This window comes from Salvelinus fontinalis, chromosome 1 (genome assembly GCF_029448725.1).
Source record: "Salvelinus fontinalis isolate EN_2023a chromosome 1, ASM2944872v1, whole genome shotgun sequence".
In the NCBI taxonomy this organism is placed as follows: Eukaryota; Metazoa; Chordata; class Actinopteri; order Salmoniformes; family Salmonidae; genus Salvelinus; species Salvelinus fontinalis.
Genome location: NC_074665.1, coordinates 47,141,374 through 47,213,462, shown reverse-complemented (window position 1 = coordinate 47,213,462; position 72,089 = coordinate 47,141,374). Strand labels below are relative to the sequence as shown.

Here is a 72,089-nt window from a genome sequence, read left to right as displayed (position 1 = left end):
ACACTAGATAAGTTACTTCCACTAGATAGCTTTCTGAAATACAAAAGTGTTGTCACAGAGATTCTGCTGACCAAGTTCACAAAATGACCAAAAGCAATCACAATACTGAACTTCTGATTATAGAAAATAAAGAACAGCTAACCACTGAATTTACATAAACAATAGATATTTGACAAAGAAGACATACACCTTATAGGAGGGCGCTGCCAATAAACTGCCCGGACCTCAGACCAGCAGATCCCCTCCAAACAAACCAACTGAAAACAAAAGGATATTATTGCACTGGCTTTACATACATTTCTTCAAGACAGCATGATCACAAAATGGTTGAACACAGAACTAAACCAACACCATACAACTTATACACACACAAAGGCTCTTCTAGGTACAAAGTACTCACCTGAACATGACCAAGGGGGGCTTTTATACATTTCCTGCATGTCCCCCCCTAATAAGGGTACACAGGGAAACACTGTTTTCCTAGCTTGTCACACAATATTCTTTAGTTTTAAAATTCTCTGAGTAGAGCAAACCACTGTCTGTCACGTTCGTTCTCCTCCTCGTCTGAGGAAGAGCATGGATCGGACCAAAACGCAGAATGATATGAATACATCTTCTTTTATTAGAGACGAAGACAACACTATGCAAACTAATACAAAAACGTGAAGCTACAAACGAAAGTGCACACACAGCTACTAACGTTAGACATAGACAATTACCCACAACAGCCCAATGCCTATGGCTGCCTTAAATATGGCTCCCAATCAGAGACAAATGAATGACAGCTGTCTCTGATTGAGAACCATTCAGGCAACCATAGACATACCTAGAAACCTACACTCAACACTAACCCATACACTCTAACCAAAACCCCCTAGACACTACAACCACCCAAGACAAGACAAAAACACAAACATCCCCCCCTGTCACACCCTGACTTAACCAAAATATTACAGAAAATAAAGATAACTAAGGCCAGGGCGTGACACTGTCTGGGTATGTATTATTTGTTGTCTGATGATTGCTGATGATTTGTATTGGTAAAGCCAAAAGGAACTGGCAGTTGATTTTGTACAGAATTCCCTGCTCGGTGACAGCTTTTGTACTGTTTCCCTTTAATGGGCATTTTTGCTAAGGTGTTGTCTGGTCCGTTGCATTGCTCAAAACTGTTAACTGTTATTGTGTGGAGAATAGTATTCTACAGTATATCAAAAAATTATATAGTAAGCACTACACAATCGAAGGGAACCTCAGAGGAAATCGCTGGCTTGAACTCCCCAAGGACAGCACGTTTAAATCAAAACATCATCGACAAAGCTAGCATGTAGCAGTTAGGCCAACTAGCGGTCCAATCAATAAAAAAAATCTAAAGTAAGCACTACTTGATTGAGGGATAATACAGTATTCTATACTGTATACCACAGCATTCTAAAGTAATCACTACATGATCAAGGGATACTACAGTGTGTAGTATAGTATTCTCCAGTATACTACAAAATTCTAAAGTAAGCACTACATGATCAAGGGATACTACATTGTGTAGTATAGGATTTGACAGTATATGTAGCGGATTTCCTCTTCGTCTGAAGAGGAGTAGCAAGGATCGTAACCAATGTGCAGCGTGGTAAGTGTCCATAATAGATTTTTAATAAATCAAAATGAACACAGAACAAAAATAACAAAACACGAACAAACAACCGAAACAGTCCGGTATGGTGCAAACACTGAAACAGGAAACAACCACCCACAAAACACAATAGAAAACAGGCTACCTAAATATGGCTCCCAATCAGAGACAATGACTGACACCTACCTCTGATTGAGAACCATACTAGGCCAAACACATAGAAATATAACAACAGAACAAAACATAGAAAAACAATATAGAATGCCCACCCCAACACACTCCCTGACCAAACTAAAATAAAGACATAAAAAAGGAACTAAGGTCAGAACGTGACAGTATACTACAGTTTACTACAGAATTATAAAGCAAGTACTATAGTATTCTATAGTAAACTGTAGTGTTTTTATGTGGGTATCATTGTAAAGTATCATAGAAGATGCAAAGCATTGAACATTTAGATTCATGCAATTGAAAATATATTTTGCAACTTTGTCCCAGAAGAATTTAACTGCAGGGCACTCCCACATCATATGAAGGAATGTGCTTACCTGATTCAGGGGACACAGTGAATAGTTGGGAGTCTGTGCCAAGTTCTTCATAAAATGTTTCCTTGGTGTTAAATACAGTCTGTGAACAAACTTAGAAGGTATGAGTTGATGGGTCAGACTCTGTTATTGTCACGCCCTGACTTTAGTTATATTTGCTTTCTTTATTATTTGGTCAGGTCAGGGTGTGACCTATTTAGGTTGGTTTGGTGGGTAGTTGTCCATGTTTAGTTGCCTGTGAGCACTACGTTGGCTTCACGTTTCGTTTGTTCGTTTGTTAGTTTGTTATTTTGTTAGTTTGTTAAGTGTTCTTCGTTTAATTAAAAGATGTATTCCAATCGCGCTGCACCTTGGTCCACTCCTTTAAACAGCCGTGACAGTTATATTTTTCCAAATTCTGTTCCAGTTAAATGGTTGTTCCGATTCACTTAGATCTGTGGACCATACTTTTGTAATGGCTATCACAGAATATGAGCTTTCCAAAGGTTGTTTATATATTAAAGAGGTCAGTCCTTTCGGGGACCCAGATCATGTATTTATAAATCCCATTATTGGTTGGTTCGGTAGTTGGGTTTCCCAAGGGACTCCATAGGCCAGCATAGCTGAGCTAAGTTGTAAATATGGAAAAAAAGAGTTGCCTGGTAATGCGTATGTCTTTCAAATCCTGGAATGTTCTCAAACCATGACTGTCTATGATATTGGAACATTTGGACCATTGGGGGGGTGCAAAATGCCGCCCTCCAGATCGCAAGTCATTATTGTGAAATATTTGAGTATGGGCCATTTTGTAGCAACGCGCATGCCCCGCCCACCTGAGGATCGGTCTTTTTCAGCCATCTATTTCCTGTGTTTGAGAGGTATAAAATACACTTGTCACTTAAATCTCACTGGATTGCTTCTGCCTATTGTTTTTTCCCGTTAACATAAAGACCGCTGAAATATTTGTAATGAACTGTCAAACACACCCCGGTAATGGCTGAAATGGGCTCAATGGAATACATTGTCTTTCCATTGCATCTATAAGAACACTAAAGATTCATTGAGGATTAAACACATCGTCTCGACACTTACATCACAAGAGAAGAAAGATAACTTTATTTTGATGGGTGTACATTTTTCGTGAAATAGGGAGAAAAAGTAATTAAATTACTAATTAGATGCGCTGAAATGAAAGCAATTTCCGAAAATGAACATTTCGATTATAATTATATTATTTCTGGTCTCGCAAACAATGTAAAGCATGTATAGGTAGGTGTTGTCTAGAGGCAAGCCTGTACATTTTTAATTCGAGGGTATCCTGCTATTGACACACTTGTTGAATTATGCAACAGAACATGTTTATGTTAATTGATCAATATATACAAATTATCCAATTGTATTTATGCAAATCAGGCACACATAACTTAATTTGTTTTAACACAAATATTTTTAAATATACCCGATACCATTACAAATGTATATGAATGCATTATATAAAAAAAAAGACAAATTGAATACCTGAATTCCCTCCAATATCCCTCAACTCCATTAGTTATTTGTCCATGTCACACCCTGATCTGTTTTGACCTGTCTTTGTGTTTGTCTCCAACCCCCTCCAGGTGTTGTTAATCTACCCCATTATCCCTTGTGTATTTATACCTGTGTCCTCTGTTTGTATGTGGCCAGTTTGTTTTGTGAAACCTACCAGCGGTTTTCCCCTTGCTCCTGCCTGTTCTAGTTCCTTTTTTCAATTTTTTCCCAGTATTGACCTTTCTGCCTGCCCTGACCCTGACTGCCGTTCGGTACCTTGCCACACCACACAGGATTATTGACCCCTGCCTGCTCTGACCCTGAGACTGCCTGCAGTTCTGGACCTTTTGAAACCTATCTGGATTACTGACCTCTGCCTGCCCTTGACCTGTCGTTTTTCCTGCCCCGTATTAGTAATAAACTTTTGTTACTGTCTGCATCTGGGTCTTACCTGAAACGTGATAGTCCATGCCAGTAAAATGTGTTATATGCTATAATTCAATCAATATCTGATGGATTTTTTTAAATTAAAGTTTGAAGTATATTCATCCATTATCCAATTGTTGCATTAATTAGAAGTGTTTTTAAAACCTTAACAATTTGGATGACCGTTGCTACATGTTGACTACCAGTTACATTTATGAATTTTGCACCAAATTGAAATTGTGTGAGCAATAATAGGACCAAAGCGTAGTTTACAGGGGCGGAAGAATCATGTCTTAACCAATTTAGGATGGGGAGAAAAGTTAGTACATGGAAATACAATTAAGTTTGATATGGATAGTGCTCCTACGTCTTTCCCTCTTTGTAAGTTTGTCAATTTTAACCGGGACCGCTTACCTTGCCATATACACTACCGTTCAAAAGTTTCGGCTCACTTTGAAATGCCCTTGTTTTTGAAAGAAAATCACATTTTTTGTCCATTAAAATAACATCAAATTGATCAGAAATACAGTGTAGACATTGTTAATGACTATCGCAGCTGGAAACGGCTGATTTTGAATGGAATGTATACATAGGCGTAAAGAGGCCCATTATCAGCAACCATGACTCCTGTGTTCCAATGGCACGTTGTGTTAGCTAATCCAAGTTTATAATTTTAAAAAGCTAATTGATCATTAGAAAACCCTTTTGGAATTATGTTAGCACAGCTGAAAACTGTTGTTCTGATTTAAGAAGCAATACAACTGGCCTTCTTTAGACTAGTTGAGAACCAGGAGCATCAGCATTTGTGGGTTCGATTACAGGCTCAAAATGTCCAGAAACAAAGCATTTTCTTCTGAAACTCGTCAGTCTATTTTTGTTCTGAGAAATGAAAGCCATTCCATGCAAGAAATTGCCAAGAAACTGAAGATCTCGAACAACGCTGTGTACTACTCCCTTCACAGAACAGCACAAACTAGCTTTAACCAGAATATAAAGAGGAGTGGGAGGCCCCGGTGCATAACTGAGCAAGAGGACAAGTACATTAGAGTGTCTAATTTGAGAAACAGACACCTCACAAGTCCTCAACTGGCAACTTCATTAAATAGTACCCGCAAAACACCAGTCTCAACGTCAACAGTGAGAGGCGACTCCAGGATGCTGGCCTTCTAGGCAGAGTTGCAAAGAAAAAGCCATATCTCAGACTGGCCAATAAAAATAAAAGATTAAGATGGGCAAAAGAACACAGACACTGGACAGAGGAAGATTGGAAAAAAAGGGGTATGGACAGACGAAGCTAAGTTTGAGGTGTTCAGATCACAAAGAAGAATATTCGTGAGACGCAGAAAAAATGAAAAAATGCTGGAGGAGTGCTTGACACCATCTGTCAAGCATGGTGGAGGCAATGTGATGGTCTGGGAGTGCTTTGGTGGTGGTAAAGTGGGAGATTTGTACAGGGTAAAAGGGATCTTGAAGAAGGAAGGCTATCATTCCATTTTGCAACGCCATGCCATACCCTGTGGATGGTGCTTAATTGGAGCCAATTTCCTCCTACAACAGGACAATGATCCAAGCACTGCTCCAAACTATGCAATAACTATTTAGGGAAGAAGCAGTCAGCCGGTATTCTGTCTATAATGGAGTAATGGCCAGCACAGTCTCCGGATCTCAATCCTATTGAGCTGTTGCGGGAGCGGCTTAACCGTATGGTACGTAAGAAGTGCCCATCAAGCCAAGCCAATCCAACTTGTGGGAGGTGCTTCAGGAAGCATAGGGTGAAATCTCTTCAGATTACCTCAACAAATTGACAACTAGAATGCCAAAAGTCTGCAAGGCTGTAATTGCTGCAAATAGAGGATTCTTTGACGAATGCAAAGTTTGAAGGACACAATTATTATTTCAATGAAAAATCATTATTTATAACCTTGTTAACGTTTTGACTATATTTCCTATTCATTTTGAGACTCATTTCATGTATGTTTTCATGGAAAACAAGAACATTTCTAAGTGACCCCAAACTTTTGAACGGTAGTGTACATTTAGAAACCCCACTATAAATGTTATCCCAATAGCCAGAATGGGGAGTCATGGGAAGCATTGAACTACAGCGATTCAGTCGTGGCAGTATATTAGTTTTGACAATAGATTTTCTGCCGGTTAAAGAATTTGGGATGTTAATCCATCTACTAAGATTGGATTGAATTGATTTGAGTGTTCTGTTAATGTTTCATGCAATGGTTTTATCGAAGGAAGGAAATATATCTACCCCCAAATATTTCAAATGGGAACAATTGTGATTCCGTAAGTAGAGATGGAGTCCTCCATTGGACTCGTAAGAGGCATTGGGGCTGATTTGGTTAGATGACCTGTATAATTCGAGATTAAGCTGAATTCATCTGATATTCAATGTGTTTGGGAGCGATCGAGATACATTGTCTGGATATAGTATTTTCTTCGATTAAAGAATTGCCTGGGTCAGGGGTTCCAAGGATAATAAAAATAGCAAAGGAGAAATTAAATCACCTTGTCTGCTGCTTCAAGTGATTCTGAACAGAGCAGATATTACCTTATAACTAAGGCTGAGGGATTTGCATTTAGTATTTTAATCAATTCCCATATGTTCCAAGACATACCAGAGATATGACCATTCTAGTCCATCAAATGCTTTTTCTGCATCGACAGTTAAAACAGCCCAAGGAGCTGTTGTTTCTGATGAAGCATTTAAGATATGTAATAGTCGACGGAGTTAACTGAGGATAAAAGGTTTTTAACAAACCCGCTTTGGTCCCTGTTTGGACCAGTTTGGGTAAGAGAGTGGCCAGAATTGCATTCATTATCTTCATATACAACAAGGATATATTAATAATGGGGTAATTTTATTCTTGCCCTTTGTTATCATACGCTATTAATGTCTTTAATGAGATGGAACTTTTGTATTAATCAAGAACTGTTCCATACCTAGAACTAGAGCCGTAATCTTTATATAACAAGTTCTGGGAAAAGCATGCTTTGAAATCAAATGTGTTTTTCTTACAGTATGCAAAAACATGCCCTGCAAGGACATCCTAGTGCTTTGGCTAAAAACAGCTGAATGACTCATTCACCTATCATCAAGTACCATCAGGTAAAAAGTATGGCTCTGAAAAGTAATGAATTCATCTAAAAAAGACATTCAGTCATTGAAAATGACTCATCAGCAGAACATGCTCTTACGAAGTAAAGGTGACTATTAACGACAAGGTTGTCCATTCCCTAATTCGTATGGTATTTATGAATTCTATTCGTTTGTTATCATCTCTTTCATAAAAACCTTACCAATTAGGGAATGGACAACCTTGTCGTTAGCAGTCCCTTTTTCTTCATAAGAGCATTTTCTGTGCTCCTGCGGCTCATTGGATGAAAAAAATTGACAATCATATCCTGTGCCATAACCAAATCAATGAATTACGATTACCTTGGAAACAGAAGAGCATGGTGTGTTGTTTACAAACAGCGCAAAGCAACCACCTCAGACAGAAGGTCACAGTTTTAATTTAAGATTAACCAGGTAACTAATTGTGTGTCCTCAACCCAACATCCCCTCAGCCTCAGAACAAACAACATCAAACTCCATGAATGGAAAGCAAGCAGGTTGTCACACCAAGCCAGAGCGGTGTGACAGTTATTCACGGCATATCTGTAGTGAAGTCAATGTGAGCAGGTCTATGATTCACAGGTCCCTGAGGTACACAAGTCTGTGTTCGCCTGATTCACACTGCTGTATGACTCATAGAATTCCTCGTCAGTGAACTCTGTGGTGGTATCAGGGGTGGGGAGGAGGGGAGAGGAGAGGACCTGGGGAGGGTGTGGTCGTGGACGTCAGCAGCAAGGCTTTTTCATAAGGCAGTGATGCAATGGGACGTCGCGCTTCATCAACCAGGGAACAATGTCCGGAAGCAAAGAAAAGGAATGAGGGAAGGAAAGAAAGAGAACAAGACCCAGCCAGTCATTTGGTATGGGCTAACGAGGTAAAGAGGATGCCTAGCTCAATGTGTTTTCTATGCACAATGGAAAAACAGACTTCCACTCTCTCAACACTGCTGAGACTGAGGAATAGAGGAGACAATCTTATATTACTCCAATGTCCCAGATTCTTGCTATCTAGATCACTGCAGCACGGAGGCACAGGTGCATGCACGCACTCACACACTCACACACACACAACAAGCTGGGTTACACTGATTTCGTAATCATTTAGGGTAACACTCTTTCTTATGAAGGCAGGTATTCATAAAGCCTTTATAGATTATACTTTATACTATATGTCACAACAGCAAACTTGAGTCATTATTTGATGAGCTTACCTTCCAATTCGAAACAAAAGCTCTCTTCAAGAGACAAGCTCCCAGTAGATTTAAGTGCTTTCTCTTTTCTTCCACAGCCAATAAAGAAACCATCCAAAGTCATCTAATCAGAGTGTCCGCGTCCCAAACGGCACCCTATTCCGCACATAGTGCACTACTTTTGACACTTTGGTCCGAGGTCAAAAGTAGTGCACTATATATGAAATAGGGCACCATTTGGGAAGCATCCATAATCAGAATGTGTGGAAAATCCTCGCTCATGTCCTGCTGGCAACACCAGTGAGTCCAGTGTAATCAGATAATTACAGTGACATTAATCATCTTTGCTTTAACACTGTCTGTAATTCATATGTCTTACAGCTGTACCCCTCTCGCTTTCCCGCTTGTTATGGGGACTCATTAGAGGGTAATTAAAAAGTAAAGACAACGATTATTCCACACTCTGGAGAGGCGTCCACTGGGACCTTGGCATCTCCGGATCAGAACTGTACCCCAGAAATGAGTTGGTGGATAGGCCCAAATTAATAAATAAAAAAGGTGATGATGGGAGGAAAATGTGTAGTTTTACAGCTAATCTCATGCTATTCTATACATTTTGCCATTAGGCTGAGAGAAAATGTTGCATTTTTAAAGCTAAAATATGGTGTGTTGACTATGATAAAGGCACTGGATTATGAGCTGTCTTGTTTGCTAAATGAACAAATAAAATAGGCAGTGGCATGGTGTATATAGCCATTAAAGCATAGTGACATATGCCTCAATAAAGTCATATTCGTGGCTTATTGGGGGTGTGGCTTTCAGTTAGTTATTTTTAGCCTGTCATTCCAGTGCACTGCTTGCTTTGAATTCTATCTAATGGTGTTGCATGTTTAGGTAAAAACACAAATATTGCCCCATTTGGAACACCGCCAATTGGAGATAATTTTTGGGTTCAATCTGATTGGATGGTCCTGGCTCCCCAGAGGGTGGGGCCCATCAGGCCGACCCGTGACTATGCGGCTGTTCTGGACGATTCTATCTCTAGGCCAATCTAAAGGGGGAGCCGTTTTGTTTACACATTTATTTATTTGTTTGTGTTTTTCAGTTATTTTATGCAGGGTTCAGTGCCGAGAGGGTTTGGGCATTGGTGTTGTTGACTTCTGAGATTGAGTTTAAGAGTTAGTGTTGAGTTCAAGAGGTAAAGTACAGTTAAGGAGTTAGTGTTAAAAATGCAGTGTTAAAGAGTTAGTGCTATGCATTTAGTCTTAAGCCATTAGTGTTACTGTAAGGAGGTGGTGTCAAGGAATAACTGTTAAGCAGCTACAGTAGTGTTAAATTAGTGTTAAGGCAACAAGTGCTGAGCTCTGAGACGGTAGTACAAGCTGTCTACTGAGCGTTAAGACTGAGTCAAAGTACCGGTTTGGAACTCTGAGAGTTAAAGGGTGTTGACAGGTGTTGCTGGCAGACACAGGCAGGTTGTGATGCCCCCTCCAGCATACAGATGTCATAGCACAGGGAGAATATTGCCATGGCAGATAAACGAAAGCTCCCTGGGGTCCAGTTTATTCTGTGGAAATTGTAGGATACACAGTGGGCTCAAGACAGGTTTCAAACACGACTGGGATGGATTCGAATCAGGATTCATACAGACTGCACAGGATCAAATCAGACTGTTCATTATGGATTACAGTGCTGCTTGAAAGTATGAACCCTTTGTGCAATTACAGATTATTTTAGTTTTTACCATGAAATCTTCATTTAATCAGAACCAGTCTTTTTGATCTGACATAACAGGTTTATATTTACCAATACCATATGTTGATGTAGAGGAAATCATGTGTGTAGTAAACAAAATTAAAAAGGAATAAGTGCAGGTGCAAAAATAAGTGAACCCCAGGTTGCATTAGTTCAATCAAGTAGGTAAGTAGAATCAGGTGGGTAAATAATTGGGTGCCAAATGAACCAATCAAAGGAGAGATCATTAGGAAAGAGTTTGGGTGGGACTCTGATAAATAGAGATAAGAAACCTGGTCAGTTTGGTGTTACCCATCTAGGTGAATGCAAAGCACACCATGCTGAGAGGAAAGGAGATCTCAGAGGACATCAGTCTGGGGAAGGCTATGAAATCATCTCAAAAATATTTGAGCTCCATCAGTCCACTGTGAGGCAAATCATTTACAAATGGAGAGCATTTAACACGACAGCAACTCGGCCTAGAAGTGGACGCCCTTCCAAAATATCCCCAAGAGCCACAAGAACAATAATAAATCAGGTAAAATACAACCCAAACATTGCATCTAGAGATTTGCAGACCTCCCTTGCTGCATCTCCGGTAACTGTGCATACTTCAACAATAAGAAGAACACGGAATCAAAATGCCAATCATGGGAGGGTTGCTAGGAGAAGCCTAGCAACTTTGCCAGAAACCACCTGGACAAATCTGAAGCTTTCTGGAAGTCAATTCTCTGGACCGATGAGTCCAAAATTGACCTGTTTGGTCACAATCAACACCACTATATTTGGTGAAAACCCAACATGGCCTACCTCCAAAATCACCTTATCCCAGCAGTCAAGCATAGTGGTGGGAATGTCAAGATCTGGGGCTGGACCTGGATGACTCCACATCATTAAGGGAACCATGAATTCTGAGGTGTACCAGGAGATTCTTGAACGTCAGGCCATCAGTCAAGGAGCTAAAGCTGGGCCGAAAATGAGTCTACAACCCAAGCCTTCAAGCAAAACGACCAAAGAATGGCTCAGGAGAAAGAAGATTTGTGCTTTGGATTTGTGTTTTGGAAGATGCTGTGGCAGAACCTGAACTGGCCAGTTCATGCCAGACAACCCTCAAACCTCACTCAATTGGCTGAGTTCTGTAAGGAGGAGTGGGGGAAAAATCCCTCAAAACAGATGTCAGAGACTGATTACTGGCTATAGGAGACATTTACTCCAAGTTATCGCTGCTAATGGAGGTTACACAAGCTATTGACTGAAGGGGTTCACACATTTTTGCACACGTCAATTCTCAGTTTCTGTTAAATAAACAATGAAAATATATATTTTGGGGGTTTATGTAATTTACTTGGAATGTCTTTATTGCGAATTGGGGTTTAGATAAGGATATTATACGATTATTTAAATATTTTAAAGCAAAATAATGACCAGCCCTGTAGGGTTCACATACTTTCCAGTAGCACTGTATATAAGACATGCAGTATTAATACAGGATTCAAAAACTAAAAACTGTTGTCTAGCAGTACACAAAGATGAGGCGGGATTGCTTTTTGCTAATATCCTCTCTGCTTAGTGAACTGGTGGATGGGGAACAGGTCAGCAGACACAGGATATAGTACAATGTATTCATAAACCCACACAAACAAACAGGCACACTTATGAACAAGTGCATGCTTCCAAAACAGAGGGATGTGGAGGAGGCTTTGGACACAATGTACATTTTAGAACTCTTCTATATTGGGCTCGCCTCGGTTCCTATGGCAACGGTGACAGACGGCCACACACTGCCCATGAGTTCTTCTTCTTGTCTCGCTCCGGCAAAATGTACAGCCACAGTTCTGGACCCCCCCCCCCCCCCCCCCCACACACACACACACTGGGTACAGCTGGGCTAGAGGTGTCTGGTGTTGTGTACCCCCACCACCATCCCCCAAGGGCGAGAGTGGGTGAAGTGAGGTCTAGGAGCCAGCTGCCTACAATTTCTGACAAGTGCATGCATATACTCTTTCTCTGCCAACACACACACACACACACACACACACACATTAACACACTTCCAGTCTCCATCTCTCTGGCACACATGCCCTCATACATCCTCATTACATGCCACTTTCTCCCTCAAAAAGTACACACACGCACACACTGTTGTCCCAAATATCTGTTCCTCCTCTTTTCCTTTTGACATGCTTTCGACACGCACACACAGATCCTCCCCTGCTCTCCAGCTTTGATCTGAAGGAACAGAAGATAGTTTTTTACTCATCTCTTCCAGACCTGGAACATCCCTCAGCAGTCTGCTCCAACCAAGAGAACTATTTCACATTGCAATCATCAGATCAAGACCTCATGCTCCAGGGTTTCCCACTGGGATGGGAAAATATTGTTCCATCTCTAGTTCCTACAGTGTGTCTGATACTTCACTGTTGTGGAAATGTCAAAATGTTACTGTAAAATACCATCACATAGAATTTCTAACTATGTTTCATCCAATCATGCCCTGCTTCACCCAACATGCTGTGAAAACATTGAAATTATAAGATTTAGATTTACTGCACTGGTAATTATTTTCCGTTTAACAGTCGTGAATCACTCGGGCTACATTTGAAATAGTCAACCAGTCATACAGCTGGATATTTACTGAAGCAAACCAGGTGACGAGGCCTTTTCAAAGTGCACAACAGCTGTACTGCTAGAGATACAGTACATTCACAGTCCACCAGCAATATATATATAACTATATTCCAGTAGTCTCTGGTCTATATTTCAAACACTGAGGTAGTATTACCATAATATTAAGTCAATCCATATTCCATGATGTTTTTGATGGGAAATTCATCGAGCCTGCAATTTGTCTTACGCTTCACAGGGCAAAGGACTTGATCTTAAGGAATTGTGACGGGTTGGTTGCTGCACACACATTGATGCTGATATATTCATTTGATCATAAGCACACTGCACTGAAATAATTGGGCAAACATACACTTGATAGATGAGATACTGTGATATCAGGCATGATGAAAACTGCCTGTCAATCCCAGTCTCCTCCTGTTACGGATATTAGCCTCTGCTGAGAGAGCGTAACTGAAGAGGATCTAACACTTGACATGTAGACGGCTGCTATCCGTCCGAGTCAATTTACCCTACTATTTCCCGTCCTTTGACCACCCTGCCCATGTAACGGAGTTAAGAATGTAGGGGAGAGTGGGGTGTTCAGAATGTTTTTACATTCAGTATCACTACATCAAGGAAAATATAGTATTATTTCTAACAAAGATATCTACATATATTTCTGGATGTTTTGTATCCCTGGAAATAATCAGAATGAACTAAACAGTTTTGAAAACATAGTGTCACGCCCTGACCTGAGATATCTCTGTTTTCTTTATATTTTGGTTAGGTCAGGGTGTGACTAGGGTGTGAATGTTCGTTTTTGTATTGTCTAGTTTTTTTTTGTATGTCTAAGGTTTTTGTAGGTCTAGGTGATTTGTATGTCTATGGTGGCCTGATATGGTTCCCAATCAGAGGCAGCTGTTTATCGTTGTCTCTGATTGGGGATCATATTTAGGTAGCCATTTTCCCTTTGGTGTTCGTGGGTTCTTGTCTATGTGTAGTTACCTGTCAGCACTCGTTTTGTATAGCTTCACGTGTCGTTTTGTAATTTTGGTTAATTTGTTCAGTGTTCATTCTTAATATTAAATGACAATGTACGCATACCACGCTGCGCCTTGGTCTCATTCGTATGACGAACGTGACACATAGCTTATCAAAAAAGTGGTCTCGGCACAACTTACTCCGGGTATGGGGTAAGTTGAGCATAGGGACAGGGTACGTTGAGCCGCCTTGGGGTAAGTAGGCGATGGTGTCCTGTGACAGTGGGTGCTGGTAGGTCAAAGTTTAATTCATGGAACGGGGTTGTGGTATATTGCACATCTTAAATGTATGCCTACATTCAGATATAGATCTCTCTGTTCAATATCACTTACCCTTCCATTTCTTGACCAGTTGTCTGGGACAGGGATGTTGTTTCGACGTACCAATTCGTAGAAACGCTTTCATTTACATTTACATTTACATTTACATTTAAGTCATTTAGCAGACGCTCTTATCCAGAGCGACTTACAAATTGGTGCATTCACCTTATGATATCCAGTGGAACAACCACTTTACAATAGTGCATCTAACTCTTTTAAGGGGGGGGGGGGGGGGGGGGGGTTAGAAGGATTACTTTATCCTATCCTAGGTATTCCTTAAAGAGGTGTGGTTTCAGGTGTCTCCGGAAGGCGGTGATTGACTCCGCTGACCTGGCGTCGTGAGGGAGTTTGTTCCACCATTGGGGTGCCAGAGCAGCGAACAGTTTTGACTGGGCTGAGCGGGAACTGTACTTCCTCAGAGGTAGGGAGGCGAGCAGGCCAGAGGTGGATGAACGCAGTGCCCTTGTTTGGGTGTAGGGCCTGATCAGAGCCTGAAGGTACGGAGGTGCCGTTCCCCTCACAGCTCCGTAGGCAAGCACCATGGTCTTGTAGCGGATGCGAGCTTCAACTGGAAGCCAGTGGAGAGAGCGGAGGAGCGGGGTGACGTGAGAGAACTTGGGAAAGTTGAACACCAGACGGGCTGCGGCGTTCTGGATGAGTTGTAGGGGTTTAATGGCACAGGCAGGGAGCCCAGCCAACAGCGAGTTGCAGTAATCCAGACGGGAGATGACAAGTGCCTGGATTAGGACCTGCGCCGCTTCCTGCGTGAGGCAGGGTCGTACTCTGCGAATGTTGTAGAGCATGAACCTACAGAAACGGGTCACCGCCTTGATGTTAGTTGAGAACGACAGGGTGTTGTCCAGGATCACGCCAAGGTTCTTAGCACTCTGGGAGGAGGACACAATGGAGTTGTCAACCGTGATGACGAGATCATGGGACGGGCAGTCCTTCCCCGGGAGGAAGAGCAGCTCCGTCTTGCCGAGGTTCAGCTTGAGGTGGTGATCCGTCATCCACACTGATATGTCTGCCAGACATGCAGAGATGCGATTCACCACCTGGTTATCAGAGGGGGGAAAGGAGAAGATTAATTGTGTGTCGTCTGCATAGCAATGATAGGAGAGACCATGTGAGGATATGACAGACCCAAGTGACTTGGTGTATAGCGAAAATAGGAGAGGGCCTAGAACAGAGCCCTGGGGGACACCAGTGGTGAGAGCACGTGGTGCGGAGACAGATTCTCGCCACGCCACCTGGTAGGAGCGACCTGTCAGGTAGGACGCAATCCAAGCGCGGGCCGCGCCGGAGATGCCCAGCTCGGAGAGGGTGGAGAGGAGGATCTGATGGTTCACAGTATCAAAGGCAGCCGATAGGTCTAGAAGGATGAGAGCAGAGGAGAGAGAGTTAGCTTTAGCAGTGCGGAGCGCCTCCGTGACACAGAGAAGAGCAGTCTCAGTTGAATGACTAGTCTTGAAACCTGACTGATTTGGATCAAGAAGGTCATTCTGAGAGAGATAGCAGGAGAGCTGGCCAAGGACGGCACGTTCAAGAGTTTTGGAGAGAAAAGAAAGAAGGGATACTGGTCTGTAGTTGTTGACATCGGAGGGATCGAGTGTAGGTTTTTTCAGAAGGGGTGCAACTCTCGCTCTCTTGAAGACGGAAGGGACGTAGCCAGCGGTCAAGGATGAGTTGATGAGCGAGATGAGGTAAGGGAGAAGGTCTCCGGAAATGGTCTGGAGAAGAGAGGAGGGGATAGGGTCAAGCGGGCAGGTTGTTGGGCGGCCGGCCGTCACAAGACGTGAGATTTCATCTGGAGAGAGAGGGGAGAAAGAGGTCAAAGCACAGGGTAGGGCAGTGTGAGCAGAACCAGCGGTGTCGTTTGACTTAGCAAACGAGGATCGGATGTCGTCGACCTTCTTTTCAAAATGGTTGACGAAGTCATCAGCAGAGAGGGAGGAGGGGGGAAGAGGGGGAGGAGGATTCAGGAGGGAGGAGAAGGTGGCAAAGAGCTTCCTAGGGTTAGAGGCAGATGCTTGGAATTTAGAGTGGTAGAAATTGGCTTTAGCAGCAGAGACAGAAGAGGAGAATGTAGAGAGGAGGGAGTGAAAGGATGCCAGGTCCGCAGGGAGGCGAGTTTTCCTCCATTTCCGCTCGGCTGCCCGGAGCCCTGTTCTGTGAGCTCGCAATGAGTCGTCGAGCCACGGAGCAGGAGGGGAGGACCGAGCCGGCCTGGAGGATAGGGGACATAGAGAGTCAAAGGATGCAGAAAGGGAGGAGAGGAGGGTTGAGGAGGCAGAATCAGGAGATAGGTTGGAGAAGGTTTGAGCAGAGGGAAGAGATGATAGGATGGAAGAGGAGAGAGTAGCGGGGGAGAGAGAGCGAAGGTTGGGACGGCGCGATACCATCCGAGTAGGGGCAGTGTGGGAAGTGTTGGATGAGAGCGAGAGGGAAAAGGATACAAGGTAGTGGTCAGAGACTTGGAGGGGAGTTGCAATGAGATTAGTGGAAGAACAGCATCTAGTAAAGATGAGGTCAAGCGTATTGCCTGCCTTGTGAGTAGGGGGGGAAGGTGAGAGGGTGAGGTCAAAAGAGGAGAGGAGTGGAAAGAAGGAGGCAGAGAGGAATGAGTCAAAGGTAGACATGGGGAGGTTAAAGCCACCCAGAACTGTGAGAGGTGAGCCATCCTCAGGAAAGGAACTTATCAGGGTGTCAAGCTCATTGATGAACTCTCCAAGGGAACCTGGAGGGCGATAAATGATAAGGATGTTAAGCTTGAAAGGGCTGGTAACTGTGACAGCATGGAATTCAAAGGAGGCGATAGACAGATGGGTCAGGGGAGAAAGAGAGAATGTCCACTTGGGAGAGATGAGGATCCCAGTGCCACCACCCCGCTGACCAGAAGCTCTCGGGGTGTGCGAGAACACGTGGGCAGACGAGGAGAGAGCAGTAGGAGTAGCAGTGTTATCAGTGGTAATCCATGTTTCCGTCAGTGCCAAGAAGTCGAGGGACTGGAGGGAAGCATAGGCTGAGGTGAACTCTGCCTTGTTGGCCGCAGATCGGCAGTTCCAGAGGCTGCCTGAGACCTGGAACTCCACGTGGGTCGTGCGCGCTGGGACCACCAGGTTAGAGTAGCAGCGGCCACGCGGTGTGAAGCGTTTGTATGGTCTGTGCAGAGAGGAGAGAACAGGGATAGACAGACACATAGTTGACAGGCTACAGAAGAGGCTACGCTAATGCAAAGGAGATTGGAATGACAAGTGGACTACACGTCTCGAATGTTCAGAAAGTTAAGCTTACGTTGCAAAAAATCTTATTGACTAAAATGATATAGTACTGCTGGCTGGTGAAATAGGCTAGCTAGCAGTGGCTGCGTTGTTGACTTTGTTTGAAAGTGTAGCTGGCTAGGTAACCTCTAACTGGCTAGGTAACCTCGACAATTACTCTAGACTACACAATTATCTTGGATACAAAGACGGCTATGTAGCCAGCTAAGATCAAACAAATCAAACTGTTGTACTGTAATGAAATGAAATGTTATACTACCTGTGGAGCAAAGCGGAATGCAACTACTCGCTCCAACCCGGAAGTGCGTATCGTAGAGGGAGAGGCAATAGAAGTGTTGTTTCTTGTATTATTGTCTTTTGTGTCTTTAGAGGACTGCTTCACCTTAATGTCCCTTTTCCCCCCTTTCCCTTTTCTTCTGTCCTTATTTTGTCCCACTTTGTCCCTTCTTTGTCCCTTCTTCTCTTCTGCCAACTAGACACTCCTTGTTAGCTAGCTAGCTTCTTCCAGGAATGTCCCTAGCAACTGCCTAGCAACAGGTAAACAACTTAGCTAGCTAAGAAAACGATATAATTTTATGAAAAAATTGTTACTTTTTCAAAAGCCTTTCTTCTTTGTTTGCTACTTGTTTGGTCTCCTATTCAGTTTGCAGTTTTCTTTTGAATTTTTTCGATGTACTTTACTCTAAAAAAACATTTAAATTTCAATATTTGTAGGAGCTCATCTTTTCAGCTGCTGCTGCTTAATTTGGAACTCCGGAACTACGGAACACGCTTTCCTCATTTGAAGTACAAAAGCTGAAGAACAAATGCACATTCAGGTACTTTTAGCAGGTTCTGGAGTTATGGGTGAATTCATGAAAAATAAAAAGGAAAACTTTGCACTGGCCCTATATATAGGACCTTCCACCCCAATCTGGGATATGGATGCCTGATGAAGACCTAAGGGTCTAAATGTAGTTATAATGAAATCACCTAGGAGCATGAGCAGCAGTGTTGTGTTTTTTTTTGGGGGGGGGGGTGAGATTATTCATATGTTTAACAAGCTCAGACTCCGTAGCTGTAGTTACACCTTGCATTAACATGTGGTTGTCATCATCTAGTCAAGATGATCCAATCACTATGTGATCGAGATTTGTCGCGTCTACTCATGGTAACAAAATGTGTCACTTATCTGCCCACATCATCTGTATTGTGAACAAATTCCCTGGTCTCTCCCTGTATGCAAATTAACCAAACCTGCCTTGCACCTCCCCTTGTGGCACAAGCTGTATACATTGACAGAAAACAGCACACTTTTATAGTCAATAGTTGTATACTCTCATCATTAGAGCCCACTTTTGTTATCCAACGATTTAAGACTGGGCGTCCACAGCAATACAAATAAATATTCTGAGAATCTCTCCCATCCCTAAAAAATTCACCACACAAATGAGCTGAGTATATGGATGTGTGTAAAAAAATACAATTAAAGCACATTATAAATAAAAATGGCACTTAGGCCCTAATGCACACACTAAAAACATAACCAGGTTAAGTTACAGAATAGGCTACAAAGTGCATCTCTGTCTGGCACAGCACATTTATCCACACAGGTCTGGACAGGGTTGATCTTTATGTATGGATGTTAAGATACGTTGTCTTGGCCTCCCGGGTGGCGCAGTGGTCTAGGGCACTGCATCGCAGTGCTAACTGCGCCACCAGAGTCTCTGGGTTCGCGCCTAGGCTCTGTCCGTGGGGCGACGCACAATTGGCATAGCGTCGTCCGGGGTAGGGAGGGTTTGGCCGGTAGGGATATCCTTGTCTCATCGCGCTCCAGCGACTCCTGTGGCGGGCCGGGCGCAGTGCGCGTCAACCAAGGGGGGCCAGGTACACGGTGTTTCCTCCGACACATTGGTGCGGCTGGCTTCCGGGTTGGAGGCGCACTGTGTTAAGAAGCAGTACGGCTGGTTGGGTTGTGCTTCGGAGGACGCATGGCTTTCGACCTTCGTCTCTCCCGTGCCCGTACGGGAGTTGTAGCGATGAGACAAGGTAGTAATTACTAGCGATTGGATACCATGAAAAAATGGGATAAAAAAAAATTTAAAAAAAAGATACGTTGTCTTTATATTAATGTAATCTTGTATTGTCAACTAGATGTACATTTTCCATGAAGAAAAACTGTGTGACTTGCTTCAGTTCTTTGAAACTATTTTTGTGACTATTGATAGGATATGTGAAAGTTGGTTTGGTGACTCTAGCTTGAAGGGTTCAAGAGTTACTTTTGGTGAGTCATTTTATTCAAATGTAGCACATTTATATAGGTGTGGTTTATAAAGATCCCAAAGAATTTGAAGTTAGGATAGCCTGAATGTTTTAAAGTTGTTCTTGTAGCTTAATTGACCAAGGAGCAGGGCCATTTTGAATAGCTACATCTGTATTCCTATGGTTCTCATTCAAACCCATTTTAATTTCTGCACATTTTAAATGGTTATAGTTCATATATTGTAAAAATATTTTCACAAGCAATCTAAGTAGGGTCAGTCTAAACATCTCAACGTTGGTTTGGAGTTGATAGCTTAAACGGTGAAAGCAAAGATAGGTCTCGAAAATGTTATTTTTTTTACCATTCTAGTCTATAGTCCGTTTTTTGCCACTGAAATGCATTGGAATCCATAGCAATGCATCTGTTGGGCTGGCTGCTCAATGACGATACATGACAGAGCTGTATTGTTAGATTGGTGGCAGATATTTTTGTTCCGATTTCCGATTTGAATGGCAGAAAAGTAGAGGAAGATGTCATACCCTGTACATTTTTGTCTAACTTGTTGGGAAAGTGGTAAACATTTCAGTGATTTATAAAAAAGTTTTTGAATATTTTGTTGATAACGGTTACTAAACCAGCTGTATCATTAAACTGGTAGAATATATATATTTTTGAACTGATTTCAGATTTGAATAGTCGAGAAGCAGACGAAGATGTCATACCTTGTAAGGTTTTGTCTAACTTGTTGGGAAAGTGGTCTAAGTAGCTGAATTGTGTCAAAAGTTGCGTTGTTGCATTCCCAGTGAATGGAATGTTGGAATGTCACAATGGAAGCTTTAGAATGTTGAAGAAATCCCATGAAAGTGGATGAAGTTTAATACGTTTAATAAAAGTTTATTTGAAAAATATAAATAGTATCATAAAGTTATATACAAGCACACTATTCCAGACCAGTCTGCACGTTTTAAAGTTTGAAAGGCGTTCCTAGCTTAAGTGGAGTAGCGTTGTAAAGAATAATAATAACTTGAAGTCAGAAATAAGCGGTACATTAATTAAAATGTGGTCTAATAACCTTTAGTAAAAGCCTAAACACTACCAAAGGGAGAACGACCTTGGTTTGGTTTCCTCCAAATCAGTGATCATGATGATAATTCACTAACAGAACATCTAAAATGATAACCTAAAGCAAGACACATGGTCAAATTATGAAAATGCATGGGTAAAAGCGGCTTTATAAAGGAATAAAGTGTGAATCAAAAAGTAGCCTAAAGAGTCCTTCGTGTAGCCTACATTATATTGGACAGTGGCCTCGCTCATGCTCACAGATAATAATTGTACAAATGTTTTATTTTTTTGCTGTTTTTTTTTTTTTTACAATACAAAACATACACATACAAAAGACAACATAAACATCCTTTCAGTCACCCACGCTCTTTCAATATTTAGATAATGAAGCATGTGATTTTTCCATTGTCTTAACGATGGAGGATTGGTCGATTTTTTTTTTCAAGATAATTGACGAGAAGAGTATCATCCAACCCATTGGGTATCTCACTGCACCCTCATAGGACATATGCAGACAGACGGATTAAAAGTATGTTTACATTGTAATACTTCTGACAGCCATCTTTCTAACTTCGCCCATACCTTTTGGACAGTCATTGTTAGTTTTACATTGTTATCTTATGTGCACCTGCTTGGACATCTTCTGCACTTTATTCTTAGCATGAAAATGCTCAAAGATTCACAGTATTTAATATAATATAACGCAATCGAAAATGATTGCATTATAATATCCATGTATTATTTTCATATCTGATATAGCAACTGAATTAGACTATTCACCACCCTCCCACCGTTAATTTTAGATCTAATTTTAGTCATTTAGCAGATGCTCTTATCTAGAGCAACTTACAGGAGCAATTAGAGTTAAGTGCCTTGCTCGTGGGCATGCCGGCAGGTTTTTCACCTAGTCCGCTCGGGGATTCGAACCAACTGACTTTTCGGTTACTGGCCCAACGCTGTTAAACGCTAGGCTAAAATTAGGCCTAACCATTGTTCTTTGTTATACACAATGTGCTCTTCTACCGCAACTCCATCATACTCCGTCCCATGCATCCCCAATACATTTCCAGTTCAGTTTATATTCTGCTATTACACTCCTTGGCCATTCTGTATGATGTTTTCAAATATTAGATTTTGCACTGGCATTGGACGTGGGAATGCGAGAACCCTATTTATTTTGTTTGGGACGATATCTGGACATAAATGTCTTTATTTCTATATGCCCATTTTATTAAGAGCTGGACACGGTATTGGACTGTGGTATCCGTTCAAAGTGACACAGGATGGTCATAATGCTTCATGACAGTTGTTTAACATATGATTTAAAAAAAACATGACTGTAAAGAGTTCATTACAACAACAACGACGGATTTAAGGGTCCCGCTTTAAATGATGTCCAGCTTAGGCTTAATAAAACCTTCATAATGCCTTCATTAGCACTACATAAATGTCTTACAAAGCATCTATAACCATATGTCATGCTTTATGAAGGGTTCATCAATGCTGCGTAACTGTGTTATATAATCACCAATGTCAAATGTGACCTAACCCACTATGTCGAATATGATATAAAAATGTGCTTTATAAAAGGGTGACATGTTGTCTGAAGGATGGCATGTGCTCTAAAGGGATGTGATGTTAGTCATATTACACCTAATCTTGTTCCCAGACAGTGGACCAACGCATCAAACTTGGCATTCATTAGTTAGGGTTAGGTTTAAAATCTAATTTTAGAAGATAAATTGTGGAAATGGGCAGGGGTTAGCAATCATTTTGACTTTATGACTGTGTTAAGTAGTGAAGATAACAAATACTTTACTCAGTAAGGTCACTCCTATATAATTTTATGGTCACTCCCACTAAGGCCAATTTTGAATGGTTGATATCCTAGGCTTATTATACATTATGCGCTGTGTGTGGAAGAGCCTTGGGACGGTGTTACGTCAAGAAACACTTACCTTGATGAAAGCCCCCAACCTAAAGAAATGTAAAGTGTCTTCTGGAAGCAAGTTACAAGTTCCTCAGCACACAAACATGCACACAACAAAAACAAGCCCTACCGTGGGGTGCTGGGCCCATTCAGGTCTTTGACACATTCACCTACTCTCCAGCTGAAAGATCAGTCACAAAATGTTGGCACCATTGTAACAGGTTGTAATCAAGCCCTGGTTTCCAGCATGGGAACAGAGGAGGAATACCTGGTGCAGTAGTCTCAGGTTGGACTATTCCAAATCATCTTGGTTCTAACCAGTGGCGTAAAGTACTTAACTATAAATACTTTAAAGTACTACTTAAGTCGTTTTTTGGGGGTATCTGGACTTTACTTTTTATATTTTTGACAACTTTTACTTTTACTTCATTACATGCCTAAAGAAAATAATGTACTTTTTACTCCCTACATTTTTCTTGATACCCAAAAGTACTCGTTGCATTTTGAATGCTTAGCAGCACAGGAACATGGTTCAATTCTCGCACTTATCAAGAGAATACGTGGTCATCTCTACTGCCTCTGATCTGGCAGACTCACTAAACACATGCATCGTTTGTATGTTTCCTTGGAGTGTGCCCCTGGCTATCCATACATTTTAAAAACAAGTAACTGGTGCCGTCTGCTTTGCTTAATAGAAGGAATTTGAAATGACTTGTACTTTTGATACTTAAGTATATTTGATCAATTACATTTACTTTTGATACTTATATATAAGTATATTTAGAACCAAATACTTTTAGGCTTTTACTCAAGTAGTATTTTACTTTTACTTGAGGAACTTTCTATTAAGGTATCTATACTTTTACTCAAGTATGACAATTGTGTACTTTTTCCACCACTGGTTCTGACACACACACACACACACACACACACACACACACACACACACACACACACACACACACACACACACACACACAAACGCAAGCTTTACAGGTCCATCAACCCATTTAAATACCTCTAACACCCTACAGTAACCTGTGGATTGCTCATGACATAACCTTCATAAATCAGCAGAACGTTAATAACCTATTCATTGACACTTTATGTAGTGTCCTGTAATACTTTGTTTGAAGTGAGACACCTTAGGTCATTCACAACAAATCCATAAAGCCTTAATGACGTAAACACAAATGTATATCTCTCATGACGCTGTACATAAATGCCTTGTATCATATGACGCTGTGCTTACTATAAATTCACACACCTTTGGTCATTCATAACACATACATAAAGGCTTAATGACGTAAACACAAATGTATTAACACTTAGGGAATTATCACTAATAGCCAAAACAAATAAACATTAAAGACATGTTTAAACTATACATTTCCTTTTATCTGTACATTTTTTAACAATACAAATACATAAAGTTTCAAAACGTCAAGCAATGCAATTACATTGAACATTACACAGGGCTGTGAATAGTGGAGGAATGCTTCTTGCCTCTCTTCCTGCTGGAGGTACTACATGTTGATTCCAACCTTAAAAGTAACAACAAAGAAAGTTAGCAGGTCTGTTAGGAAATGCCTTTGTCACACTATTTGGATAAGGGTATTCTGTGCTGCGCCAGAAACTCTAAATGGGAAGATGGGAAACTTCATTCAATTCATATGATTATATTCTTCTTTCATTGACAAATCTCATGATGTGACTATGAGATGTGGCTGTATCTAGGGGGATTTGTATTTAGCTGAGCTTGATAGCGAGCAAAATTTTGACTAGCTAGCAATTGCTGTGAAGTCACACGGAATTATTTGAAATAACGAATGAGTTAGCTACAGTATGTAATCTAACTCAACACTTAACTACTACATTTTTTTTTTTTATGACAATAAATAAAGGTTAACTTACTTGTTTTTCGCTGTCCAGTGGCAACCCAAGTGGGCATTTGATTTGCGAACTCATCACATGATCAGCGTCTCAACGGAAACACTAAAAAAGAACTACTGTGTCACAGAATTTCAGAAATTTTCTAAATAAAAGTGCCCCACATAATAACAGAAAAGTGTCAATAACCATTCATTCATGAAATATGAAAAATAATTGTCTTACATTAACAATGATTCATATTTGTTCCTATTTAAGTGACATTTGCATTAAAGGTGGGTTTTAAAACATGTTCCAAGGTCAAATAAATGCCTCCAATGCGAATCACTGTGTATGGAATACATATTACATACTACACTCAAAACTACACTCCCATACTCCAAAAAGTAATCCCCTGAAGGGGTTTAAGCGTTTGTCACAATACAGAGGCGGATGCAAGATGCAAGCAACGATGGTTTAATGAAATAGTTTACAGCATCAACAGGACAGACAGAATATACTCAGACAGAATCCAACCCAGGGCCTAGGGCACATCCTCTGATGATAGCATGCTGAGAAATCCAAGGGAGTGAGTCCGGCTGGGTAGGAAGGAGCACAGCAGATAATCCCCACAAGGGCTGCGAGAGAAAGAGCACTGACACACGACACAACCTCAGGGAAGAAACAACGATCTGACAACAAGAAACACAGGTTACAGAACATATAAAGGGGAAGATAATTAATTCCAGCTGGCGCAGACAATCAGGCCAAGATTGGAAACCACGCCCACACAAACACAGGAGAGAGAGAGAGAGAGAGAGAGAGGCAGTGGATTCATGAACCGTGACAGCGTTGTTGTGATCACAGAAAATCTGTAACGATCCTCTTCCTGTGAATGACTGGACCAAAGCGCAGCGTGAGACGTGTTCCTAATATTTTATTAAAATCAGAACACTAGAACAACAACAAAAACAAAGAGGAAAAACAAACAGTCTGTAAGGAAACTAACAATACAGAAAACAACTACCCACAAACACAGGTGGGAAAAGGTTACCTAAGTATGGTTCTCAATCAGAGACAACGATAGACAGCTGCCTCTGATTGAAAACCACACCCGGCCAAACAAACAGAAATAGAAAACATAGAACACAAAACATAGAATGCCTACCTCAACTCACGCCCTGACCAAACCAAAATAGAGACATAAAAAGGATCTCTAAGGTCAGGGCGTGACAGTACCCCCCCCCCCCCCCCCCCCCCGCTCAAGATGTGCATTTGTATTGTTACAGAGCAAAGGTGCGGACTCAAAGGTGCGGACTCTGGCCGCAAAACCTAAACCTAGGCTTGGCCCACTTAGGTGGCGCCTCTGGAGCGGGGACCCTCGCCGGCACCGCAGGCCCTGGACAGGAGGGCGACTCCGGCAGCTCCGGACAGGAGGGCGACTCCGGCAGCTCCGGACAGGAGGGCGACTCCGGCAGCTCCGGACAGGAGGGCGACTCCGGCAGCTCCGGACAGGAGGGAGACTCTGGCAGCTCCGGACAGGAGGGAGACTCTGGCAGCTCCGGACAGGAGGGAGACTCTGGCAGCTCCGGACAGGAGGGAGACTCTGGCAGCTCCGGACAGGAGGGAGATTCTGGCAGCTCCGGACAGGAGGGAGACTCTGGCAGCTCCGGACAGGACTCACCCGGCTGGGGAGACATCCAGGAGGCCTCTTCTTTGGCCGAGGCAACGGATACACTGGGCCGTGGAGGCGTATTGGCGGTCTCGAGCGCAGAGCTGGCCCCACCCGTTCTGGCTGGATGCCAGCTTCCACCCGGCAAATGCGGGACGCTCGCACCGAGCACACCGGCCTGTGAATGCTCCGTCTCGACACCGTGAGCATCACCCCATAGCACGGGGCCTGACCAGTCCCATGCTCGCCACGGTAAGCACGGGGAGTTGGCTCAGGTCTACTACCTGACTCTGCCACATTCCCCGTGTCCCCCCCCCCCCCAAAAAAAATAATTTGGGGGCTGCCTCTCGGGCTTCCTTGCCAGCAGGTTTCTTGTCGCCAACTCCATTCTCCGGTATCCCTCCTCGCACTGTTCTAGAGAATCCCAGGCGGGCTCCGGCACTCTCCCTGGGTCGACCGACCACCTCTCTATCTCCTCCCAGGTTGTCTCATACTCCAGATAGCACTGCTCACCTGTCCAGGAGTCCCTTTCACCACGCTGCTTGGTCCTTTGGTGGTGGGTAGTTCTGTAACGATCCTCTTCCTGTGAATGACTGGACCAAAGCGTAGCGTGAGACGTGTTCATGATATTTTATTAAAATCAGAACACTAGAACAACAACAAAAACAAAGAGGAAAAACAAACAGTCTGTAAGGAAACTAACAATACAGAAAACAACTACCCACAAACACAGGTGGTAAAAGGCGACCTAAGTATGGTTCTCAATCAGAGACAACGATAGACAGCTGCCTCTGATTAAGAACCACACCCGGCCAAACACACAAAAATAGAAAACATAGAACACAAAACATAGAATGCCCACCTCAACTCACGCCCTGACCAAACCAAAATAGAGACATAAAAGGTCAGGGCGTGACAAAACCATTTTTTTTCTATTAAAAATGTGTGACAAAAACTGGGGGAAACAAGAAAAAAATTGGGGAAATTCGACACCTGGAAAAACAAAACCAACAAAATGGAATTTGGCAAAAAAAAACAAAAGAAGGCAAAAAATACAAATTGATTTTAAAAGGCCCTACCAACTTTTGAGTGTGTGTCATCCTGCAGCAGAGCATTTTAGGGGATGTTGAGGTCAGGTCCAATGTTGACTATGCACCCAAGAGGGAAAGCGGTTGGGTCATCCTAGAAATGTTTTCGTGAAATATAATATATCATATTTAGTAGATGCTTTTATCCAAAGCTTGAGTCATGCGTGAATACATTTTTACGTGTAGGTGGTCCCGGGAATCGAACACAATATCCTGGCATTGCAATTGTCTACCAAGATGCATGACAAGGTTATAAGTGCTTTGTGAAGCCTCCATTTAATATGATTTATAAGGCCTTTATTAAGCGGTGCTTATGACACCCTTTATAAAGCAGAGGTTTATGAGCCACATAGGGCGGCGCACAATTTGCCCAGCATCGTCCAGGTTTGGCCGTTGTAGGCCGTCATTGTAAATAAGATTTTGTTCTTAACTGACTTGCCTAGTTAAATAAAGGTTCAATTAAAAATAAATGTAAAAATGTCATATTTGACATTGTGAGTTATGTCACATTTGACATTGTTTGTTATGTCACACAGTTATGCCACATTTATGAACCGGTTGGCATGTTGCAAAGGAAGGCCGTCATGTGTGCTAGCAAAGCAGAGGTCCTGGGTTCGAGCCTCGGTGTGAGTCGAATCAGGAGGAGGAGGCACTCGTTAAGCAAGCGGTGTGATGTCTGTAATACTCACAAACCAGTCTTCAATTTCTGCTAACTGCCTTGCCTCCTAACGATTAAATTTAGCATAGCCTAGCATCTCCCCAAAGCCTGGGCTTAACAACTCAGCACCTCCACTGAGCTTGACAACTCCATCCACCCATGAAACATCTTGGCTCCATCCATCTTTGCCTATCAGCTCCACACAGCTTGTATTTAGAGACCATATTTCTCTCCGGCAAGATCTGAGGTATAGGCTGCTGGAGCAGTTAATGCTAACTCAATTATGTCGGCAGTTCAGTCGTTATGCTATTGTAGCTAGCAAGCTACCTCAGGTCACCAGCCCTTCAAAGAGCGGGAGAACAGTCTATTGCACATTACAAGATTCCACACGCTAACTTCAGCACTCTTTCTGCCACATTGACCTTTCCGGTGCTTTTGTATTGTGTGACCTAATTAGCTTAGTGCAGCAGCTGCTACAACCCACCATTTCCCAATTATCCAACTCAGCCCCATTATGAATATACCACTAATGCCTCAGATCAAAGAAGACAACATTAACACGCGCTGAAGGGTGGCGGCTGATAATTCTTCTCGTCCACCGTGGCATATACCAATTGCTCTCAATCTCTTTGAGGTCCGCCAGATAACTCCTATCTACGGATGTGTTAATTGGTCTTTCAGCAGGAAGTCAGCTTATTAAAGCAGTTTGAGGGGCTAGTGTACACACCAGACCAAAGCCTCGGGAAATGAGACGTGCTTTGAGCTGACCTTCAGCTAATGTGCAGTCGAAAGGACGAGTCTAGGACTGGATTTGCATACACATATAGACGGAGTGGAATTAAATGCAGGGAAGAAGGGGGATAAACTAAGACATTCAGCCATTTTTAGATGTTAATGTTAATGCTAATGCGACTTTAATCGTCATTTTAACATTATATAAAAAGTTGGCATCAGTGGTGTACAGAAAGTTTTATTTTAACTCGATATTAAACATTTTTATTTGTTTGCATGTTAAAGACATTATACATTTACACATTTACATAATTCAACTGGCTGGTGAAGACCAGTGTAGGATCAGGACGTAACTAGGGTAAACAGTAGGCTACTCAGTACAGAGCTAAAATCAACACTACACAATGTGATCATAATGCCTACACAACCTAATAACAGTCTGTGACAACTGACTTGACACTTATGACAACTGACATGACACTGTTCTGCTGTATAAAGTTGTGCGATATTGAACAAAACTATAAATATTCACCATTTCACACAGCAAAACAGTGTATGTCATAAGTGTAAGGCTACACACATAAGCAAGTTATGCAAGCATTTGGACCGCCATTTCAAGTGTCTCTAGACTACCCCTGTCATTATCTACATTATTGCACAGACGGACAGTGGGACCTAAGGCAGAGCTATTAAACGTTCTTACAACCAATGGGAGACTGATGCTTCACCCTTTGAGTGATCACAGAAAAGCTGTGCCTAGATTGAGGTCTATGAACCATCGATCTCTGACTACGGTCACCCTTAAATTGTGACATCTGACCAGGGCACAGCAGGACTAGCAGGTAGGTGTTCTAGAGAGGATGAAGGAATAATTAAGAGGAATTGGACATATTTTGACAATGCAATCAGTACAACAGATGTATTTACATAGCATATGTGATGGAATGAGACCGACTTTGATGAGATAGTAGAGATAGTAGAACAGACATACTGTAAAATACGTAGTGCCTTCAGAAAGTATTCATACCCCTTGACTTATTCCACATTTTGCTGTGTTACAGCCTGAATTCATTTTGGATTAAATATTATTTTTCTTCTCACCCACACAATACCCCATAATGACAAAGTGAAAACATCTTTCTAGAAATTATTGGTAATTTATTGAAAATGAAATACAGAAATGTCTCATTTAAGTATTCACACCCCTGAGTCAATACATGTTAGAATCACCTTTGGCATCAATTACAGAGTCTTTCTGGGTAATTCTCTAAGAGCTTTGCACACCTGGATTGTACAATATTTGCACATTATCGTTTTCAATTCTTCCAGCTTTGCGAAGTTGGTTGTTGATCATTGCTGGACAACCATTTTCCAATCATGCCATAGATTGTGTGACTAGGTCAGGAACATTCAATGTCGTCTTGGTAAGCAACTCCAGTGTATATTTGGCCTTGTGTTTTAGGTTATTGTCCTGTTGGAAGGTGAATTTGTCTCCCAGAGTTTGAACCAGGATTTTGCCTTTGCTTTGCTATATTCCGTTTATTTTTATCCTAAGAAACTCCCTAGTCCTTGCCGATGATAAGCATACCCATAACATGATGCAGCCACCATAGTGCTTAAAAATATGAAGAGTGGTACTCAGTGATGTGTTGGATTTGCCCCAAACATAACGCTTTGTATTCAGGGCATAAAGTTAATTTCTTTGCCACATTTTTTGCAGTTTTACTTTATTGCCTAATTGCAAACTGGATGTATGTTTTGGAATATTTTTTATTCTGTACAGGCTTCCTTTTCAGTCTGCGATTTAGGTTCGTATCAATGTTATTGATCCCGCCTCAGCTTCTCCTATCACAGCCATTCAAATTAAACGTTGAAACTGTTTTAACGTCACCATTGTCCTCATGGTGAAATCCCTGAGGAGTTTCCTTCCGCTCCGGCAACTGAGTTAGGAAGGACCCTTGTATCTTCCAAGTGACTGGGTGTATTGATACACCATCCAAAGTGCAATTAATAAGTTCACCTTGGTCAAAGGGATATTCAATGTCTGCTTTTAAAAATGTTTACCCATCTACCAATAGTTGCCCATTCTTTGTTAAGCATTGGAAAGCCACCCTGGTCTTTGTGGTTGAATCAGTGTTTGAAATTCACTGGTTGACAACTGAAGGACCTTACAGATAATTGTATGTGTGGGGTACAGAGATGAGGTAGTTATTCAAAAATCATGTTAAACACTATTTTTGCACACAGGGTGAGCCCATGCAAATTATTATGTGACTTGTTGGCCACATTTTTACTCCTGAACACATTTAGGCTTACCATAACAAAAGGTTTGACTACTTACTGTCTCAAAACATTTCAGCTTTACATTTTTATTTAATTTGTAAACATTTCTAAAAACATAATTCCACTTTGACATGATGGGGTTTTGTGTGTAGGCCAGTGACACAAAATATAAACTTTATCCATTTTAAATTCAGGCTGTAACACAACAACATTTGGATAAAGTCAATGGGGTTGTGAATACTCTCTGAAGGCACTGTATGTATATATATATATGACTACATGACCAAAAGTATGCGAACACCTGTTCGTTGCACATCTCATTCCAAAATCTTGGGCATTAATATGGAGATGGTCCCTCCTTTGCTGCTATAACAACCTCCACTCTTCTGGGAAGGCTTTACACTATATGTTGGAACATTGCTGCAGGGACTTGCTTCCCTTTAGCCACAAGAGCATTAGTAAAGCCGGGCACTGATGTTGGGGGATTAGGCCTGGCTCTCAGTCGGCATTCCAATTAATTCCAAAGGTGTTCGATTGGGGTTGAGGTCAGGGCTCTGTGCAGGCCAGTAAAGTTCTTCCACACCGATATCGACAAACCATTTCTGTATGGATCTCATTTTGTGCACGGAGGCATTGTCATGCTGAAACAGGAAAGGGCCTTTTCCAAACTGTTGCCACAAAGTTGGAAGCACAGAATCGTCTAGAATGTCATTGTATGCTGTAGCATTAAGATTTCCCTTCACTGGAACTAAGGGGCCTAGCCCGAACCATGAAAAACAGCCCCAGACCGTTATTCCTCCTCCCATCAAACTTTACAGTTGGCACCATGCATTGGGGCATGTAGCATTCCCCTGGCTTCCACCAATCCCCAATTCGTCCATCGGACTGCCAGATGGTGAAGCGTGATTCATCACTCCAGAGAACGCATTTCCACTGCTCCAGAGTCCAATGGTGGCGAGCTTTACACCACTCCAGCCGACGCTTGGCAATGAGCATGGTGATCTTAGGCTCGTGTGCGGCTGCTCAGCCATGGAAACCCATTTGTTGCTCCTAGACGTTTATACTTCACAATAACAGCAATTACAGTTGACGGGGCAGCTCTAGTAAGACAGCAATTTGGCGAACTGACTTGTTGGAAAGGTGGCATCCGATGACAGTTTCATGTTGAAAGTCACTGAGCTCTTTAGTAAGGCCATTCTATTGCCAATGTGTATATATATATAAACTCAGCAAAAAAATAAACGTCCCCTTTTCAGGATCAAGTCTTTCAAAGATAATTCGTATAATCCAAATAACTTCACAGATTTTCATTGTAAAGGGTTTAAACACTGTTTCCCATGCTTGTTCAATGAACCATAAACAATTAATGAACATGCACCTGTGGAATGGTCGTTAGGACACTAACAGCTTACAGACGGTAGGCAATTAAGGTCACAGTTATGAAAACTTAGAACACTAAAGACGCCTTTCTACTGACTCTGAAAAACACCAAAAGAAAGATGCCCAGGGTCCCTGCTCATCTGCGTGAACGTACCTTAGACATGCTGCAAGGAGGCATGAGGACTGCAGATGTGGCCAGGGCAATAAATTGTAATGTCCGTACTGTGAGACGCCTAAGACAGCGCTACAGAAAGACAGGACAGACAGCTGATCATCCTCGCAGTGGCAGACCACAACACCTGCACAGGATCGGGACAGGTACAGGATGTCAACATCAACTCCCCAGGTTACACCAGGAACGTACAATCCCTCCATCAATGCTCAGACTGTCCACAATAGGCTGAGAGAGGCTGGACTGAGGGCTTGTAGGCCTGTTGTAAGGCAAGTCCCCACCAGACATCACCGGCAACAACGTCACCTATGGGCACAAACCCACCGTCACTGGACCAGACAGGACTGGCAAAAAGTGCTCTTCACTGACGAGTCGCGGTTCTCTCTCACCAGGGGTGATGGTCGGACTCGTGTTTATCGTTGAAGGAATGAGCGTTACACCGAGGCCTGTACTCTGGAGCGGGATCGATTTGGAGGTGGAGGTCCGTCATGGTCTGGGGCGGCGGTGTGTCACAGCATCATCTTACTGAGCGTGTTGTCATTGCTGGCAATCTCAACGCTGTGCGTTACAGGGAAGACATCCTCCTCCCTCATGTGGTACCCTTCCTGCAGGCTCATCCTGACATGGCCTTCCAGCATGACAATGCCACCAACCATACTGCTCGTTCTGTGCGTGATTTCCTGCAAGACAGAAATGTCAATGTTCTGCCATGGCCAGCGAAGAGCCCGGTTCTCCATCCCAATGAGCACGTCTGGGACCTGTTGATCGGAGGATGAGGGCTAGGGTCATTCCCCCCAGAAATGTCCAGGAACTTGCAGGTGCCTTGGTGGAAGAGTGGGGTAACATCTCACAGAAAGAACTAGCAAATCTGGTGCAGTCCACGAGGAGGAGATGATGCACTGCAGTACTTAATGCAGATGGTGGCCACACCAGATACTGACTGTTACTTTTGATTTTGACCCCCCCCTTTGTTCAGGGACACATTATTCCATTTCTGTCAGTCACATATCGGTGGAACTTGTTCAGTTTATGTCTCAGTTGTTGAATCATGTTCATGCAAATATTTACACATGTTAAGTTTTGCTGAAAAGAAATGCAGTTGACAGTGAGAGAATGTTTCTTTTTTTGCTGAGTATATATACACTGCTCAAAAAAATAAAGGGAACACTTAAACAACACAATGTAACTCCAAGTCAATCACACTTCTGTGAAATCAAACTGTCCACTTAGGAAGCAACACTGATTGACAATAAATTTCACATGCTGTTGTGCAAATGGAATAGACAAAAGGTGGAAATTATAGGCAATTAGCAACACACCCCCAAAAAAGGAGTGATTCTGCAGGTTGTGACCACAGACCACTTATCAGTTCCTATGCTTCCTGGCTGATGTTTTGGTCACTTTTGAATGCTGGCGGTGCTCTCACTCTAGTGGTAGCATGAGACGGAGTCTACAACCCACACAAGTGGCTCAGGTAGTGCAGTTCATCCAGGATGGCACATCAATGCGAGCTGTGGCAAAAAGGTTTGCTGTGTCTGTCAGCGTAGGGTCCAGAGCATGGAGGCGCTACCAGGAGACAGGCCAGTACATCAGGAGACGTGGAGGAGGCCGTAGGAGGGCAACAACCCAGGAGCAGGACCGCTACCTCCGCCTTTGTGCAAGGAGGTGCACTGCCAGCGGCCTGCAAAATGACCTCCAGCAGGCCACAAATGTGCATGTGTCTGCTCAAACGGTCAGAAACAGACTCCATGAGGGTGGTATGAGGGCCCGACGTCCACAGGTGGGGGTTGTGCTTACAGCCCAACACCGTGCAGGACGTTTGGCATTTGCCAGAGAACAACAAGATTGGCAAATTCGCCACTGGCGCCCTGTGCTCTTCACAGGTGAAAGCAGGTTCACACTGAGCACATGAGCACATGTGACAGACGTGACAGAGTCTAGAGACGCCGTGGAGAACGTTCTGCTGCCTGCAACATCCTCCAGCATGACCGGTTTGGCGATGGGTCAGTCATGGTGTGGGGTGGCATTTCTTTGTGGGGCCGCACAGCCCTCCATGTGCTCGCCAGAGGTAGCCTGACTGCCAATAGGTACCGAGATGAGATCCTCAGACCCCTTGTGAGACCATATGCTGACACATGCACATTTGTGGCCTGCTGGAGGTCATTTTGCAGGGCTCTGGCAGTGCACCTCCTTGCACAAAGGCGGAGGTAGCGGTCCTGCTCCTGGGTTGTTGCCCTCCTACGGCCTCCTCCACGTCTCCTGATGTACTGGCCTGTCTCCTGGTAGCGCCTCCATGCTCTGGACCCTACGCTGACAGACACAGCAAACCTTTTTGCCACAGCTCGCATTGATGTGCCATCCTGGATGAACTGCACTACCTGAGCCACTTGTGTGGGTTGTAGACTCCGTCTCATGCTACCACTAGAGTGAGAGCACCGCCAGCATTCAAAAGTGACCAAAACATCAGCCAGGAAGCATAGGAACTGAGAAGTGGTCTGTGGTCACCACCTGCAGAATCACTCCATTTTTGGGGGTGTCTTGCTAATTGCCTATAATTTCCACCTTTTGTCTATTCCATTTGCACAACAGCATGTGGAATTTATTGTCAATCAGTGTTGCTTCCTAAGTGGACAGTTTGATTTCACAGAAGTGTGATTGACTTGGAGTTACATTGTGTTGTTTAAGTGTTCCCTTTATTTTTTGAGCAGTGTATATATATATATATATATATATATATATATATATATATATATATATATATACACAAACACACACACATACATACACACATATACATATATATATATATATATATATATATATATATATATATATATATACATATATATATACAGTTGAAGTTGGAAGTTTACATACACTTAGGTTGGAGTCATTAAAACTCGTTTTTCAACCACTCCACAAATTTCTTGTCAACAAACTATAGTTTTGGCAAGTCGGTTAGGACATCTACTTTGTGCATGACACAAGTAATTTTTCCAACAATTGTTTACAGAGATTATTTCACTTACAATTCACTGTGTCACAATTCCAGTGGGTCAGAATTTTACATATACTAAGTTGACTGTGCTTTTAAACAGCTTGGAAAATTCAAAATAATTGTTTGTCCATAATGACCATCGTTATGTTTGGAGGAAAAAGGTGGAGGCTTGCAAGCCGAAGACCACCATCCCAACCGTGAATCACGAGGTGCTTTGCTGCAGGAGGGACTGGTGCACTTCACAAAATAGATGGCAACATGAGTAGGGAAAATTAGGTGGATATATTGAAGCAACATCTCAAGACATGAGTCAGGAAGTTAAAGCTTGGTCGCAAATGGGTCTTCCAAATGGACAATGACCCCAAGCATACTTCCAAAGTTGTGGCAAAATGGCTTAAGGACAACAAAGTCCAGGTATTGGAGTGGCCATCACAAAGTCCTGACCTCAGTCCTATAGAAAATGTGTGGGCAGAACAGAAAAAGGGTGCGAGCAAGAAGGCTTAGAAACCTGACTCAATTACACCAACTCTGTCAGGAGGAATGGGCCAAAATTCACCCAACTTATTGTGGGAAGCTTGTGGAAGGCTACCCGAAACGTTTGACCCTAGTTAAACAATTTCAAGGCAATGCTACCAAATACTAATTGAGTGTATGTAAACTTCTGACCCACTGGGAATGTGATGAAAAAAATAAAAGCTGAAATAAATCATTCTCTTCTCTTATTATTCTGACATTTCACAATCTTAAAATAAAGTGGTGATCCTAACTGACCTAAGACAGGGAATTTTTACTAGGATTAAATGTGAGGAATTGTGAAAAACTGTATTTGGCTAAGGTGTATGTAAACTTCCGACTTCAACTGTATGTACAGTACCAGTCAAAAGTTTGGACAGACCAACTTATTGCAGGGTTTTTCTTTTTTTTTAAACTATTTTCTACAAAGTAGAATAGTAGTGAAGACATCAAAACTATGAAATAACACATATGGAATCTTGTAGTAACCAAAAAACTGTTAAACAAATGAAAATATATTTTATATTTGAGATTCTTCAAAGTAGCCACCCTTTTCCTTGATGACAGCTTTGCACACTCTTGGCATTCTCTTAACCAGCTTCATGAGGTAGTCACCTGGAATGCATTTCAATTAACAGGTATGCCTTGTTAAAAGTTAATTTGTGGAATTTCTTTCCTTCTTATTGCTTTTGAGCCAATCAGTTGTGTTGTGACAAGGTAGGGGTGGTATACAGAAGATAGCCCAATCTGGTAAAAGACCAAGTCCATATTATGGCAAGAACAGTTCAAATAAGCAAAGAAAAACGACACGCCATTATTACTTTCAGACATGAAGGTCAGTCAATACGGAACATTTCAAGAACTTTTAACGTTTCTTCAAGTGCAGTCGCAAAAACCATCAAGCTCTATGATGAAACTGTCTCTCACGAGGACCGCCACAGGAAAGGAAGACCCAGAGTTACCTCTGCTGTAAAGGATAAGTTCATTAGAGTTACCAGCCTCAGAAATTGCAGCACAGATAAATGCTTCACAGAGTTCAAGAAACAGACATATCTCAACATCAACTGTTCAGAGGGGACTGCGTGAATCAGGCTTTTATGGTCAAATTGCTGCAAAGAAACCACTACTAAAGGACACCAATAAGAAGAAGAGACTTCCTTGGGGCAAGAAGCACGAGCAATGGACATTAGACCGGTGGAAATTTGTCCTTTGGTCTGATGAGCCCAAATTTGAGATTTTTGGTTCCAACCGCCGTGTCTTTGTGAGAGTATGTAAACGGATGATCGCCGCATGTGTGGTTCCCACCGTGAAGCATGGAGGAGGTGTGATGGTGTGGGGGTGCTTTGCTGGTGACACTGTCTGGGATTTATTTAGAATTCACTATATGTTGGAACATTGCATACATAGAATTCAAGGCACACTTAACTAGCATGGCTACCACAGCATTCTGCAGCGATACGCCCTCCCATCTGGCTTGCGCTTCGTGGGACTATCATTTGTTTTTCAAAAGGACAATGACCCAACACACCTCCAGGCTGTGTAAGGGCTGTTTGACCAAGAAGGAGAGTGATGGAGTGCTGCATCAGATTACCTGGCCTCTACAATCACCCAACCTCAACCCAATTGAGCTGGTTTGGGATGAGTTGGACCGAAGAGTGAAGGAAAAGCAGCCAGCAAGTGCTCAGTATATATTGGAACTCCTTTAAGACTGTTGGAAAAGCATTCCAGGCGAAGCTGGTTGAGAGAATGCCAAGAGTGTGCAAAGCTGTCATCAAGGCAAAGGGTGGCTGCTTTGAAGAATCTAAACACTTTTTCTAATGTAACACTTTTTTGGTTACTATATGATTCCATATGTGTTATTTCATAGTTTTGATGTCTTCACTATTATTCTACAATGTAGAAAATAGAATAAATAAAGAAAAACCCTTGAATGAGCAGGTGTGTCCAAACTATGTATACACACACATACATACATACATGTGAAGATGGCAATTGCCATGAGAACTCATGGCTAGCAGGGTGGTGTTGTTATTCATACTTGGGAGGTGTTGTTGCAGAACAACCAGACAAGTCAATCATGTTTGATGTTTTGGGAGTGGACAGGAGCTGAGAAACTAACCAGAAAAACACTGACTGTCACTATAGCAACAGGGATGATGGTCTGTCATCATTGAAAGGAAGGAAGGGAAGGGTGAGACACACTAACAAACAAACACATACACACACACACACACACACACCTGTTAGACATAACAGTAGAGGCAGCTTAGCAGATAAATAGAGATGAACGCTTGATAAAGTAGCACACAGTGTGCTTTTTAGATTCTTATCTAGCACATGCGGATGTGTGAAACTTACACGGAACCCAAACCGGCTGCGTGCGTGCGCCATCATGCATAAATGTATTTTGGCCCCCCACACCAGACTTGCAGCGCGATCTGTGTCACAAATAGAACTGACTTCTATTTTAGCCCTTGGCAACGCAGATGCTCGTTGGCACGCGCAAGCAGTGTGGGTGCAATAATTGAATAATATAGATTTCAAAATGTATTTTGCAACGCTTGCGCACGCGAGCGGTGTAGTCAGGGTATTACTCCTCAGCCTGTAGTGTCCCCACTTGCGCCAGCAAATAGCTAGCTTTTTGCGTGGCGCCGATGGGTAAGACGCTCCAGGAGGGGGGTCACGTGTGCAGAGGTCCTGGGTTTAAGGAGGAAGCTGTACTCACTAAGCAAGCAGCGTGACGTCCTTTACACTTACATAACTCGTTTTATTTTTTCCGTTAGATGAGACTTTCGCCATGCAACGGCCTCTATTGATCATCAGCCCACAGCATGCCAAAGGGGAGAGAGAGAGATCATCCCACCAGACAACACAACATGGCTCAGAGACTCATTCACAGGAGAAAGACAGGCAGATGAGAGGGAGGAATGAGTGAGCGAGAGAGAAAGGAGAGAAAGGTGAAGGACAGAGAGTAGGAAAATTGGGTGGCTGGGGGTTTGAGGAGCCTGGAGTGAACATGGGATCTTTGAACACTTGTGTTGGAATTGCTTTGGTAATGTTATGCAGTATGCATGTGTGCAGTAATACAGTAAAGCAGTAATTCAGCAAAGTACTTGATTGAATTGAGTTGTGAGTAAGGCGAAGGGGACTATTGATGGTCAAGATGTGCTCAGGTCATGATGGGGTCACGGTGTTCAGAATGTGCTCAGGGAGAGACATTACAAGTGTTAAACAGTACTATTCCAATGGGCCCTGGTCCGAACCCTCCCACACTCTAAAGGTTGCTACTGTCCACCAAATATCGTCCCGGGTTTCTGCACCATTATTCACCACTACAGAGCGTTATCTTTTTATAGCTTTCATATACTGTACATACTTTGCCATATTCCTTTGCTACATACAGTGCATTGCTCTAAAAATAACATAAAATCCTGTAACCTCTCCCAGTCGTAAAACTAAATTAGTAAAGCTACATGGTTGGACTACCTGACGATAATACAGTGTACCACTTCACGTATGAAATATTTACAGTATAAAGTCAATTTTTCCTTTTAACATTTCTCCCCCATTACAAAGAGCGTGTGATTTAGTTGTTCAAACACACACATACACACCCACAGTCCCACACACACACACAAATAGCAGGTATAAAATAAGCAATCGCTGGACTCTATTCTATAACAGCTTCCAAGCATTTGAATGTCAATATAATAAATCATTTATTTTCACACCTGAAGATACCTGTGCCTGTATGAACCAATGGGCACACTGTTACAGTATGAAATGTGTCCTTTTAAACTGTTTGTCTACCAGAGGAAATCACTTGTAACCCTAATAAGGAAGTCCTTGTGAGACAGGAAGTGACCCGCTAAGATGTCCTGAGATAATGGGGGAATCTCATTTGGATTTGCTCAACTCCTGTGTCCTCTCATCTGCGTCCTCCCTCTCTCGCTTACTATATATGAAACAAGACTCTTTCTCCACTCGCGCAATATTAGGCAAATTATGTTTACACGGGTGGAATCATAGAGATATATGCTATATATCCATGGGTGGTATTCCCAAAATAAATGTTTGAAGTGATAAAAAACGAATTTAGATAGTTGTGCAAGACATTTTATAGATAAAAGGATAAGTAGCATATTGTTTTTAAATGTTTGCATGCTTTTCTGCTTCAAGAAAACAACAGCTGATTCAAAGGGGCAGGCATTAAAATACTTCAGCGCTTGCCACCACGAGGATACTCTTGTGCTTCCTCTGCAGAAGTAGGTAATCGAGGAGGTGAGCAGGCTCCTTCGTTTGCCTACTAACGAATTGACACTCCTCCACCACTCGAACACTTATCGGTTTTCGGATCATGGAAAGAGGACGGAGGAGTCAAGGAGAGGACGAACTTTTGCACCAAATTAGAATCTCCCGATGTCTGACAGCAAGGTCCTGTCTCAGTCCAGACAGTCTAGATGAGCAATGTCCTGTCGTCATGGTAACTGCTCCATTGGAGAGTCACTTTCACATATTTTCTTCTTTTGAAAAACGATCCTTCTCCCTTATTGTCCATAGCCATTTTCACACTTTGGAAATGTCCAGAAAATCTGTGAGATCCCATTGGTTCAGCGATATGTCAGCTAGAAGATCAGTTTCCCTATTGGATCACTGGCCCTTAGATCAGCTAGTTTTCTAAAGAAAGTCACCTGACCAGCTAACGTTTCGGCCTCCCCAGGTTAAATGTATTCATAGAGAGAGAGAAGCGGAGGAAGAAAGAAAAAAATTTAGAAATTAGGGAGAAAGGAGAGAATAGATGTGACGTCAGAGAGCATTGCGTGTTTTTACCAAACTCCTTGTTTAGAAATGGCTAGCGTTGTTTCTTTTGTTAGCATCATTAGCAGTGTTACTGTGTGGGCTTAGAAGCAAAATGGCTGAACAGCAGAACGAGTTGCTGTGAGAAACGGTGTCAGTCAGTGGACTCTTGAATGTTGCTTCTCCAACTCTTGGTCACAAATCAAAATGACAAACGCATGCTCTAGTGATGCCTCGTCCTATAGTGCGCTGCTGTGAGTGATGATACCAATTTCTGTGGCACAGTCAGGAATTTGACATTGGGGTTCTTCTCGGCAGCGTTGTAATACGTCAACATTTCACTCCAGTCTCAATGGCAGTGGCTATTATTTTGCACAGCTTCCTATCGCTGTGGCAACAGCCACAAATACTGCTGCTCATCCCCCCATTCTCAGACACAGATCTCTATGGCAGTAGCCATCACCATCTGGCTCTTGGTCTTCTCCCGGCCCGGAGAAGAGTGGTGCTGGCCAGGAGACTCCTCCTGAGGGGAATGGGTGTCAGAGAGGACACTCCTCTTCAGGGGCGCTGGGCGCAGGAGTGAGGTCGTCCCAGGGGGGGTGGAGGGCTCTGGGTGTCTGTGGGAGCGTGATGAGGAGGAAGACGAAGAGGAGTTGGAGGTACAGCTTGCGGAGCATACGCCAGACGAACTGGACCTCTCGCCTCTCTTGGCCCGGCAGGAGGCGCGGCGTCGGAGCTCGCTGACCAGTTCGTACTTGACAAAGCAGAAGACGTCCTTCACACCGCAGCGCTTCTCAGGCTCGGCGGCGAGCAGCCGCTGGAACATGCGTAGGGCGTCATCGGTGAAGCGGCGCCACTGGGACGGGTAGGCCGCCGTGGGGCACCCCGCTCGCTGCCAGCGGCGGAATTCCTCGTAGAAGGCATCGGCGGGCAGCGCTGCCTCCCAAGGGAAGTTACCCGTCAGCATGCAGAAGACGAGTACACCGAAGGCCCACACGTCTAGACTGGTGGTCACCAGGAAGCCTTCGGCACGACTGGCACGGCACACCTCTGGCGCCGTGTACGGGATGGTGCCGCTCACACGCTTCACGCGACAGCCCACGCGCCGTGTCATGCCGAAGTCAGCCAGCTTGATGCGTCTGCACTCACGGTCGAAGAGGAGCACGTTCTCGGGCTTGACGTCACGGTGCACCAGATTCTTGCTGTGCATGAAGTCCAGAGCCAGACCCAGCTGCTGCATACAGCGCTTCACCATCTCCTCCGGAAGACCAACCTACAAGGAGGAGGATAGGAAAGGAGGATGGAGGGAAGAAAGAGAAAGGAGTGAACAGATTTGTTTTAGTGTACAGTGGAGGGGAGGAAAACCAAGTGCAATAAATTAAATGAGAAAGAAACAGAATAGAGGTGTAGAGGGAGTAAAGTGGGACAAAATAGGTTTTGTTAAGCATTATATTTGCACTCATCTTTAACAACCTAGAGTAAGAACCTTTGAGTCAAAGGTAGCCCTCCACTGAAAAGCACTGGAATTAAATGAGAGCCTTACAGTACACACTAAAGGAGCATGCAGCTCAAATCTGAGTAGGGACTTAGACAAGGCTCCAATTCCAGAAGGGCTTGTTAAAACCACATTGCTTTGAAACACTGCGCTTGATTGGCTAAGGTGTGGGAGAACAGTGATTGGTGGGCAGATGATAAGCATGATCCAGTACAGTACCTGGGGTGGAATGATGTCGAACAGGTCTCCCGCGGGGGCGTACTCCTGTCCGAAGACGTAGCTATCCTCTGTCTCGAAGAGTACGTCCAGGACTTTGATGATGAAGGGGCTGCAGCTCAGTGTGCCCGTCAGGCTGTACTCCCTCAGGAAGCTCTTCAGCTTCGTCTTGCTCTTTGTCACAAACTTCAGAGCCATTTTGGTGCCTGATATGTTCACACAGAGAAGAACAGAATGAATGAATGAATACTTTAATGTCCCATGGGAAAAGTTGTTTGGCAACACTTCCGAAGACAGACAGATGGAATCAAAATACTGTACAGTATCAGAGCAATATTTTAGAGTCAAAGCAAATGTATAAACTAAACTGACATTTATTAAGTGAATTTAACTAAATATGCCTGTGCAATCTGATTCTGTGTATCTGAAACCTCCTCCACTCCCCTCTCCGTACCAGCTGCCTCTGTGCTCTGAAACACACCCTCAGCTGTTGACTAAGCACACAGCTGTGCAATCAGAGCATCTTAGAAAGCTCCCACTGCACTTTTACCCGGTCTAGTGCCCTCTTAACCTTAATGGCATGTAACCTTTTAATGAACTCTCAACCTAAAGAGCCTTTTCACCCTGAAGTCTTACACTATTGTGACCTTTGACCTCACAAACGCCCTGTCACTGTAGTGGCCCGTTTCATTGAACTCTTGATTTAGCCTACATTCTATTGCACCATCTGACTCTCTGGTCTTGTTGTGGTATGATCGTGTAAACTCTATTGAAACCTTTGCTCCCAACAATGTCCCTTCACCACACCCATGCATGCCCTCTGACTCACCCTGTGTGCGGTGTGCCACCAGGTCCACCTTGCCGTAGGTGCCCTTGCCCAGCTTGCGAATGTGCTCGTAGTGTTTGGCCACATCTGCAGCCGACAGGGAGGTTATGGACAGAGCCTGCATGTCCTCCACAGGCACACCGCCACCACCGCAGTAGCCCACCTTGGAGGTGGGAGAGCCCCTGCCGCTGCCCACCTGGCCCGGCCCCGACGGAGACAGAGACAGGCTCGCCTTGACGCTGTGGGGCACACTGGGGACAGAAGAGAACACACAAACATAACATTATGTCATGTCTGAGACAGTAAAGAGTAGGAGAGTTTCATGCTAAATACAGCAAGCTTTTTGGCGATCCCACACACACGTGACAACGTTGACTTAGTGTGTGTGTGTTTGTGTGTGTGTGTTTGTGTGTGTATGCGTGTGTGTGTGCTTGTTTGCCTATGTGCAAGTGAATGACTACACTGAGGTGAGAGTTATGATCCCTTATTGCTGTCACATGTTAAATCCACTTTAATCAGTGTAGATGAAGGGGAGGAGACAGGTTAAAGAAGGATTTTTAAGCCTTGAGACATAGATTGTGTATGTGTGTCATTCAGAGTGCGAATGAGTAAGACAAGTGATTTAAGTGCCTTTGAACAGGGTATGGTAGTAGGTGCCAGGCGCACCTGTTTAAGTGTGTCAAGAACTGCAACGCTGCTGGGTTTTTCACACTCAACAGTTTTCCGTGTGTATCAAGAAAGGTCCACCACCCAAGGACATACAGCCAACTTGATACTGTAGGAAACATTGGAGTCAACATGGGGCAGCATCCCTGTGGATGCTTTCGACACCTTGTAAAATCCGAATTGAGGCTGTTCTGAGGACAAAAGGGGGTGCAGCTCAATATTAGGAAGGTGTTCCTAATGTTTTGTCCACTCAGTGCATAACCGACATGTTAGAGTACATCTTAATTTGCATACAATCAATGCAGTGGCAGGAGAGCAGAAGGGGATTGGGTTGTGTGCCTGGTAGTGGAGGCTGGTGGGAGGAGCTATAGGAAGACGATAATGTGTAATGGCTGGAATGGAATTAATAGAATGGAATCAAACATGGTTTCTATATGTTTGATACTGTTCCATTGATTCCATTCCAGCCATTACAATGAGCCCGTCCTCCTATAGCTCCTCCCACCAGCCTCCTTTGGTGCCTGGTAAACATATTTGACATGGAGTCCCTCTGGGAAGTTAGACATGGGTCTTAGACTGGGTCTAAGGGTCGCTGATCTTCTAGGAATGTCACGATTGTCGTCGGGAGAAAGAGAGGAGGACCAAGGTGCAGCGTGGTAAGTGTTCATATTATTTAATAAAATACGCAACACTTGACAAAACATCAAACACGACAAACGAACAGTCCTGAGCGGTGAAACAAACAGTAAACAGGAAACAACCACCCACAAACACAGGTGGGAACAGGCTACCTAAGTATGATTCTCAATCAGAGACAACGATAGACAGCTGCCTCGGATTGAGAACCATACCAGGCCAAACACATAGAAATACAAAACAAGAACAACATAGAACACCAGACATAGAATGCCCACCCAAACTCACGCCCTGATCAACCAAAATAGAGACATAAAAAGGATCTCTACGGTCAGGGCGTGACAAGGAACTCATGCAGACAATATTGACCTTGACAGTACACGAAAATGAAGCTGGGCAGTTGGATGTAGGGATAGAAACAGCTGACACAGAAATGGTAAAGACAGTGGTGGATATAATATAGTAATAATAATATCATCATATTATATTCAAGTGCCTTTTCCAATAGAAATGCATTTCCATACAATCGATAGCGTGAAGGAAGAAAACGGGATTACTTTAGTTGTGCCCAGTAAATATATTTGACTTGTAGTGGCTCTGGGCTAGCTGTTGGAATGTTGGTTGTCGACTCAAGTTGCTGAACCCTGAAAAAGTTGTCGCTGAGATGTTTGGTAGGACTTTGCAATAGGGCGGACTGACCATTGGAGGACATTGTGGTCGTATAGGGCAACAACACTTCATTACACTCTATGACACAATAGATAAGCTTATTCGGAATGCAAGGCTGACCTAAAAAAACGAACAAATGTACACATCTCTACCATTGTCGTTATGTGTGACTGTTTGCACGTGCTGTGTGTGTTTACTTGTACTGTACACACAGATAGGGTTGTTCATAAGGCAAGGCTGATCTCAGATGGAGATGTCGTCTATTGTGCATGAATATCAACACACACACCAACCCCAACAGTGTGTTTTTCACACAGAGATGGACCATTGGAAAGCGAGCACTCTGGCTCTCTCTCACACACACACACACACACACACACGTTCACACACACACACACACACACACACACACACACACACACACACACACACACACACACACACACACACACACACACACACACACACACACACACACACACACACACACACACACACACACACACACACACACACACACACACACACACACACACACACGTTCACTGAAGGCTCTTTCTCCTCTCCCTCCCTCCACAGCCCAGCTTTTTGTTCTTCCTCTCGTCCATTTGAGATTACTCAGCTATATCTTGTGAGAAGAAAGTAATAAATATTGCAAGATGAAGTAGAGGGTGAAAACTGAAATAGGATGCAGCTATTTGGAGCCACGTTCATTTCTAAGATTTTCACATTTTGTATTTGTTTTTGTTTAACCTTTATTTAACTACGCAAGTCAGTTAAGAACAAATTTATATTTACAATGACGGCCTACCTCGGCCTCCCCTAACCCAGACGACGCTGGGCCAATTGTGCGCCGCCCTATGGAACTCCCGATCACGGCCGATTGTGATACAGTCCGGGATCGAACCAGGGTCTGCAGTGACGCCTCTCAGGAGCCATGCTGGGACTAAACAAGGCCAAATGATAAAAGTGTGCCTCGCTAAGTATCTTCCATAAGAACACAAATAGTAATTTATCAGTCATGATTAGAGAGAGATATATAGACATACTGTAAGTCGCAGGATGTCTTCTGCCTAGGAGTGAAAACGGTACCGTTGTCACGTTCCTGACCTTATTTTCCTTTGTTTAGCTTTGTTTAGTTGGTCAGGACGTGAGCTGGGTGGGCAGTCTATGTTATTTGTTTCCTGTTTAGGTTCATTGTTTATTAGCCTTATATGGTTCTCAATCAGGGGCAGGTGTTTGACGTTTCCTCTGATTGAGAACCATATTAAGGTAGGCTGTTCACACCGTTTGTTTGTGGGTGATTGTGTTCCTGTGTCAGTGTGTGTACCACATGGGGCTGTTTCGTTTCGTTCCGTTTGTTAGTCTGTTCCTGATTATTGTGTTCTTCGTTGTCTGTAAGTTCACATGTTCAGGTCTTGTAACGTTGTTTATTGTTTTGTAGTTAATTAAGTGTTTTTCGTCTTCGTTATTATTATTAAATTATTATGTCTTCATACCTCGCTGCATATTGGTCCGATCCTTGCTCCTCCTCAGACGAGGAGGAGAATGAACGTTACAACAGTGCATTGTCTATGCAGTGTATATCTATGTTGCTCATTTGTTGCTATCAAAAAACAGCTTTGAACAGGTTTGGTTCAATTGCCCAAATAGCCTTTGAAAGTTAGAAACAGATTGACTAGACCGGATCCCCTATCCTGCTCCTGATCCATCAATCATAATGAATGTTTGTTTACTGGCTCTCCTTCAGCTCTAGCTTGCTAGTTGCAGCCACCTAGGGCTCCACGGGGGAACATGTAACGCTCCGGCATCAAGTCTAATCGCATTACTCAGCCTCCACTAAGACAAAAACACCCCGAACCAAAGACGCTGCCACCTCATTTCCTTTGCAGAGCATGATTAAGAGGCCCAGAATGTGATGAGGGGAAGAGATGCATCAGCTGCAGTCTAAAGTTCTAAATGGGAACCAGGAAATGGGAACCTGCAAAGTGCTTTGTGGGTGTGTTGATGGAGGGTTATGTGTGAGTCTGGGTTTGGATGAATGTGTGTGAGTGCATAAGTGTGTGACAGAGCTCAGTTTGCATGTGTATTGGTTTGTGTGTGAACGTCTGTCTATGTGTGTCTGTGCACTCATTTGCGTATGTATGTGTGCCCCCGTACACACAGTCCGGCAGTGACACTATCAAAGGGCCATTGTGTTTTCTATCTCTCCCAGAGAGCAGCTGCGGCGCTGCATGAGGGAGGCAGAGCGTCTCCACCGGGTCTCTTTCCTCACGACTCAGCGTAAATGTTCAGTTAAGGCCACATGCCATACTGTGCTCCCATACTGCTCTCTGATCCCACTCTGTCTTCAGCAGCTATAAAAGAGTGGCACCATGGATATATACGGATTTCACTGGTGTGAGATCCTTTTGTTCCTTGCTTTATTGAGCCAGTGTATATCATTAAAATAACTGAACATAGTCTGCACACTCAAATGATCCATACACAAATGTACATTTGAAGTCGGAAGTCTACATACACCTTAGCCAAATACATTTAAACTCAGTTTTTCACAATTCCTGACATTTAATCCGAGTAAAAATTCCCTGTCTTAGGTCAGTTAGGATCACCATTTTATTTTAAGAATGTGAAATGTCAGAATAATAGAAGAATGATTTATTTCAGCTTTTATTTCTTTCATCACATTCCCAGTGGGTCAGAAGTTTACATACACTCAATTAGTATTTGGTATTATTGCCTTGAAATTGTTTGACTTGGGTCAAACGTGTTGGGTAGCCTTCCACAAGCTTTCCACAATAAGTTGGGTGAATTTTGGCCCATTCCTCCTGACAGAGCTGGTGTAACTGAGTCAGGTTTGTAGGCCTCCTTGCTCCCACACACTTTTTCAGTTCTGCCCACAAATTTTATATAGGACTGAGGTCAGGGCTTTGTGATGGCCACGCCAATACTTTGACTTTGTTGTCCTTAAGCCATTTGACACAACTTTCGAAGTATGCTTGGGGTCATTGTCCATTTGGAAGACCCATTTGCGACCAAGCTATAACTTCCTGACTGATGTCTTGAGATGTTGCTTCAATATATCCACAGAATTTTCCTCTCTCATGTTGCCATCTATTTTGGGAAGTGCACTAGTCCCTCCTGCAGCAAAGCACCCCCACAACATGATGCTGCCACCCCCATGCTTCACGGTTGGGACGCTGTTCTTCGGCTTGCAAGCCTCCAACTTTTTCCTCCAAACATAACGATGGTCATTATGGCCAAACAGTTCTATTTTTGTTTCATCAGACCAGAGGACATTTTTTATACTTGCATACTATTGTTCGTACAGATGAACGTGGTACCTTCAGGCATTTGGAAATTGCTCCCAAGGATGAACCAAACTTGTGGAGGTCTACACTTTTTTTTTCTTCTTTTGATTTTCCCATGATGTCAAGAAAAGAGGGACTGAGTTTGAAGGTAGGCCTTGAAATACATACACAGGTACACCTCCAATTGACTCAAATTATGTCGATTAGCCTATCAGAAGCTTCTAAAGCCATGACATCATTTTCTGGAATTTTCCAAGCTGTTTAAAGGCACAGTCAACTTAGTGTATGTAAACTTCTGACCCACTGGAATTGTGATACAGTGAATTACAAGGGAAATAATCTGTCTGTAAACAATTGTTTGAAAAATGACTTGTGTCATGCGCAAAGTAGATGTCCTAACCGACTTGCCAAAACTATAGTTTGTTAACAAGAAATTTGTGGAGTGGTTTAAAAACAAGTTTTTAAATTTGTGGAGTGGTTTTATTATTTTATTTTATTTATCCGTTATAAACTTGAAAAACAAGTTTTAATGACTCCAACCTAAGTGTATGTAAATTTCCAACTTCAACTGCATCTACTAAGATCAAAACACTTAAATAAAGGTATGTTAGTTAAATAATACAGTATGACTGCCATTAAAATGGGTGAGCGGATTGCAGTGAGAGATCTATTCCAGTTCCTCATTCACAATTCATGTCATTCTTATGTCATTCTTAACCTCTGAACCTTCATTGCTCTAGACCAGTGGTACTCATTACGTGGCCCGCAGGCCGCAAGGGGCCGGCAAGCCTTTAAATTGCGGCTCGCAGTAATTTTCCTATTTTCCATTCATAGTACATAACAATGATACAATTTCAATTCAATGTGTTTAATGCAGGCCTGAATCACTTCATTGAATATATCTATTGTTCCCTGGACAGCAGATAGATGGCAGTATAGCACAGCTGTTGAACACTAAGGCAGAACTAGAACGTTTGCCGAAATAAAACGCAACTGCTCAGCTACAGCGACTGACACATTTCAGTTTGCTACTAGCTAATTTTGCAGTCTGGCGACATGGATCGATTTACTGTAAAAAATAAACGGAAATCTATTGACAATGAAAATGAGTGTCACGTCCTGACCATAGTGCTTATGTGTTATGCTTGTTTTAGTGTTGGTCAGGACGTGAGCTGGGTGGGCATTCTATGTTGTGTGTCTACTTTGTCTGTTTCTGTGTTCGGCCTACTATGGTTCTCAATCAGAGGCAGCTGTCAATCGTTGTCCCTGATTAAGAATCATATATAGGTGGCTTGTTTTGTGTTGGGATTTGGTGAGTGGTTGTTTTCTGTGTCAGTGTTTGTGCCACACGGGACTGTGACGGTTAGTTTGTTTTGTTATTTTGTAATTGTATATTGTTTTCATGTTATTAAATCATGGAAACTTAACACGCTGTACATTGGTCCTCCGATCCTTCTCGCCTCTTCCCGTCCGATGAGGAGGACGAAATAGACTGCCGTTACAATGAGGGGGAAGAGCTGGAGAACAACGTGACAGCTATGAACAAACAACCACCGGACAACCAGGAAAATGAGGAAGATGGTGGCGGGGAAATGCAGCTAGCTAACGTAGCTAACATAGCTAATGTGGCTTCGATGGCTAAGAGAAGGAAATCGACTGAAAGTTCCAAGAGAAATGGACAGACAAGTATTTTTTTGAACTGCATGATGGGACCAGCTCACTTTGTCTTATTTTCCAGAAGGCAGTCAATAGTTTTAAACAAGAAAATGTAGAGTGACATTTCCAGTCACATCATGCCCACTTTGACAAAATATATCCGCCACAAAGCAACATCAGAAACAACAAAATAGCGCAGCTCAAAGGACAACAACAAATGATGGGCAGATCTAGCACTGTTGCAGAGATTGCTTGGATATTCGCGAGAAACTAGGCCTTCACAGACGCAGAGATTGTCAAAGAATGTTTTGTGGCCTCAGCCAAAATATTGTATGCTGATTTCACAAACAAGGAAGCTATTTTAAAGCAAATTAAGGGACTGCAACTCTCAGACTCGACAATAACAAGATGGATAGAAGACATTGACGAGGACTTCGGTAAGCAACTGATTACTGACATATCCGTGGCGCTGTGTTTTAGTATTGCGCTTGACGAAAGCACTGATGTAAGTGACATTGCCCAATTATGTGTTTTTGTCCGCTTCCCTCAAAATTAGTCGTTCAGAGAGGAACTTCTATGTTCACTGCCTCTTTAGGGACAAAAACGAGGAGAGGATATTCTGAAAGTCCTTGTTACATTCTTTGCTGATAATATTGACTGGTCAAATCTGGCATCTGTGTGCACTGACGGTGCCCCAAACATGCGAGGGAAGGAGAAAGGACTCATAGGCCTGATGAGAAAGGTAGAGGATATTCCCGAATTTGTTACATTTCACTGTATCATTCATCAGGAAACACTCAAAGACTGTGACTTACAGAATGTGATGCAGCAAGTCGTGTGCGTGGGTGAACATTATTATTGCGAGGGCACTGAATCACCGGCAATTCCGCGAGTTTCCGGAGGAATACCAGATAGAATACAAGAGGTGAGATGGCTGTCTCGTGGCAGAGTTTTTGGAAAGATTTCTCTCCTCCCTTAAATCCGTGAATTTGTTGCAAGCAAGGGGGGAGAGGAGCCAGAGCTGGCTGATCCACAGTGGATATTAAAGCTTTCTTTTTTAACTGACATCACCTGCCACCTGAACACGGTGAATCTCCAGCTCCAAGGGAAAGCTAAAACTCCGGGCAAAATGCTGCGTGTGGTCACAGCATTTCCAAATAAAATCACCACACTGTTTGTTTGACAGACAGTTTGTTCATTTCCCAAAGCTCAGAGCAGTCACCACATCCAACCCAGACATACTGCAACATTTTAGCTATGATGCATTTGTGCGTGTGTTGGAAGAGCTGAAGTTGGAGTTTGAGTCAAGATTCAAGAATATCATGGAGTACAAGGAGTTTTTCAACTTAATTGAGAACCCCTTTCATGTGCCAGTGTCATCTCTGACCCCAGTCATCAAATCAAATCAAATGTATTTATTTAGCCCTTCTTACATCAGCTGATATCTCAAAGTGCTGTACAGAAACCCAGCCTAAAACCCCAAACAGCAAGCAATGCAGGTGTAGAAGCACTGTCCTGACCGTGCTGGAATAGAGATTGAGATAGTGGAGATGCAGGCACATGGGACATTGCAAGGTGAACTAAGATCAGGTGTTACCCATTTCTGGAGCCTTGTGTCAGACAGAGTATCCACTTCTGAAGCAGTGTGTGCAAAAGGTGACACAATTATTGGTCAGCACCTATTCATGTGAAGCAACATTTTCAACAATGAAACAAAAACAGAGAAACAGACTGACCAATGCACACCTGGATTGCCTCACAAGGATAACGACAACAGACTCTACATTTAGAATGAATTCAGGCAAGGAGCAGAAGGGACATTTTCGCTCATCCAACTACTGAAGTAACCCTTAATATGGGTCGTATACATGTGATGTAGCCTATTTGATGAGTGTATGTATATATGTGTGATGTGCTGTACATCAAACCAATTGCATGTGCTCTATTGCTCTGAATTTGCTCTCAATTGATAATTGATCATATTGGAAGACAAAGTACAACAAATTAAAGATCTGTGAGGCCCTCTGAATGATTGTCTCAACCCAAAGTGGCCCCCTTACTCGCTATTTTTTGTAACACTGTTCTAGACTCTAGAGATCACCACATGTAGCCATTAGGTATTTTCTGCAACATTTCCTGTGCTGTGAACTGAAAACTGACCTCTAGCAGCCATCAGCGCAGAGGTCGTTTACTTCGCTAACCCTAACAGATAAGACATCCCCTTTGAAGCCCAGAATGCCCTAACAGACAAAAACATACAATTTAAGGTCCAGAATAGTCCACACTAACAGACAGAAGAAACTGCGTGAACCACACACACACACACAAACGTTTCTGTTAAATTGCAAAAACTGTATTATTATATTAAAATGGTCTACAGTAACGGCCTGGACCTCCATATGCCGAGACATGAGATGGTTAGTGAAATAGCCAGACGACCTTTACTGAACAAACTCTTGGCTTGAGATGAGAATAGAGATGAACCTTGCGAGACTAATGCCAAAATGTTTTATTTTTTGTCTCAGTTTGTATGGCTGGGCCACTCAAGGACTTTCACATTCTTGTTCTGAAGCCAATCCAGCATTGCTTTGGCTGTATGCTTGGGGGTCATTGTCCTGTTGGAACATACATCTTTGCCCCAGTCTAAGGTCGTTTGCACTCTGAAGCAGGTTCTCATCAAGGATTTCCCTGTATTTGGCATTCATTGTTTCCTCTATCCTTACCAGTCTCCCAGTCCCTGTCGCTGAAAAGCATCCCAATAGCATGATGCTGCCACCACCATGCTTCACAGTAGGGATGGTGTTAGACGGGTGATGAGCTGTGCCTTGTTTTCTCCAGACATAGCGCTTTGCATTCAAGCCAACATGTTCAATAGTATGATCAGACCACATAATATTTTGTCATATCTCAGAGACTTTCACGTGCCTTTTTGTAAACTCCAGGCATGCTGTCATGTGCCTTTTTCTCAGGAGTGGCTTCCATCTGGCCACTCTCCCATAAAGCCCAGATTGGTGAAGTGCTGTAGAGACTGTTATCCTGGCCAGGGAACTCTGTAGTTCTGTTAGAGTGGTCATTGGGTCCCTGGTCAACTCTCTGACTAAGGTCCTTCTTGCCCGGTTTCTCAGTTTGGGCGGACAGCCAGCTCTAGGCAGAGTCTGCTTAGTTCCATATTTTTTAAATGTTCATAAGATGGAGACAACTGTGCTCTTGGAAACTTTGAACATTCTAGAAATTGTTTAATAGCCGTCCCTAGATTTATGCCTCATCCCAATTTATATCTTGGAGATCTACGGACAGTTCCTTGGACTTTATGGGGGTATATTATCTGCTCTGACATGCACTGTCAACTGTGGGACCTTTTATAGACCGGTCATGTCCAAACAATTTAATTTACCACAGGTGGACTCCAATCAAGTTGTAGTGACATCTCAATCATGATCAAAGAAATTGGATGCACCTGAGCTCAATTTGTAGTGTCATAGCAAAGAGTCTGAATACTTATGTAAATAAGGTATTTCTGTTTTTTATTTGTAATAAATGTGCAAACATTTCTGAAAACATGTTTTCACTTTGTCATTATGGGGTATTGTCTATAGATGGGTGAGATTTTTTTTAAATCTATTTAATCCATTTTGAATTTAGGCTGTAACACAACAAAGTGTGGAAGAAGTCCAAGGATATGAATTCTTTCTGAAGGTACTGTATGTCTCCTTTGTTCTTTACTAAACTTAGCGTTGTTTTGTTGTAAAGATTGTTTGGTCTTGAATCTTTAATTGATCCCTCGTGCCTCATCTCATCCTTTTCCCATATTCACTGTAATGTTCTATCTGTACAGTATTGGCCTCGTGTTTGAGTGCCTATTCATCTCAACATGAGAACACATCAATAATTAGGCTCTTTTGTCTTTCATATTGGTGTTAAATTAAAGGCCCAGTGCAGTCAAAAATATGATTTCCTGTGTTTTATATATATTTCCACACTATGAGGTTGGAATAATACTGTGCAATTGTGAAAATTGATGATGCCATGTTAGTGTAAGAGCTGTTTGAAAAGACCGCCTGAATTTTTGCCTGTTTGGTGGGATTGAGTTTTGGACTGCCTGGTGACATCACCAGGCAGTACATTAGTTAATAGAACAATGTGAAAGAGAGTTTCAAACCTCTCTGCCAGTAACAGCTAGTTTTCCGTTTTACCCTCCCCACGCAGACCACACACTGGGCACAGATGTCAGTTCAACGTCTAGTTTTGATTTACATTTGGTTGAGTTGTCAACTAACGTGAATTCAATGTGAAATCAACCCAAAAACACGAAATTCCCTTACGTTGATGCGTTTTGGCAAATTCATCCAGTTTTCCACATCATCACCAAAGACATCATGCCCATAGGGGTCACAGGGGCACATGCCCACTCAGATTTGTCCTGTTTTAAAAAAAAACAACTTTTATTTGTATTTTTGGTTGTTGTTTCTCTGTAATATTACTAGCCACCTAGCAATTTTATGAGTTGCCTTTAGGTAGCCCAGATAAGTTCCCAATCTCCCAACCTCATAACTAGCTACCAAGAAGCCATTTCAGGCTATCAATCAAGTTAGAGTAGCTAGCTTGTCTAACTATCTTAGCTGGCATGCCTGCTGACAAGGTTGGTAGACTTTAGAAAAGCAATTACTAAATGTACTGAATAAGATTCACATTCCTTTCAATCATTTACAGATTTTTGCAAAGATGCAGAGAAACATATTTAGTTTATATATAAATAAAAAAAACACCAGTCAGGAGGATACAGACAGCTCAAGAGGTTTGCTTAAATATGCAGAAAAATATACTTATTTTTTACTAAGCACAACAGTTTTGTCTCTAGATAGCAGGACAAAGCTGTTTCAAGTGTTTGAAAAATGATGCCCCTGGTCATCGCAATGCATTTTGGGTTAAAATGATTGGAAACAATGTTGATTCAACCCGTTTTTGTCCAGTGGGCACTCCCAGATAGTCCTAGCAAAATTCTTGCTTGAGAAATTGCTCTTTGCAAAGCAGCTATTTTTGTTTATTTTTGACCATTTTAATTGAAAACAATCACAGTAAGGTACTTAATTGTTACCTAGAAAGGATTTGATATTGAGATAAAAACGGCTGCATTGGACCTTTAACATTACATTTCCATGGGAACCGTCTCCCCTGAAAATAGACGCAGCTTGGCAACTTCAAGTGGACATCTCTCTCTTACACTTTAATACTGCAGTAGGAATCTCATCTACACAGTAGCATCCTATACTCTGAGTCTGGCCATTTAATTAAAACTGTTTGAATAACACAATCAGAGTTAATTGTAGCCTGTGAGGAAAAAAGTTCATTCTGTGATGAAGGTCATGTCATAAACTTGAGTTGAGGTGAATCAGCCGATATAAAGAATATATTAAAAAAGCTTTATTTAAAAGCTATGGCCTGTAAACTGGGGCACTACTTTAAACAGCTCGAGATATTCAATCATAGCTGTATTAATGTCATCATTAGGTCTACTTTAGCTGCTGTGTTAGAGGGGTCAAAAACCTTCAATGAAATGAAACAACATGGCCGCTCTTTACATTCCATTCTGAGGAAATGGCCTACTGATTCTAAAAAGTGGGGGAGTGGGTGTCTGACACAGCAAATGTCCCCACAGCAAATCAATATGGAGAGTTTGCGCTCTTCATAGCTTCTAAAGTCCACCTTCTCAATTCCCTCTTCTCCATTCTTGAGAAATGTAAACAGGAGACTAATGAAATAAATAATTTGATTTCATAGTCTGACTCACTTCTCGCTCCCAGGCCCTAATGGACTATACCTTTTGTCTCAGCTGAAAATTCATAATCTCTCACACACGCGCGCGTCGGTAGGTGCCGTTTTCTATTACAGCATATTGGATGACCGTCATTCATATGACATTGATAGGTATCGCTACTCACATGTGCCATTTACCCATCATGCGGTTGCTACAACCTAGCCTACAAATAAAAGTTCAGAATGTAGGTGCACAGGTCGAGAGACAAATTGGAGTAATCAAGGTGACTGACAGTGACACTTTCCATACCGTTTTGCACACTCTTGCCTGTATCTAGCTGATCTGAGGGGTAATCATTAGTCCAAATAGTTGCATTCCGTTTTGCAACTAAAACGAGAGTTTCTATTGGACAAATTCAGCTAGGTTCATCCAAGTTTCGTTCCTCTTGCTTCTGTTTAAGAAATGTTTTGCAACCGAATCGGCAGAATGAATACACCACTGATCACCCGCACACACATTTCACTTTCATAGGAACCACATACAGCACCATCACTTTGCTCGTTGTATAATTCTTTCTCACATCTACGCGCTCTCCTCCTCTCAGCTTTTCCCTTCACTTGTGGATTTCAGTGCACAACACAATGAAATAATTTTGAAAGATAAATTAATTTGTTAAAAAAAATTAAACTATTGTCCTTCTCTCTCTTTGAGTCAACATCTCACCATACTGCAGTGCTAGCTAGCTGTAGTTTATGCAGCTTATGCTTCCGGTAATAGAGTAATTCTCGGAACCTTTGATTGCGTGGACAACATTTCAGTTTATGCTGCAAGAGCTTTGATAGGTTGGAGGACGTCCTCTGGATGTCGTCATAATTACTGTGTTAGTCTATGGAAGTGGGTGAGAACCATGAGCCTCCTAGGTTTTGTATTGAAGTCAACCTACCCAGAGGAGGACAGAAAATAGCTTTCCTCCGGCTACACCATTGGTCTACCCTAGAGGGTGCTGTTGAGGCTACTGTAGACCTTCATTGCAAAACAGTGTTTTAACCAGTTATTTGGTGACGTGAATATGTTTAGTATAGTTTCAACTTTAAAAAAAAATGTTAAATTAAATTCACTGGGTAGGATGGTCCTCCCCTTCCTTCTCTGAGGGATTTCCACTGTCACGCACACACGCACTGTATCACAGTTTGTCAGCACCGAGGACATGCTTGAGAGGAACAACAAAACACTTTATTCAATATAACCTCAATAAACAACCTGTTCAATAGGAACGCCCTGTGAGTGTTATCTAGCTCCGTGGTCCACCACTCAGTAGTAAATAACTGAATCATCTACCTTAACAGCACGAGTGCCAGTAGAGCCAGGTACGAGGAGAGCTAGCTACAGTAGCACTTCTCAGTTTTCCTCACACAGGCCCGTAACATTGGAGACTTCCTGCTGGCCGGTGATTGGACAGACCAGCAGCCAGGGCCACATCCACTCATTTTGACAAATCACCTTCACTCTGCTGATCCGGCTCTCTCTTCTCTGTCCTCCACCCCCCCACTGAGCCTGTGGGCCGTGCGGGCGCCACTTGACTCCCTCTCTCTTTCTCTCTCTCATGCCCGCCTCAACACCTGCTGCTTCTGCTGAGAGCTGTCAGGGACGGTCAGGGACGGTCAGGCACAGTAGAGCATCACCTCGCCACCACGCCGAGAGAGACTGGACAACACGGACCACAGAACAGAGCGGTAACCCTACCCGAGGGTAAACACCCAGAGAGCAGTCAACTGTCCACCTATTATTGCTCTATTGTGAGCAGAGCAGCTAGATTCAAAGAAACTAGACAGGGTGCTACTGCTAACTACAATGGATTGAACTATAAGGATGTAGAGCACCATTCAACATGAAATAGCTAGTACCCCATTCCACATGAAATGACTAGTCTATATCATACAAAAGCAATTATCAAAACAGTAGAGCCACACAAAACCACTCAACAGTCAAAAATCTGTGCTCAGCCAGCCAATAGGAAAATATACTGTATACCCCCTCACCCTGTATGCACACTACAGTATAGGAATGTTTAATGTCATGACTGACACTATAGGATTGAGGACATGAAATGGGAGCGAAACACAGCAGCCTTCCCCAAGGCAGGGAGGAAAATTAATCTCTTTGATATGAAATGGATGGGTAACCGTGACTCCACAGCTGTACTGACAACAACTGTAGTGGACTAGAGTCTAGAGTCTACTACAGGCTGGGAGAGAGACACAGTTTGGCTGTATTATGATGAGGAGGATCTAAAGAGAAACTTGGCCATTGGCTGGAGGGGACCACTGTAACCAGAGAATCAGGCCTTGATGTATTACCATGGCGATAGGGGGATCCTACCGCCAAACGCCAACCCTGTGGTGACATCAGGCTGGATTGATTGCTGAGGCTGCTGAGATCGCTGAACCAGATGGGCTGCAATCCTCTCACTCGTTCCTTCCCCTTTCCTCTGGCCTCATTGACTTCGGATGGAATGCCACCGCTGTAGATGCCGCTGATCAAACATCACGCCTATCCGTTCAGTTAAGCACATCAATTTACCTGCCACCAAAGTGTGTCATTGTCATAGCTGTCGCTTTCCTCATCCTCGGAAGAGGTGAGGAGAGAAGGATCTTCAGACCAATATGCGGAGTCAGGGAAATATGCCATCTTTTTTATTAATACGAAAACTGATGACACGAAAACAAACACTTTCAAAACTTACAAAATAACAAAACGACGTACACGCAACCTGAACATAAACTTACATGGACAAACGTAAACTCACGAACAGGAACGGACATCGAAACGAACGAACAGCCAAACAGCTCCAAAAGTGAATACATCTAACATAACGAAGACATCACAGGAGACAATCACCCACAAACACACAGTGATAATGCCCTACCTAAATATGACTCTTGATTAGAGGAAAATGCAAACCACCTGCCTCTAATCAAGAGCCATACCAGGCAAACCGAAACCAACATAGAAACAGGTAACATAGACTGCCCACCCAAAACACATGCCCTGACCAAAAACACATAAAAACTAACATAAATAGGTCAGGACTGTTACAGTACCCCCCCCCCAAGGTGCGAACGCCGGGCGCACCAGCACAAAGTCCAGGGGAGGGTCCGGGTGGGCAGTTGACCACGGTGGTGGTTCCGGTTCCGGACGCTGTCCCCATACCACCATAGTCACTCCCCTCTTCTGTCTACCCCTACCACTGACCACCCAAACATTACCTTCCCCTAAATAATCAGCTAGCACCGGAACAAGGGGCAGCACCGGGACAAGGGGTAGCACCGGGACAAGGGGCAGCACAAAAACAAGGGGCAGCACCAGGATAAGGACCATCACTGGAATAAGGGGCAGCACCGGGACAAGGGGCAGCACCGGGACAAGGGGCAGCACCGGGACAAGGGGCAGCACCGGGACAAGGGGCAGCACCGGGACAAGGGGCAGCACCGGGACAAGGGGCAGCACCGGGACAAGGGGCAGCACCGGGACAAGGGGCAGCACCGGGACAAGGGGCAGCACCGGGACAAGGGGCAGCACCGGGACAAGGGGCAGCACCGGGACAAGGGGCAACACCGGGACAAGGGGCAACACCGGGACAAGGGGCAGATCCCGGCTGAAGGACTCTGGCAGGTCCTGTTTGGACGGCTCTGGCAGGTCCATGCTGGCTGACGGCTCTCGACGCTCATGGCAGACTGACGGCTCTCTACGCTCATGGCAGGCTGACGGCTCTCGACGCTCATGGCAGGCTGACGGCTCTCGACGCTCATGGCAGGCTGACGGCTCTCGACGCTCATGGCAGGCTGACGGCTCTCGACGCTCATGGCAGGCTGACGGCTCTCGACGCTCATGGCAGGCTGACGGCTCTCGACGCTCATGGCAGGCTGACGGCTCACGACGCTCATGGCGCTCTGACGGCTCTGGCTGCTCATGGCTCTCTGACGGCTCTGGCTGCTCATGGCTCACTGACGGCTCTGGCTGCTCATGGCTCTTTGACGGCTCTGGCTGCTCATGGCTCACTGACGGCTCTGGCTGCTCATGGCTCGCTGGCGGCTCTGGCAGATCCTGTCTGGTTGGCGGCTCTGGCAGATCCTGTCTGGTTGGCGGCTCTGGCAGATCCTGTCTGGTTGGCGGCTCTGGCAGATCCTGTCTGGTTGGCGGCTCTGGCAGATCCTGTCTGGTTGGCGGCTCTGGCAGATCCTGTCTGGCTGACGGCTCTAGCGGCTCCTGTCTGGCTGATGGCTCTAGCGGCTCCTGTCTGGCTGACGGCTCTGTAGGCTCATGGCAGACGGGCGGCTTTGCAGGCTCATGGCAGACGGGCGGCTTTGCAGGCTCCTGGCAGACGGATGGCTCAGATGGCGCTGGGGAGACGGATGGCTCAGATGGCGCTGAGGAGACGGATGGCTCAGATGGCGCTGGGGAGACGGATGGCTCAGATGGCGCTGGGGAGACGGATGGCTCAGATGGCGCTGGGGAGACGGATGGCTCTGGCCGGATATGGCGCACTGTAGACCTGGTGCGTGGTGCCGGAACTGGAGGCACCGTGCTAATGATAAGCACCTTCCTACTAGTGCGGGGAGCAGAGACAGGGCACACTGAACTCTCAAAGCGTACTCTATACCTGGTGCGTGGTACCGGCACTGGTGGCACCTGGCTGAGGGCACGCACCTCAGGACTAGTACGGGGAGAAGTGACAGTGTGTACAGGACTTGGGAGACGCACAGGTGGCTTAGTGCGTGGGGCCGGAACTGGAGGCACCGAACTGGATACACGCACTATAGGGAGAGTGCGTGGAGGAGGAACAGGGCTCTGGAAATGCACTGGTAGCCTAGTGCGTAATATAGGCACTGTAGGTACTAGGCTGGGGCGGGGAGGTGGCGCCGGAAATACCGGACCGTGCAGGCGTACTGGCTCTCTTGAGCATTGAGCCTGCCCAACCTTACCTGGTTGAATGCTCCCGGTCGCCCTGCCAGTGCGGCGAGGTGGAATAGCCCGCACTGGGCTATGCAGGCGAACCGGGGAAACCATGCGTAAGGCAGGTGCCATGTATGCCGGCCCGAGGAGACGCACTGGAGACCAGACGCGTTGAGCCGGCCTCATGACACCTGGCTCAATGCCCAATCTAGCCCTACCAGTGCGGGGAGGTGGAATAACCCGCACTGGGCTATGCACACGTACAGGAGACACCGTGCGCTCTACTGCATAACACGGTGTCTGCCCGTACTCCCGCTCTCCACGGTTAGCCTGGGAAGTGGGCGCAGGTCTCCTACCTGCCCTTGGCCCACAACCCCTTAGCCCCCCCCCAAGAAATTTTTGGGAGTTACTCACGGGCTTTTCGGGCTTCCGTGCAAGACGTGTCCCCTCATAATTCCGGTTACGAGCTTGAATCTCCGGCTTCCATCCACGTCTCCTAGCTGCCTCCTCATACCAGCGCTCCTGGGCTGTGGCTGCCTCCCTCTTCTCACGAGAGCAGCGATTTCCTCCAGTTTGCGCCCAGGGTCCTCTACCAGACAGGATCTCCTCCCAAGTCCAAAAGTCCTTGTTGCTCCGTCGAGCATTTTTCCCATACCGCTTGGTCTCTGTATTTTGGTGGGTGATTCTGTCATAGCTGTCGCTTTCCTCATCCTCGGAAGAGGTGAGGAGAGAAGGATCTTCAGACCAATATGCGGAGTCAGGGAAATATGCCATCTTTTTTATTAATACGAAAACTGATGACACGAAAACAAACACTTTCAAAACTTACAAAATAACAAAACGACGTACACGCAACCTGAACATAAACTTACATGGACAAACGTAAACTCACGAACAGGAACGGACATCGAAACGAACGAACAGCCAAACAGCTCCAAAAGTGAATACATCTAACATAACGAAGACATCACAGGAGACAATCACCCACAAACACACAGTGATAATGCCCTACCTAAATATGACTCTTGATTAGAGGAAAATGCAAACCACCTGCCTCTAATCAAGAGCCATACCAGGCAAACCGAAACCAACATAGAAACAGGTAACATAGACTGCCCACCCAAAACACATGCCCTGACCAAAAACACATAAAAACTAACATAAATAGGTCAGGACTGTTACAGTCATGATTTACCAGCCCACCAGGTCTCTCGTGTCCAACCTGCCCCCTGTCTACACGCTACACCGGACATAGGCTATGCAGTAGGTGTACTGCTCAGTGCACTGTGTTAATTGCAAAACAGGGCAGAGTGGTGTGCATATATATATGGTACGCTACAGTGTATGATACGCTACCATGAATTATACAGTATGGGATTTAACTATTTTCCAGTATATAGAGGGAAACTGTACTGTGATTTATTCATATAGTACAGTAACATACTGGCTTCACGAAGTTGTTAATGAACACTTTACAACGCTGTTAGTGAACAATGGTCCTGTGATTGCCCTGCAAGGTCAAGGAAGTAACGCTTTGTCATCAAGCAAGAAATGGTGAACAAAATGAATGTCCAACTCTTCACCGTCCTCATGTTTCATTTAGAGTCAGACACTCATTTAAATGTATTACATGCCCTTATCAGTCAGATGTTAACGCCACTGACCAGAATGTACACTCGCTTTATGGTGCTTCAGAGTGCCCATTTTGTTACTCTATTAGTGCATAATGGTGCTAAATAACAAATGCAAAGTGCTGGCTGGGAAAGGAAATCCTGCCTGATTTAAAATGTACATACACTATGGAAATGTGTGGAGGAAAACTCAATCACATCCACCTAGAGAGAAACACACATTCAAATTCACCTGGAGAATATACTGAATAGCCCGTCAACCTTGAAGGTATGTCTGTGCTCATCAAATCGTTTTAATTGTTTAAAAAAAGGACATAGGTACAATAGAGACGATTTTGAAGATGTCACCTTTTCCTCAAAGAAAACATATTGCATAGGTGAGTAGCGAAAGCCTAGTGAATATGGTTCTTAAAATCTGTGTGAAATAATGATCACAATTTGTTGAATGAATAGTCCACAATCCACTTGCAAAGACCACTGAAAATCTTTAGAGACTAGGCTACACTAGAAATTATGCACATAGCCTAAAGCACAATACATAGAAACAAACAAGCAAACACAGACTGACCAATAAATAACGGTTCTTTGCGTTTATGATTCAAGTTGCCATTGCATCATATTTCCCAAGATGTATGCATATGCTAATGAGGTAACTTTCACACGATCTGTGTGTGTGATAGTGAAGTCCAATCAGAGGTTGTAACTTAACTCACCTGCTGGCGACCTGTCTATCTCCTCCATGGTCCTGCATTTGCGCAGCGCGAGGAGCCCCTGCGCTCTTCAACTGACCGGTTGATTCACCGGGGTTTGGTGGCAATAAACCGACGAGATCTCCTGTTAATTTAAACTATTCTATTTTAAATTAAATGAATCATATTTCAACATCAACGAATGAGTCCATATATGAACGTTTTATTTTTAAACTGCAGTTGTGTTTTTGTTTCAATTATGCAGGGTTCTCTTGTCTGAAAAATGAATAGCCCATAGTGTGAACTGACTTCAGGTCCGTCTTTGTGTCTTGTTTTCTCCTCTGTGTTGGTAGTAATTCTCTGGTTGGTTCCGTGCGTAAAGGCGCTCTTCTATTTAGGGTTATTCGGTGGCAATGGAGAATTGACTCCGTTGTCTTCTATGGTTTGGCGATGGTCGGTAAGATTGCCCGTTTGTCTCTCGAAAGCGCACATCTACCCTCAACCTGCGAGGCAACTAGAGGCGGGTGTTTGTTTATCTTTCGCTCTTCTTGGGTCTGCATGACCCAATTCAACACCACACACCAAATCCATTCATTTGCAGCATACTTTTCAGCCTGCGTGGAAAATGACCCGACTCTCTATCTGCACCTATTCACAGTTTCTCCATTTTTTCCCTCTTTGAATCAGGGTGCTATTGTTGCTTTTCACTCTCCCTTTCACAACTGTTTCCAATCTCTCTGCTGCTTAGCACTACCAGCCAGCTCTTTCATTGTTCCCTCCCGTCTCGTCGTCTCCACCACTCCACCTTCTGGCAGCAGAAGCGCGCTCTCACGTGCACTGGGTCCTAGCGCCTGGGGGTTTTGTTGCCAATATGTCTTTGATTTACCACACCAATGACTGTTGCATAATTCAGTAGTTTATGGCCTCATGTACTGTCAATGAATTTACTGGTTGGTGGTTCCCTGGCCATATTTAACAACAGGCAGGCATGCAGGCATCTTTGTCATCCTGAATAGATTGGATTGGTGGAATGGGATTAGAATAACAGGGATAACCTTATCAACCTTAGCGCATAGTCCCCCACTAATCCTTTGTGAGCGTCATCAGAAATCACGGATCAGAAAGGTTGACGAGTAGAGGAGTTGAACGGTTGGGAACTCGTCATCGCCATATCCCCCTCAGGCTGGCCATTTGTTCCACTCAAGACCCACTGCTCCAGAACTAAGACAGCCTAGGCCTACAGTGTCACGATCGTGTGGCGGATTGACGGACCAAAATGCAGCAGTTGGAAAATAAGCCATCTTCTTTTATTTTAAAAGATGACAAACAATAAACACGAAACACTTTAACAAAATAACAAAACGACCGTGAAGCTACAAACGTTGTGCACATACATACAGGCTACAAACGTTCTACATAGACAATTACTCACAACCAATGAGAGCCTATGGCTACCCTAAATAAGGCTCCCAATCAGAGACAACCGAAATCAGCTGTCTCTAATTGGGAACTCATTCAGGTAACCATAGACTCTCCTAGACAACTAAACATACATAGACAACGCTAGACATCTACACTCAACACAAACCCATATACTACACCCCATAACCCCTTTACCATATAAACACCCAAAACCAACAAAACATAAACATTCCCCATGTCACACCCTGACCTAACTAAAATAATAAAGAAAACAAAGAATACTAAGGCCAGGGCGTGACATAACCCCCCCCTTGAGGCGCGAACTCCGGGCGCACCATACACAGTCTAGGGGAGGGTCTGGGTGGGCTTCCCTCCACGGTGGCGGCTCCGGCTCTGGTCGTGGTCCCCACTTCACCACAGTCCCTAACCACCTCCTTAGCTTCTTCAAAATGACCCCTCTCCACATTAACCCCATTGCATTAAGGGGCAGTTCTGGACTAAGGGGCAGTACCAGGGTAAGGGGCAGTACCAGGGTAAGGGGCAGTACCAGGGTCAGGGGCAGTACCAGGGTAAGGGGCAGTACCAGGGTAAGGGGCAGCACCAGGATAAGGGGCAGCACCAGGATAAGGGGCAGCACCAGGATAAGTGGCAGCTCCGGACTGAAGAATGGCAGCTCCGGACTGAGGGACTGCAGCTCCGGACTGAGGGACTGCAGCTCCGGACTGAGGGATGGCCCATGGCTGGCTGACGGATCTGGCTGCTCATGGCTAGCTGACGGATCTGGCTGCTCATGGCTAGCTGACGGATCTGGCTGCTCATGGCTAGCTGACGGATCTGGCTGCTCATGGCTAGCTGACGGATCTGGCTGCTCATGGCTAGCTGACGGATCTGGCTGCTCATGGCTAGCTGACGGATCTGGCTGCTCATGGCTAGCTGACGGATCTGGCTGCTCATGGCTAGCTGACGGATCTGGCTGCTCATGGCTAGCTGACGGATCTGGCTGCTCATGGCTAGCTGACGGATCTGGCTGCTCATGGCTAGCTGACGGATCTGGCTGCTCATGGCTAGCTGACGGATCTGGCTGCTCATGGCTAGCTGACGGATCTGGCTGCTCATGGCTGGCTGACGGATCTGGCTGCTCATGGCTGGCTGACTGATCTGGCTGCTCCTGTCTGGTTGACGGCTCTGGCAGATCCTGTCTGGTTGGCGGCTCTGGCAGATCCTGTCTGGTTGGCGGCTCTGGCAGATCCTGTCTGGTTGGCGGCTCTGGCGGATCCTGTCTGACGGACGGCTCTAGCGGCTCCTGTCTGGCTGGCGGCTCTAGCGGCTCCTGTCTGGCGGACGGCTCAGTAGGCTCATGGCAGACGGGCGGCTTTGCAGGCTCATGGCAGACGGGCGGCTTTGCAGGCTCATGGCAGACGGATGGCTCAGATGGCGCTGGGGAGACGGATGGCTCAGATGGCGCTGGGGAGACGGATGGCTCAGATGGCGCTGGGGAGACGGATGGCTCAGATGGCGCTGGGGAGACGGGCAGTTCAGTCATCGCCGTGCAGACGGCAGACTCCTGCCGGCTGAGGCGCACTGTAGGCCTGGTGCGTGGTGCCGGGACTGGTGGCACCGGGCTGGGGACACGCATCTCAGGGCTAGTGCGGGGAGAAGGAACAGGGCATACTGGACCCTGGGAGCGCACATTAGGCCTAGTGCGTGGTGCCGGAACTGGTGGTACCGGGCTGGGGACACGCATCTCAGGGCTAGTGCGGGTAGCAGGAACAGGGCATACTGGACCCTGGGGACGCACATTAGGCCTAGTGCGTGGGGCCGGAACTGGTGGTACCGGACTGGGGACACGCATCTCAGGGCTAATGCGGGGAGCAGCAACAGGACGCACAGGACTCTGGGTATACACAGGAGGCTTGGTGCGTAATTTAGGCACTGGTGGTAAAGGGCTGGAGACACGCACCATAAGGCTAGTGCGTGGAGGAGGCACTGGTTGTACTGGGCTGGGGACCGTCACAGGAGAGTTAGTACATAGGGCTAATATAGGAGGTGCAGGACTAGGGAGGCGTACAGGAGGCCTGGTTCGTGGGACTGTCCTTTCCAGACGGTTAGCACGCACATCAGGACGAGCATGTAGAGCTGACTCAGGTAACCTCACATCCCGCACACGCTCTGTCGGGTGGATCTTGTGCCTCACGCACCAACACAGCAGCTCCCTCATTTCACTCTCTTCCAACCTCCCCAATAAATCCTTAACCGTCTCTGCATCACTCCCATTGCTCCCCTCCAATCTCAGCCCGACTGGCTCAGGTTCCCTCTTAGAGGAAGCACGGGAAGCACGGGAAGTTGACGCAGTTCTCCCATCTGGACTCGCCACATTCCCCATGAGCCCCTCCCCAAGAAATTTTTGGGTATTACTCACGGGTCTCCAGCCTTGCTTCCTTGCTGCCTCCTCATATCGCCTCCTCTCGGCTTTCGCTGCCTCCAGCTCTTCACGAGGGAGGCGATATTCTCCAGGTTGATCCCAAGGTCCATCTCCTTCCAATTCGTCCTCCCAACTCCAGAAATCCTGTGTAGCTAGGTCCTGTTGCCGCCTTCCATGCCGCTTGGTCCTATGGTGAGTAATTCTGTCACGATCGTGTGGCGGATTGACGGACCAAAATGCAGCAGTTGGAAAATAAGCCATCTTCTTTTATTTTAAAAGATGACAAACAATAAACACGAAACACTTTAACAAAATAACAAAACGACCGTGAAGCTACAAACGTTGTGCACATACATACAGGCTACAAACGTTCTACATAGACAATTACTCACAACCAATGAGAGCCTATGGCTACCCTAAATAAGGCTCCCAATCAGAGACAACCGAAATCAGCTGTCTCTAATTGGGAACTCATTCAGGTAACCATAGACTCTCCTAGACAACTAAACATACATAGACAACGCTAGACATCTACACTCAACACAAACCCATATACTACACCCCATAACCCCTTTACCATATAAACACCCAAAACCAACAAAACATAAACATTCCCCATGTCACACCCTGACCTAACTAAAATAATAAAGAAAACAAAGAATACTAAGGCCAGGGCGTGACATACAGGGTGTGGAAGATAAGTTGGTTACACACATAACCAGGACAGGATCAGCCCACGGAAGAGGAAAGAAAAATGTGCTTCAGCCTCTGTAACAACTACACGGCTAGTTTATTAGGTACACCACCCCGTTCACGAAAATGGATCGCTCCTACAGACAGTGACTCGCCTGGCCATGGCTTGCTATATAAAGCAGGTAGACAGGCATTGAGGCATTCAGTTACTGTTCGATTGAACATTAGAAGGGGGAAAAATAGTGACCTAAGTAACTTTGATCGTGGTATGATCGTCGGTGCCAGGCTCGCCGGACCCAGTATCTCAGAAAGGTCCGCCTTCCTGGGAGTTTTACACACGACTGTCTCGGTGTTACCGAGAATTTTGCCACAAACATAAAACATCCACTCAGATGAAGTCCTGTGGGCGAAAATTGTTTGTTGATGACAGAGGGCGAAGGAGAATGGAAAGAATCGTGCAAGCTAACTGGCGGGCAAATAACGGCGCAGTACAACAGTGGTGTGCAGAACGGCATCTCGGAATGCACAACTCCTCAGTCATAGATGGGCTAACGCAGTAGATGACCACCCCGGGTTCCACTCCTATCAGCTAAAAACAAGAAGAAGCGGCTCCAGCGATCACCAACACTGGACAATTGAGTGAAAAAACATGGCCTGGAACATGACAGCAAGTTCAGTTAACTTGAGCGGCCTGAGCAGTCCACAGATCTCAACCCAATAGAGCATCTTTCGGATGAAATGGAACGGGCTGTTCGCAGCATGAATGCGCTGTCGTCCAATCTGCAGCAACTGTGTGATGCCATCGTGTCAGCAAGGACCAAGGTCCCTGTGGAACGATTCTGACACCTTGTAGAATGCCCCCAAAAATTCGGGCTGTTCTGGTGGCAAAGGGGGATCCGACCCGGTACTAGATGGGCATACCTAATAAAACTGTTCGGTGAGTGTATGTCAGTACTGAAAGTATGTCTGCCTCTACCTATGTCTTCAAACAATATCAGTGACCTCAGGGTATTCTATTGCAGTCTTTTCCTGTTCAAGTAACATGTATTGAAAAGACAGTTAGTTGATAAAGTATCATCAGTTCGATGATCTCACCTTTTGAGAGGTTCAAGACTTCTCACACTCTTTGGGAATTGGGCAAGAAGCAGTGAGGCAGAGAGTGAGAAGTAGGCTGTCATAAATCATGTTGAAGGTCAAGTACTGTGGACTGACAACAGGGAGCGGTGTGGGTCAAGTAAGTCCAGGGGGGCTTGAGCCGTGAACAAATAGAGCAACACCACTTGTCTGCTCTCCCCTCTCTCCCTCTCTCTCTCTCCCTCTTTCTCTCTCCAGAGAAGTTGCTCTGTATCCTTCCTTCCTTCCTCCATCTCTCTCTCTCTCTCCTCTTTTTTTCAGACACCAGACCTTCATTGCTCTTGTCCTAGTTTTCACTTTTGTGTGTCACCTCAGCCTCTCATTTACAGGGGTGGCCTCCTTTCTCTCTGTTCTCAAACTTGTTTTCTTGTTCAGCAAAGTGAACTATAAAACAGTGGACTGTTTCACTGCACTGTTTTTCTTTCTAAAAAGGATATAATAACATCAGTGGCCTGTCATGCTTACATTTGTTCTCTAATTCCTCTGAAAATAAATCAAAGCATGGCAAAAAAATGTCATCATGAAATGTAATCTTCCTAACCTTTATTCTCACTCTCTATTTCCTATTGCCAGTGCAAGAAGGTCTGTGAATATCCGTCCTTGCCCCATACATTGTTTGTAATGTCCCAGTGTTATATAACAAGAGGAGAGTGTTCAGGGGGAGGGGGGTCTAGATATGGAGAGCTTAGATATGTGTTATAAACAGGGGTGCAACTTTGGTTTTAGAAGTGATGGGGGACATCATTTTTTAATATATTTTTTTTATCCAGTCAGATAAACACTCCAAACAGCCTAACCGACCGCTCGGGGGTGTCCACATGGTTCTAAAACACACCGTTGACTCGTTTTGTATCACATTCCAATGATAAAACTGGGGGGGACGAAAATGCAATTTCAGAATGCGGGGGGGGGGGGGGGGGCATTTCCCCCCTGTCCCCAGTGAAAGGTGCCCCCCTGGTTATAAATTTGGCTTAGACACTGAGCTGTTCTGACAGCATAGGAGACTTGTTTACTCCACTGATGTTGGGTCAGCTTGAGAGGACGTGTCTGGGATCATCAGCATCTCTTTAGAGAACATCAATAAGACATGTCCTAATGTACAATGCAGACAGGGGGTCACCCTGTACCAGAGAGAGAGAGAGAGCGAGCGAGTGAGAGCAAGAGCAAGAGAGAGCGAGAGCGAGAGAGAGGTCATAATAATGGCGTTAGAGCCATAATAAGGAAAGAATTATAAAAGCCAAAAATGTATTTTGTTTGCACTGGACCAAAGCCCTGTGTGGGTGTGACTGTTAAAGTTTTTTTTAAAGGCACTTACCAGAGAAAGTGTAACACCTACAGTAGAGGTTAGTACAATAACCACATATTCAAATCAAATGTTATTTGGCACATGCTTCGTAAACAACAGGTGTAGACTAACAATGAAATTCTTACTTACGGATCCTTTTCAAACAATGTAGAGTTAAAGATAAAAAATATAAATAGTGACACGAGGAATAAATACACAGTGAATAACGAAAAACAATAACGAGGAAAAATAACATGGCTTAATACAGGAAGTACGAGTACCGAGTTGATGTGCAGGGGTAGGAGGTAATTGAGTTAGCTATGTACATATAGTAGTGCTAAAGTGACTAGGGAACAGGATAGATAATAAAGAGAAGCAGCAGCGAGTGTGGTGAGTATGAAAAGTGTGTGTGTGTGTGTGTGAGTGTTTGTGTGGCGTCAGTATGAATGTGTGCGCGTTATGTGTGTGTGGGCATATGTAGTGTGTGTGTTTATCACAGGAGGTTGGTGGCACCTTAATTGGGGAGGACGGGCTTGTGGTAATGCCTGGAACGGAATAGGTGGAATGGTATCAAATACATTAAACACATCGTTTCCATGTGTTTGATGCCATTCCATTTGCTCCGTTGCAGCAATTATTATGAGCCGTCCCCCCCTCAGCAGCCTCCAGTGGTGTGTATGTATGTGTTGGTGTGTCAGTGTAAGTATGTGTGAGTGTGTGGAGTCCAGTGTGTGCGCATAGAGTCAATGCAAGAGAGTTAGTGCAAAAAAGGGTCAATGCAGGTATTCTGGGTAGCCATTTGATAATTTATTTAGCAGTCTTGTTTAGCGTTCTTATGGCTTGGGGGTAGAAGCTGTTCAGGGTCCTGTTCGTTCCAGACTTGGTGCACTGTTACCACTTGCCGTGCAGTAGCAGAGAGAACATTCTATGGCTTGGATTGCTGGAACCTTTGACAATATTTTGCGCCTTCCTCTGACACCTCCTGGTATAAAGGTCCTGGATGGCAGGGAGCTCGGCCCCAGTGATGTACTGGGCCGTACTCACCACCCTGTGTAGCACCTTGCGTTCGGGTGCCTTGCAGTTGCCCTACCAAGCGGTGATGCAGCCAGTCAAGATGCTCTCAATGGTGCAGCTGTAGAACTAGTGCTACACTTTCACAAATACTTCATTGATGGTTGTTCTTAAAAAGCACAAAAAAACTGACAAACGATAAAAAAATGAACAGTTGGGAAACATGTACAGAGACTGGTTTATAACCCATCACAAGAGTGGGAATATCAAAATGTCACACTGCACTTCAGGCTTCTGCAGGGGTATTCGTCAGTTGGGACACCTACTCCAAAGACTTTGATTTAATACCAAGTAAGCCTAGTTCTTCTTAATTTGCTGAATTAGAATGTTAACATCATAGAGATCCTATTAAGTATTCAAATTACTAATTCTGTGGTTAAAGCTGCAACATGTATATTTTTTGGCAAATGTGAGTTATAAATCTGTCATTCTCATTGAAAGCAAGTCTAAGAACAGGTAGGTAGATCTGTTCTATATGTGCTATTGTTATACTTCTGGTTCTTATGTTTCGTTTTTGGCCCTAATAATGGGAGTCATTGTCCACAAGGCAGCACTATGGGCTGTCTAGTTCCTTCCTATCCTTTCTTTGGATTGATGGATGCATCTCAGCTGAATTGGGCATCGCTCTTCCTCGCTAGCTAATGAAGATTATGTCATAGAACATAACAGTATAAGATCTCCTAAGCCTGTGTTGACCACAGACCTTAATTTCGGGGTTTATCCTACAAAACGCCATTCAATTCCCCATAAA

The 72,089-nt window shown here is 44.1% G+C and overlaps 1 protein-coding gene across 1 annotated transcript; it reads right to left on the bottom strand.

Annotated features, from left to right (window-relative positions):
• Positions 1-39,705: 39,705 nt before the first annotated feature.
• sbk1 (SH3 domain binding kinase 1) lies at positions 39,706-64,115 on the bottom strand. Its single transcript, XM_055924053.1, has 4 exons — positions 63,336-64,115; positions 43,349-43,596; positions 42,523-42,725; positions 39,706-42,081 (listed from the first exon to the last, which is right to left on the bottom strand). Exons 1-4 carry the CDS (start codon positions 63,371-63,373, stop codon positions 41,239-41,241), a joined length of 1,332 nt encoding a protein of 443 aa, XP_055780028.1. The 5' UTR covers positions 63,374-64,115; the 3' UTR covers positions 39,706-41,238.
• Between the last annotated feature and the right edge of the window lie 7,974 nt (positions 64,116-72,089).

Bases quoted from the DNA above. Each gene is read 5' to 3' on its own strand.
- sbk1 (XM_055924053.1), bottom strand. From the start codon at position 63,373: ATGCAGGACCATGGAGGAGATAGACAGGTCGCCAGCAG. The intron at 42,726-43,348 runs GTGAGTCAGAGG...TGAACATATCAG, and splicing joins GGTGGCACACCGCACACAGG to GCACCAAAATGGCTCTGAAG. The intron at 42,082-42,522 runs GTACTGTACTGG...TCCTCCTTGTAG, and splicing joins TCGACATCATTCCACCCCAG to GTTGGTCTTCCGGAGGAGAT.